At 39.9% G+C, this 72,089-nt stretch overlaps 1 protein-coding gene across 1 annotated transcript; it reads right to left on the bottom strand.

Moving 5' to 3' along the window:
* Positions 1-14,730: 14,730 nt before the first annotated feature.
* sfswap (splicing factor SWAP) lies at positions 14,731-67,944 on the bottom strand. The gene is made up of 19 exons (XM_084383763.1): positions 67,547-67,944; positions 65,733-65,896; positions 62,787-62,918; positions 60,572-60,648; positions 57,600-57,825; positions 57,271-57,371; positions 55,703-55,853; positions 51,005-51,266; positions 50,685-50,837; positions 50,413-50,506; positions 44,289-44,361; positions 43,266-43,375; positions 43,009-43,138; positions 38,397-38,593; positions 30,432-30,928; positions 28,500-28,631; positions 27,960-28,097; positions 22,731-22,803; positions 14,731-15,484 (listed from the first exon to the last, which is right to left on the bottom strand). The coding sequence occupies exons 1-19, from the start codon at positions 67,744-67,746 to the stop codon at positions 15,419-15,421; spliced, it is 2,976 nt and encodes a 991-aa protein (XP_084239889.1). The 5' UTR covers positions 67,747-67,944; the 3' UTR covers positions 14,731-15,418.
* Between the last annotated feature and the right edge of the window lie 4,145 nt (positions 67,945-72,089).

Here is a 72,089-nt window from a genome sequence, read left to right as displayed (position 1 = left end):
AAGATTGAGAAAGAAAGACTTGATGATGAGTGGGTTGGAGCTTGTGGAGGAACATTTTGTATCTGAACTTAGAGTCTTATATATTTAGCCAGTCATCGTCACTTTTATACACATTTCATACCACATCTGTTTATATCGCTTAAAGATTTCAGTCAAAACGGGCATTTTATTTTGTTTACATAATTTGGTGTAAATGACTAATAGTCAGATAGAAAAATATTCTGCCTGTACACCTTGTTTTCCCCCCACAGCTTCTCTGACACCTGACCCCCCTCTCACTCCTCTCCCAATATTCAATTATCTGCCTGCCTGTTTTATTTAGTTTCTGCCAAGTTTTAATGAAATGTGTTTTACAATGATAAAAATGACTGTTTTTGCAAATGAAGTCTGGTGGATATATCTCTGGAGTCTTTTTTACAATGTTGGTAGACAATTAGAATAATAATCTCAGCCTGTCAGTGGTAAAAAAATAAAAATAAAATAAAAACTCTTTTAGGGAACCTACTTTAACGGTCGTAGTCGTCCACAAGGATTACTTAGCAGCAATAAGATTTTCTTTTCAGCATAGTTATCATATTTATTCTCAAAGCCTGACACCAGGTCGGATTCCAACTTATCCGAGTTTGATAAGTTATAAAGTTAAAGTTGTTGTTAACATTCAGCCACAAAATGTGGCATTCAATATCCAACCATCCGTTGCACTCGCATCACAACACTGCTGTTGTTTGAATGCACCAGTTTGTTGCGCCAGCTAACATTGCTAACCCTAGCTAGCAAACATTAACATTGCGAATGCTAGCAAGCTAATGTTAACATTGCTGAACTCAGCCATTCTTAAAATAGTAATAAAAATGTGTTGTCGTTCTTTCACTCACTTTCAAAACAGATGCACAGGCTAGCCAGAGCGAGATCTTTACGACGGGAGGCAGTGGTGCTTTTGCCGCTTTTGTACACAGGGGCCGCCAAAATCAACAGCAATGAAAGTTCCTTGTTGTCCTTCTTGATGCTTTAAGTAAAGGCTGTGAATACTTCATCCACTGTCTTACACCAAACAATCAGTACAAGAGGTTACACATATATACAGTATATAATATAAGCATATGGATGTATTAAATCTGTACTAAAGTAGTCTCATTCAGTAATAAAACCATAGCAGATAATCCTGGATAGTGTTGGTGAAGAGTTTCAGTGCGGACAGTGTACTTTCACAAAACAAACTCAAATTGTTGTGTGGGTGTTGAACCTTTGGTTTCAGTGCTTTGGAATCCACCCACATTATGGTGCGGCCATGGAACGAATCAGGAATGCAAGAATGGGAGTTCATCGGATGCCGGTCTTATTGTCAAGAATAGCACTGACTTTCAAAGAGAGCCCCTACAAGAAACGGATGACAAGACAAAATCCATACCAAGATTTCAGGAAGTCACAGCAAGATAATAAGAAACCGGCCAACCTCAAACATTACTTACTGTGCAGTGCTGAGCTTCTAAATAGCAGGCAGCTATATATTCATCGACAGCTTTCAGCAACAGGAAGTCTCAGCAGTGAAGACTTGAATTCCCTTCATCTTCTCCCCACAAGCATCATTACCAACACAAAAATATCCTCCACATTACACACTAGTATTCCTTCCGACGTCTGTGTCAGTGCCTCTCAGCAGTGAATGCCACTGATACACTACTCTCCATCTCTCAGTGGCAGATGGGGATTGAGTGTTGGTCAGCGGAGAGAAACTGTCTGCCTTGTATCTTTAATTTTCCCACATATGGCAGCCTGGACGAGTGCTGAAAAGGGATACATCTTCCAGACTTAAATGGAGAGGAGGCAGATTTCCAGTCACCCTCCTGCCCAAAGACTCTAAGCCCTGTCTCACCTTTCTGAAACTAGGACCTCTGCCAAACTCATTGAAATGCAAATGTGCCCCAGAAAACAAAAAAGCTGTTGACCGACTCGGCCCTCTCGAAAAATCAGTTCGCTAAAAGTCACATTTTTCATTACTCTCTCTTTCTGTTTCAGACCCACACTGTGACCCACAGAAGTGGCTCCCCAACACTGCTACTTATCTGACACTGCCCAGCTTTGGTATGAAATGGACAACACTTTCCATTATAACAAAAGTGCTACTACATAGACTTATAGGATTAATAAAAACTCTATAGAAGGTAGCTGACAAAATGATCTCACTTCAAGGTCAATTTAGTGTCTGTTTTGGAGCTTTTTGATTATATCACAGGATTTTCCTCAGCAGATTTGGTAGTACACTTAGAAATGTTGATATAGTACCTGTGAGACGTACAAATTTGAAGATATCCGGGCGTCGCAGAATAGTAAAATGCAAACAATTGATTCTGCATTGTTACCTTGTTAGCTTAGACATCGAGAATGAAAACTGTAGTTTTGAAACAATCTGCACCACAACTCAACTTTCAGCAGCACAACAATGTGAACCTCGGAGCTAACATGGCGGTGAATCGTCTGCAGTGGAAGGTCAGGAGCAGCTGCTAAACACACCATCGTGTGAGACTGTTGGCAAGTGTGGCATCAAAGGTCAGGAGTGATTTTCAATCTTAAACTACAAATTCTGCTTTACTAAATGGTATAATTGCCTCTGGGGGTGGGGAGGTCGTGCCCCCCCTCACATTTCAAATTTCTATTTTTTAGCATGACGTTCTCAGATTAAGTGTCTCTACTGTACATATTGTTTTCCACCATTCAGACGAGAGGAGACGTAAGCTAAAACAGATGTTGAAACTCATCTGAGTCGCCTTCAGTTGTTGCTGTATGCTCACAGCAATGAGCCTAATGAGCAGCAGCAAGTGGTGCAGAAAAGTGTTTGGTGGACTTTTTTTTTTTTTGCCCTGGGTTTCACCAGATTTGAAGGTTGTTTGGAATGTAAACAACCTAAAGATAAAACCTGCAGACAACACTCAGGGCTGAAAAGACAAGAAAGATACAAATATTACAGTATCTACTGGAAAATGGGCTTCCAGGTACCAGCTAAGAGTACCATTATGAAAAGCACAATATATATAAACAATTAAATATAAAGAAAATGTTATCATAAAAAATATAAATGATTGTTAAATTATTAAAAGTGGACTATGTAGAAATTTTATCAGAAGATTAAGATTTTTATTGACTGATTTTTTTTATGCTGACTTTATGCTAAACTGATTTTCATAAACAAAATCAAAAAATAAACTTACTGACCTTAAAGGACAACACAATATTATACTGTTTTATTTTGTTTATATGTGGCGGACCCAGCCACCTTTCTAGCTTCAAACAGTGTTCTGGACCTTATTTTCCTCTAAGAACAGCTTGTTTACTCAGTTAAAAATACACATTTCTGAGTTTGAATATATTAATAATAATGACCCTTTAAATCCGTATATAATTATATATGCAGTATATATGATGCAATGTTTGTTGAGTCTTATGGCAGACTTGAACTCTAAGACTTAGACAAAGTGGGTTTAAACAAAGCTGCATGTATAAGATCTATAATATCTTTACAAAACATGCAGAGCTCTTTATCATATATGACAAGCTCTGTCCTTACATGTAATAAAGTCGGTGCGTGATAATTTGGGGTAATAGCATAAACCTGGATGATCACAGCTCCAGTTTGTACTCAGCCCGGGCGGAGAAGATAGACAAGAGAGTTGTAATGATAACAGCTGTCACTGCGGACAATAGCTGCTAACTGTGCGGCACCAGTGGAGCCAAGATTAGATCACAGGATTCAGGACACGATTCAAGGTATAGTAATTATGCCGTACAATCAAGTGTGTCAGTGATGACAATCACTCAAATCCCCTATTCAAAGATAAGAACAGTTTTTGACTGAGATTCTCGGCACACACACTCCTATGTTTTCCTACACTGTGGTTTTCTGTCTATTTCATGATTCTTCCATCTGTAAAAAAAGATCTGTTGACTTTGAGATCCCAGGGGCTATTATCCTGTTGTTGTTGCAGGGAGACAGGGATGTGATGTGACTAAATATAAGTGTAGTGACGACAGGTGTGTTCGCGAGTGTTGTGCTGTTTGTCAATCTGCTGGTACTACACAAAGTGGTCAGTGTAGCGTTGTGTGTTATGTTGCACAGTTGCGCGCCCAAATCCTGAACCTTATTGGACAAATGCTCTGCTGAAATGGAAAAAAAGAAAACATTTCTTTTAGCCACAATAACCTTCACAGAAACAGGAATAGCCTACACAGATCTGTGGTTCGAACTAAAGGCGCGGAGTGGGTAATGGGCCCTTTTCTTTTGGGTCCCAAAGCAAAGCTAAACTCTGGCAGCAGCAGTGGGCCAGAAAATCTGGCTGGGGAAAGCAGAAAGCAGAATGAAATCCCTATCCATCAATCCAACAATCCACCATTTACTCCCGAGCACTTCTCTTTCAACAGCTTCCACAGAGGTGTAGTCCTGGCAGCAGTCAGGTGTGCTGATCATGTAATACTCCTTTCTGTGCTGATGCCCTGCAAAAGAAGAATGAAATTCAATTGAGAACCGCATGAGAGCTGAGCAGCACTCTGCTGTTTGTGGATTTTAGACACCCGGGCATCTATTTTAAGGGCTCTAAGCAGAATCGGACCACATTTTCACTTACTGATGAAAACAAGGCAGCAAATTATGAATGAAAAACACAATAAACCAACCTAACAAGAAATGCCAAGTATTAAAAGGCTTTATATGTCGATTATTTTATTTTATTTTAAAGGACACATACTGTATTATGTTCATTTTCAGGTTCATCATTTTATTTTGGGTTACTACTGGAATAGGTTTACATGCTTTAATGCTCGAATTTAATGCTCTCATACAGTCCGGTGCTGCAGCTCCGTATCCCCCCTCTTTCTGAAACACTGTTTAGCGCCTGTCTCTTTAAAGCCCCCCTCCCAAATACCCAGTCTGCTCGGATTGGTTGGCTCAGACGAGCCCGAGGCAGCACTGCTCACCGTGTCTCCCGTTGGCTTTGTCATGTTTTCAGCCTCCAGTTGGCTTCACTTCTACCATGAATATAGACATAAGTTACTCAGAGGGACTACTGACGGGCAGTGTTGACTTTGGGCTTTTCAACTTTCAAGACCTTTTAGATGCACAAGTGCTGATTTTTTAAAATTCTAATTGAAGAGGCTTGTGGAAAAACTGTCTTTTTTAAGCACAGCTGTTTGCAGGACGCATAACAATGAGGTAATCTATCATTTGTGGCTGTAAAGTCTACCGAGGTGAGCTTGCTTAAAAACATTGACAGAAACCAATTAAACCTCCATTTACCAAGTAAATAAGACAAATATTTTGAAGTTGTTGAAGCTTTTTAGCTCGTACAACTTTAATGTAATAGTCAGAGTGACAGCAGGTTGGCTGGACATCAAAATCAAATCAGAAAAAAAAAGCTGACTATCAGACACACAACAGCTATCAGACAGGAATGACCAAAATGCTCAGGCACAAAGACAACCCAGACTCTGGCCTGTGTTTATACTGGAAGGGTTGAGGAGGGAACGAGGGATGGCCGAGCAGATACAGGTGGCTGGTTTGGGCCAGAAAGCTATTATCAGGTACTTTATCTGAAGCCATGTTCCATATCGCGACGTCAATAGTAATTTTCGCCTTGACAGCAGAGGTGTACGCACAATCCAGAAGCAGTTAAGAACACAGGCTGGCACAGAACAAGCGTGTGTGCCTGCAGTTTGTTAGCAGGTGCTTGTTTAAGAGTCAGGTATGTTTTGGTTCAGGTGGACTACAGATTATCTTTAGCGTTAAGAGCTGGCAGTGCACCAATACGTGCAGCACTCTTACCATCTTGTTCCAGCAAAAAAACAAAAACACCGACCTCTTGTCTCGTAGGTGACACTTTCTTGCTGCGTGATGACAACACAGCAGGTCAGCACATATTGAATAAGACAGCCTCTTTCGGCCCAGCCTTTTCACGGAAGAATATCTAGGGCGTCGCGTCGAATGCGACCGAGAGCATTAAGGACAGTAAACACATTAACAGGGGCTGACGGGGGCCGTGGAGCGGATCGCCTCGTCCGTTTCGGCGTGAGTGAGACAGACTGAACGTCGCCGACTGCAGCAGCCGCGTGAAGTGAAGAGCGAGGGCACCTTTCTCCCAGACAAAGACGTAGCAGTGTAATTAGGAGCAGTGGCAACAAGGCAGAGAGGAATGTCAAAGGAGTCCTACAGTGTGAGTGTTGCTGGTGGTAAACAGAGCGTAGGATTTGGTTTATAAGATATATATATAGATATATATAGATAGATAGATAGATAGATGGATAGACAGACAGACAGACAGATAGATAGATAGATAGATAGATAGATAGATAGATAGATAGATAGATAGATAAGAAATCTCCTCATCTGTCTCATCCTAGACTCTGTTTACCGCTGGGACTTCTGCCAGTCTGCTCTCTTCCTTCGTGCCACATGTCTTAATTAGACCACTGTGTCTCTGTCTGGGTCTGAGGCCAAGGTGCCCTGAGTGCTCACACCATGTGCAGTCGGTCCCGTAGTCGGCGGTCAGACTACATCTGTCACAGCCACTTCAGCGCCCCTCGAAATATATTGGAGCCGTGAACCATGATTACACTAAGGTGCAGCAGTATTTCTTCCAGATGAAACATCAAATAGCCGCTCGCTGGAGATCATACTGTACATCAACATCGCGTCAGATCCAATCACGGTTGTGCCACTCGAATTAAATTCGGCTGACTGCAGCGCAGGCTTAAAACTAACCCACAAAAAGATGGGAGCGAAGAGTGAATCATCTTAATGTGAAGTCGTTAATACAGTCCATTATTATTTCTAAAAAACATCTATTACAGTTTGGAATGGAACCTATCCCGCTGCACATGTTTTTCTGAATTACAGTGCATTCAGGGTCCTATAAAACAAACAAATCACTCCTCTGCCCTCATGTTTCTCTCTAACTACTTCCCTGAGTCACTTTCTCCTGCCCTGCACGCTCTCCCGTCTGCGTTCAATGCACTCACACACACAGTCTGTCCCTGCCAGTATGAGTTAATGAAATTGCAAATGCCAGGCAGCAATTTAGCCCCGAATCAATCAGTGCAGATGTGATGAGCTCGATGTGATTACATATAAAATTGTGATTTAATGTTTGGCCGGGGCCTTGTGGTTATTATAGTCACCATTGACGGCAGTAAGAACAGGGAAGATGGAAGTGGCTATTTACATGACTTATTTGTTTTTTTGATGGGCTATTGGAGCTAATGTGTCGGGTCATCAGAATACAGTCTTTAGACCGACACTCTTGTGGGTCGGAATACTTTCAGAAGTCTTCTCAAGATGTGAGACGCTCAGTATGTTTCAACAACAACTCCAACAATCGTTTCTTGATCGTCTTGGAGTGAACTCTGTGTGTCCAGATGAACTTGGATCCAAGAAGGAGTGTATTCATACCGTGCTCACTTCCTGTACTGAAAACATCTTGAAATTATGAAAAGACTAATTAAACCTGTCGTAATTGATTTTTTTCTTTTTTGGCCACTTGGGGGCAGCGCAACTAGCTGCAAACACAACATTTACATATAACCTCGAAATCAATAACGTGGCAGACATTTGCTCTTTTACACATTCAGCAGCATTAGCATTCATTTATTCTGGTGCTACTGGCCACCTGATGAATCCAAGTCCAATATTCACTCTCCTTAAAGTTCCACATTGGTTTCCCACTAACTTCTAAGAAATAATTGGCTGTTTAGCATCTTTAATGCTCCACTTTGGTCACCAGCTTGTCTTTGCTCCATAGAGTGCTGCAGAAACCTGGAAATCAGTTAGCATTTTTGCACTTCCGGTTCCCTCGTCTCGAAGTGAATGGGTTTCTGGATAACTGCCTGAAATACGGTCTGAGGTGAACACTAGCTAAAGAGATTTTCACATTTTGTTCTATGACATAAAATATAGTTCTTTACATCGATTAATAACCGCTAGCAACATTAGCTAGACACATGCTAAACGTTAGATTGATGTGGCTCTTCTTTACTCTCGGTGCTTGGAAATCGAGCTGTGAAATTTCTCACAGTTTGCTTTGTATATATTTTTAAAGTTTACCTTTTTTTCATATGTAGCGTTTTTAGCATTTTTTGATCATTAAGACATTCACATAGTCGTCTCCAACTAGCGAGGTTAGCCTGTCAGCTAGCCTAGCTGGCTGCTAAAAAGAAGAAGCCTGGGTAATCGAAAAAAATAAAATAGAAATCCCTTATCATTAACAATGAGGTCAAAGCATTACTGCTCACTTTCACAAGACGGTATACGTGCTGCTTGTGAACGGGAACGATGTCTCTGAGAAATGTTGGAGTGGATCAAAACAGTCACATTTCTGGCCGTAAAAACAAAACAATTAGCTAAAAGATGCTAATGCTCTCTATAGAGCTCTATAGACCCAAACTGAGCAGCCAGGTTTACATTAATGTAGTCATTTGATCTATTGTTAGCATATTGATTATAGCCCAATTAAAGTCCTAGCAGTGTAACCCAGGGCTATTTCCACCAGTTAACGTGAGCTTAACTGCTAGCAAACACTTACTGCATCAAATACTTCTGACCTGAACTACAACATGTTTTAAGGGATGCCCACCACCACCTAAAATGAGTATGTTCAAACCTGACTCTGATATCATGAAGTAGAATTACTATCGCCTCTGCTGCGCCCCATGCAGAGGGGCTGAAAGGAGCTAAATGTGACACTAAAGTTGCCAAATAGAAGACAAGAGTTCAGGATTACTTTGTTTGTCCATTGCTAAGACGTACCCCCCCCCCCCCAGTTTCTGCAGTATTTTACAAACTCCATAAGTGCTTCGAAGGAGTAAGACTATCTGCTTTGGGAATAAAGGGTTACAGGCTCATCCCCCATATAAATCTTTCACACTAGACTCTGTTTGACTCATACTTATCTATTCCTCAGCGGCAGCGCACAATTACCCGCTGCAAAAAATGCTGCATAAGGCATCACTCGCCTGCCTTATCAAAGCCTCTGCAGCTGTACAGGCAGATAAAGGGGCGAAAAATAATAAAATAAGTGCCTTTTTTTCCACACACACGCTGGATTGGCCAGATGAACCGCTTCCTGAATTTTTGACCCAAGTGTCGTACAGTATCAAGGCAAGACACTCGCAGATAGGAATAAGGAATGCCAAAAATGGGGCTTATTTTATTCATCAGTTCATAAACATATAATGGAGGTTCCTTGTCCAGCAGATTTCTGCAGTCATACACCAAAAGATGGGTTCATTTTTAAAGCAGCTTTGGCTAGTCATTACACAAGGTTTCATAATGTGGAGGATCATGCCTGGAGCAGCTGTTTATGTAGTTTGACATCCAGTCAAAGGTGCTTGATCTTTTCCACTGATGGAAGGGAGTCCAATGCAAGTTCATCATGTTTAAAAACAATCTGCTTTGTTAATTGTTATTCTTGCAATTAGCGCACAATTAGCAAACAAGAGCACAAGAACACAATGCATACTGGCCATTTGTCCATCTAATTGATCCTCGACTTGGAGTCGTGCTGTAAGATTGGACTAATTTCACACAGTTTGGCTAATTTGGCATATCAATGAATCCACTAACGGCTCGCAGATCCCTTATTTATATGCTTGTTCCCCCTTTTGGTCATTCATAGAGCTGTTTCTCGTTTCCATAAAATATTAAAGATTACAATTGATGCCTTTTCATCTGGAATTTGGTACCAAGGACGATAAGAAATTATGTATTATTCATGGGCTTTGCCCAAATGTGCTAAAGTGATCAATCTGTGATAGTGCAAGCACACCCTTCAAAATAAAGGATCGAGTTAACCAAAAGTGGTTCTATACAGTGGGGTAAAAAAAAACCTTACATGAATTTTTTTCAGAGGAGACTTTATCAAGTGTTGTAGAGAGTATGAGTCAGGCTACATTAGTTCACAGCAGGTATATGTTGCTGCATATTTGCTTTTGAAGCCTTCAAGGATGTTGCAGATGCAGCTGTATTGTAATCTAGTGATGTACAAACAGGTGTTTTCTCTATGACAGCTGGTGGAAACACCTGCTTATGTCATCCTTTTAAGACCTTGGAACAAAGCAGTCTTTTGAGCTAAAAGTTCTGTGTAGCGCTGAGAGGAGACATATTGTGCTCATTTTCAGGGACATAGCTTTCATTTCTAGAACAGGTTTACATGCTTTAATGATTGAGAAACATGTCCTCGGTTTGAAACACTCTGTCTCTTTAAGGCTCCCCCACCAGAATACCCAGACTGTTCCGATTGGTCAGCTCAAACACGCCTGAACCAGCACCACCCAGCTTCCAGTTAGCTTCACTTCTATCATGAATATAGCCATAAATTATGCAAATGTGTGACGCTGTGACGTAGTGAGTCAAGAAGTCATGGAATTAAAGGCGGGACTACTGACGAGGCGTTTCAGGAGCAGTGTTTTTTGTGGGAGAGAAGAGCTCCCGTTGGCGTGTACTTTGGTCTTTTTAACTCGTACAACTTCCACATGTACAACACACTGAATGAGAGGGGAAAACTGAAAAAGCACAATAGGTCCCATTTAAAAACAATCACCTCCTATGGCACCACTGTGAGAGACCACTTTTTGTAAGGGTGTGAACAACAATCCAGGGAAGCCATTATAAACAAACACAGACTGTGACCGTATTAAGAAAATCAATGAACTAAATATAATGAGTTCCCTTAATAGTTTACTTTTTGTTCTGTAGTCAGCATGTTTTAGCAATTATGCTGCTATCTCTGCTTTACCAATGTTGGATAAGCTTATAAGTTTACTTTATCAGCCACGCCTGAATTCACAGTTTTTGCACACATTTTACAATTGTTGCAACACTGATGCAACAGACGCTTCATCTCAGACCAGACTTTTGACTTGCCTTCGACTACTTATCCCATAATCTGACCTGAGACCCATACTTCACTGACATGCTTCGGTCGATGACTTGGACCTGTTTCAAATGACTTCAGTTACTTAACAGTCCAGTGCAAAATCAATAAGGAACCTTTCCTTTGGCCCTGAAGAAACCTGGTACAAAGAAAAAGTGCTGGCAGATGTAACACTGTTGTCGGCTTGCGACAGAATCGTTTTACCTTGTTTTGACCTTTTTCTATAACGCGTTTAGCTCCATCCCTTCAGAGTGGAGACACAGAAAAGTAAAGCGAGGGGATCTAAAATTACCAGCGCAACTGTCAGCTTTAAAAGTGGTGAAGTTTACTTAAAATGTCAATGCTGTGCGGTATGGCTGTCTGATAGAGGCACGCTGCATGACCCCCAGCCTTCAGGTGCTGTTGCCTGGTGGGAGACACAAATCCCTCCACCCACCCTGCAGTATTTTCAATGTGCTATGGAGTCGATCTGTGTGTGTGCGTGTGCGTGTGCGTGTGTGAGTATTAAGACAGAACGGAAAAGGTGTGTGAAAGTTCTGGTCTACAGTTTTATCTTAATTAATTAAATCTGATGTGACTGACAGCAAATGATGCTACGTCGAGATTTGATATCATTATAATAAATAAATAAATAAATACATATCTGTTACATAATTGGATAAATGGTGTGAGTAGAGTACCGATTTCCTTCCAGTTCATTTCTTCCCCTTTCAGCTCCGAGTGTTTGTGCCCAACAGTCACTAACGACTATAATTAAATTTAGCTGATTATTGACTGATTCTTTCTTTCACTCTGAAGTCCCAGTAGCAGACCATGAAGTGAGAGTCTTTTAAATATCTCCGATCTATACTTCTTTTTAATGTAACTGCACTAATTGCCTTCTATTATATTGTTGTGAATTAGAGGATGATGGTTGTTGTGGAGCTTATGCGGCAGTAATGTAATTAAAAAACAGCTACTTGCAAAACTGCACTGGTAGTCTAAAAATAATGCACAGGCCTTTTAATAACGGCTTTATATGAGTGATCTATATGAGCTGCCTGTGTTGTGTATTGTGGGCGTGAATGTGGATGTGGATGCCTGTTTCTTGTGCACCTGAATGTGAAGCCCTTTTAATTTCCTTGTACATCATGAAATGACAATAAACTCTCTAAATGATGAACGACGACTAAAGTAAGTAGCAGTGCTTATTACGGTGAACCGTTTCTATTACTTTGTCCACCAGCTGGAGACAGTATTATGCAATCTAATAGGAGACTTCACCTGCCGTGGAGATGGATCAACACTTCTTTGATGATATTCTCAAACAAAATTCAATTCATGATATTTCACTGCGTTCACTTTGTTGTGTGCAATCGATGTGCCAAAGCAGTCCAAAGCAGAAACCAATCCAGCCCAGCTTTCCACTCCGTCTAGACTCAGAGTTAGAGTCACTAAAATTGGATTGAACAGACAGAAATTGTGCAAGATTCAGTGTTCAGTCTGAGTGCTGTGATGGTACAAAGTTACACGGTGCGGAAAAAAGAAAAAAAGTTGAAAAACTACTTTTTGGTTTCACTTTTTTCCTTCGCTCATTGAAGACACGCCAGAGGCAGCAAGACAGATTCAGATGAAGATGTATCAAAGCATCTGTAAGTGATATCATTTTAAATTAAAATAAATATTAAATAGCTCTATATAACAACAGCGATCACTGCTATAGAGTATTTGGCCAGTATCCCATGACTCTCCTCCCACCTCATGTAGTAAAAGAGAAGGCGGTCCTGTCTGCACGTGGACGCACATAGAGCAGGTTCCTTCCTGTTTACTGCTGCAAAACAGACAGGAAGTAAGCTGAGAAGACGACACTTAGAGCAGCTGTAACTGCAGTCAGCAGAATAGGATCTTTTGACACCTTGCCTTATACTACAAATTTAGGGCTCAGGAAAAGTTCAGGTGTTACGCTGAGTGCAGTGTACTACTGTAGAAACTCGTGTATACAGTATGTGAACAACTGTGTTTGAGTGAGCTGTTTGTGCTGGTAGGGAGGAGATATCCTGACTTGAGGTTTGAAGCAGTTCTTTACTTTGTTGGTGCACGTCCCACTGTTCCCATTCAGTCTCTCTGATGGTGAAATATCGCTGAGGTCTGAGCCCTCTGTAGAGCCTTCCGGTCAGCGGGCAAGTTGGGATGCTTTTGAAGTTGCGTCTGTAGAAGGTGTTGAAGGCAGGAGCACACTCACTTTCCTTCAGGATGAACAGCCTCCTTCTTTCAATGTCAGCTCATATGCCAGGCACATCCTGAGCGACTGAAGCTCCTCTGAAGTGAGGAAAGTTGAGCTCAGTCTTTGGCACTGCAGTGAATGTCTTAGTTTTTTACTTGCACTGAAGAAGAGCCCGTTGTCCGCGCAGCAGGATGTCAGGACATATGACTCATTGCTGCTGATTGGCCAGCTAAGATCATCACCATCTAATTAGGTTGACAATTAGAGGTGTAGGCCTCGCCTGGTACTGTCTGGCACAGTTATTGGTTACATGTGTGCCTTGTATAACTACGCCCATTCTCCTCGATTGAGCTTCGATATATGTTTCAGCGTAATACATTCAAGCCTCCTGAACCTCCTTCAGTAAAGAGTTGCCCAGTTCTCAAGTATTCAATCACAAATTGGCATCACAAACAGGATCTCAACAAAACTACTGGTGAGTGCAACATGTCCTTCATTTGACGGGATCTTAAAGAAACTTTGCATTTGTTGCAATTCGACGGTTTTTCCGGGACAGTTTCAGGCTGCGCCCAACACAGATACAATCTCACTGTGGGTTTTGTCTATCGGTCCCGTGATAGATGGTGATAAGGCAGATGGTTCATCCACCTCCTGCCACTTTTTGAAAGCGCCTGCCCTTTCCCAAACAGTATCTAGCTGCAGTTTCCCAGATGGTTCAACAAATAAACAAAGCCCATCGGGCTACAAAAAAAACAAAAACTTGTGTTCTGTAAATTGTTCTGTAACTGTGATCAATAACTTCGATCGAAAGTTCCCACTTCTGGTTTAAGACCCGACCATTCAGAGTACAGACGATTTAATTGGTTATACAGATGCGGAAAATGGTGTACTCGCTCTCCCTACTCATCATTAGGCCTGACAGTGGTATCAGGCTGTGTCATCTTAAATTTAGTGACATCATTCTCTATCCAAGACCTTACGTATCTGTAGAACCTGGATAGAGGAGAGCTGATAAAGAAATGGATGGACGTTGAAGCGCTCCCTTCGCCTGTTTTGACCACAAACAGGCCAGTAGCAAACCTTTCAGTGAGAGTGGAGAGAGAGGACCACATGTCACTCTTCACCACTCTCCATTAGATTCCTGTTTAAGAATCGATTTCAACTTTTTATTACTTTTAGGACTAAGCTTGGCCTTTCGAGGGTTATCTGTCTCAACATTTAATCCTTTATGAGGTTGTGCCAGTCTGCCAACGATTACTGTACCCTGGTTTATCTGCGCACTGGGTCACAAGTGCCATCTCAGCACAAGAAGACACCGGGAGGATATCAGCCAATCAAAAGTGATGTGTGTTGGGTTTATCAGCAATGCTGCTTTGGCACCTAACTTGGTTTGGGAGCAGTAAACATTATTTCTTCCATCTTTAATCAGCCAAATGAAGGACAGTGAAGAGGAAGACTGGCAGGGGAGCTGAATCTGAGATTTGGACTCTGGTGCGTCATGATGGAGTTTGTGATTCAGGAAGCCGCCCCTTACTGGTTTAATTTATTTTATAACTTGCGTTTCAGCACACCCAAAAATCCAAATGTGAAAAAAAGGAGAGGAGTAAAGGCCACAAGTAAATCATAGTTGAAACTTTATTGACAGTTTGGATTACAAAGTTGTTCTGTATTTAATTAATTACAGTACAAACCAGGAACAGAAAGAGAAGGCCACGCACTCGAGCTGAAGGAAAATTAAAACGGCTTCTCATTTGAAAAAGTGTGAGGTGCTGGAGACAAAAGACAGCTGGGGGAGGACATGGGAGGGAAACGACAGCAGAGAATAGTGGCTGAGGGAGGAGAGAATTGAAATGATCAAAACAACACAACCCTTCATAGAAGGAGAGAATACAGATACCTGCAGCAGCTTTAGGTAATGCTGCAAAGAACGTGGGAGTGAAATGAGTCTTTCAAAACAGGATGCAAAACAACATATGGATTATTTCCACATTTGATTCTCTCGGACCCGAAAGATGCCAACTGCTGACACCATCTCCCGGCTGATAAGCTTTTTTTCTCAGGTCTGCTGTGAAACCACATATTTCAGCTCAACGACTGCCTTTACATCACTCTTAACAATGCTGCAGAAGACATACTGCAGCCAAACTGAATCTGCCGACGCCCAAACGGAGATGAAAAAAAAATAAATCATGGATAAACATGGGGAGATGAAACAGATCCAGGCCAATTAAATCTCCAGGAAATTGGAGAGTGCCATTCGTTGGTTCACCGAGGTTGCCGTGGCTGGTGAGAAAGCCATGCCCGCTTAAGAAGTTGGAGGTTGGAAGGTCTTGGAGGTGGCAAGCATGGCTCGCACTTTGGCCATCAGATCCTGAAAACGGAAGACAAAAAGAAAACCGAGAGATGAGTTTGATGTACGACATCTCCACACATATTGTATGAGTGAGTAGATAACTGAGAATTAACTTATCAACACTGACTGAATGCAGTCTGATAGCGCCCACATACATGATGAGAGCCTGGGGGATATTTACGTCAGACTGTGTGTGTTGGCTCTAAAGCCTGCACCAACTTATTATCAAGTTATTGCCAATAAATTTCCCTCATCTCTGCATTGATTCAGCTTATATCCATCCACTGATCCTGCTCCAACACCAATAAAGAACTGCTTTGAATGAAATCCAATTGATCTAGAGTCAACAACCGAGCTGAGGACGGGAGAGTGTTGTACATTAAAACTGTTGAGGGTAAAACAGCAAGCAAATCATCATTTTGGATTACATCTCCACAATTAAGAAATAGTCCATTATTATTATTATTATTATTATTGATTTAAACTCCTCTAGAGCTACCATAATTGGATTAATCAATTAGTTGATCGAAAAAGAAAGGTCAACCCCAACTACTTTGATAATCAATTAAATGTCGCAGTCGTCTTTCAAGCCAAAAGTCAAACATTGCTGCTGTTCTTTCACTTGCTTTCTTTCATGTATGGTAGTAAATGAAAAGCCTTTGGGTTTTAGACTGTTGGTTGGACCAAAGAAGCAATTTGTGAGGTCACTTTGGGTTCAGGGGAAATTGTGATGAGCATTTTTCACATTTTATTTTACATTTCACAGACTAAACAAGTCATCGAAATTGTGAAAATAATCAGCAGAATAATCAATAATCAGAAATTGCAGTCTAAGCTTCTCCTTGTAGTGTGAAAGAGCTGTCAGCAGTGCTATTCCCACTGGGAATCAACTCCCCAGTTTATTATAATGCAGCTTTATGATGCTTTGAGCTCATTAGCCAACTCCTCAAATGAGCGTGCGGCAGAACGAGACCCAAATATTTTTCTCATTAGTTCACAACCACCACCTCACGATGAAAGTTCATAAACTGTTGTATATTTAGGCTCGTTTTGAAGTGCACTTCCTGCCCTCGAGCCATCAGGAAGTCCTTAATGCATCTTTAAACATCTGACACATCTACAGGTACCTAATCCTTAATTTCAGCAGCTGACATGCTAAAAGGCCAACAGTAACTGTAATATGTAAATGGGTCAATGATGGGAGAACATTTTAATGAGCTGAGTCGTAGTTGAAATAAATGGGTACAGGGAATAAAGAGAAATATAAAATCGATTGCTGGATGTAGAGACCTGCAAACAAATCTAAATTCCATTTGTTCCCTATTCAAGTTAATATGGAAATCTTGCTGACCAGGCAGCAAACGCTTGCATTTCTGAACAGGAAGTGTTAATTTGTCTCCCAAGAGTGATTCATACACGCATGGACAAATATCCACCCTTGAGCTTTTCTGACAGATGAGACAAATTAACAGCTGTAATCACAGAGGGAAGGAGCTGTCACATCAAATCACTCAGAAGGCTGGTTCTCTCTAAACCCTGGTGGATCCGAATGTACACAAACACACACAAAGAAGTGCTCGGAGAATGTGACAAACAAACAATGCTCCAAATGATTACCAACCGAGTGAAAAGTTGCTCTACACTGCTGTTGAATTCTTGTCGGCTGCAAGTGTCTTGTCACATGGGACAGCAACTATGGTTACATCAAACTGAAAGAGGCTCGCTTAAAACAAAGAATACCAATAAGTTATTTATAGGATGTTAACCTAAATATTCCTGATAGGATTTACATGAATATAAGATTCAGTTTGAAAACAGTTCAATAATCCAAACCCTCTGCCGACTGCTCAGCCTGACTGAGAAAACAACATCCTCCGCACTGATCTGTTATCGGGACACAGTGAGTCAGCAGAGGTGTACTCAAATCCGATGAGGTACATTTTGACTGCGAAGGTCCTTTTAATTGGAACGATGTCTTATTATGTCATTAATTCAAGAGGACACCCAAATTACTTGGAAGTGAAGGTCAGGTCTTTTGCAACCTTTGTATTTTTAAGTCTGCAATGATGTCACTTAAAGATGATATGCTTGTTTTTACAATTTTATATATTTTTAAAGTTTTAAAATGTTAGTCTTAAGGACTTTTATTAAATTGTACCCTTTTTATGGATACTGTTCATGGTGGTTTATTCACATTTTGTAATTTACTTGTCTTTATTGCCGTTGTCATTGTTAATGGCGGGGTCCGCCATTTCTGCACGGGATACAATTTGCCAACCGACCGCAGGAATTCATGGGGAATGATGCAGCACGTAATCCAGCATTACAGTTACAATCATTTTATCTCTGTTAGTGAGTTTAGATGTGATTTGGTGCCCCTGACAGTTTCGGAGTGTAACACCACTGTCGTAAATAAAAATCCTAGGTCTATAACAATTTGCCAGACGTAATATAGGTGCTAACTACAAACAAAACTCATTACGTCATAACAATGTTACGTGTTGAAAACATGTATGTAACACTGTGATCCTACCCTCTCACTTAAGTTACATAGTGCAGAAACAAGTGATAGGAGGGCGGATCGGCTCAGACAGAGACACCATTCACCCTGTTACAAGACACTGTACCATCAACATGATTCTGAAGCTGTTATTTTAAGGTTAAAAAAATCAGGTCTCTTCCTTACACCTGACCCTATTTCGGAGGCATGGCTTTCTTATTTGAACTGTATCAGTGATAGAGGACTCTGTCCTGGACCTCGAATTTCAAACATAGCCACGCTGCAAGGTGACACAATAAAACTATGATTTACTGTTGAGAATATCTTGGAGGGAGCTATGCAACATCTTGAGTTTTCTCTCCGTTTCACACAGGCACACTCGCACACTTGCCTGGGATAAGTTCTCCTCAACTTTTCTGTGTATTTGCCATCATGCCTTGAAGTTAAATTGGACCAAGCCTTTGCGTTATCCAGACTTTCAAAAAGAAGCACATTCACTGCTATAGTAGCAACATGAATAAGATCAAATGGAAAAATAAGTACTACAATGTTCAAAAAAAGACCAAATAAAAGTCTAAAAGCTACTCATGAAAGTGCACAAAGCATCTACCATACAGAGTACACCACAACAAATGTTTAGCGGAGAAGAAGAGGGGACAGAAGACAGAGGAACGACGACAAACAGGAGGGAGACAAGAGACGAGATGAGGCGAATAGCAACCAGGCACCCTCAGGGAAGAAGAGACCATTAGGCAGATGAGGATGTGCTGAATTATTCAAGATGTGTTTGTAAAACATCACAGATGGGGTATAAGTAGTTAGTGGTTGTGAATCTGTGCATGGTGCAACAGCAGAGAACAGCGTGTTTTCATTAGCCATCTTATGTTGGTATGTCGAGATGAAGGCAGGAGGAGAACGCGCGTTTGTTTGTGTGACACGAGAAGAAAGAGGAAGAAATAAGATGCCACTGTTGATGAGAGAGAAGCGAGAGGAGACATGAAATGTTTGGTTTTGGTTCTGCAGTGCATCTGTTGACTAAACACCGGACACGTACTCTGTCACTCTCCCACACACACACACACACACACACACACACACACACACACACACACACACACACACACACACACACACACACACACACACACACACACACACACACACACACACACACACACACACACACACACAGTTGCCCACGGCCAGATGAGAGAATACAAATTCTGTGCAAGTTGTAGAAACGCTCACAGAAAAGCTTGTGTTGGCTCTCCATTCACACTCTATTGACCTCCATTAGCACGAGTCCGAGACACTGCAGTCCCTCTACGTTCAGTGCAACAACATTGGGTTCCTTGTGGGCATAACTGTTTCGACACCACGCGTTTTATACTTTGGGTGCTAAACATTTTATTTACAAGATATTACTGAGGCCCCATTTCATACTTAATGTCAACACCTTCACACTGAGACCCACTCTGCATGTCTAATACATTCAGTTGTACACTGGTTGCGTAAGAATTAATGCATCAAAATATTGCATCACGTCATGCAACGCGGTGACAAGTAGAAATTAAATTACTGACATCTGAGGATTATTAATCAATGATGGTGATTGAGGCTGAAAATTCAGAGGAGTGCGTATAATTTGAGTCTCGATGCTTCCAGAAATGTCTCTCATCTTGGAGTTGATTTAAGGCTTTTCAACCAATCAAGGTAATTGGATTTGATGTTTTGTCTTTAGGGATTGTTTCCACAGCAGTCAAACTTAAAGCTGCACTATGTAGTTTTGGGGAAGACATTTTAATCAGCAGGGGAAGATCTTAAATGAAGATTCTGTTTTTCCTAAACAAAGTAAATAAACAAAATCTTTTGGTGTTAATGACTGAATAAACTGAATAAACAAACTGACCTTAAAAGGACAACACAATGTCATACTGTTTTACTTTGTTTAAATTTGGCGGACCCTGCCACCTTTCCAGCTTCAAACAGTGTTCTGCGACCTGATTGTCACCAGCTTGTTTATTTAGTTATGGAAAAATTTAGTATTTGAGTTTGTATTATTACCTCATTTATATTGTAAATATTCATTTCTTCTCCAAATCTACATAGTGCCCCTTTAAGTAAATGAACAGCATATCACAATATTGCATTTAAGTAGTTGAGGAGGGAGGCAAGCTAGATAAAAAGAATTTAAGAAAAGGTGAATTGAAGACGGAGAAGTTTGTGGCTTTTGTTCTCTAATAATTGATTGAAGTGAGCACAGGTTGCAGCTCACATTAGTATTGATGGCACTTTGGAGCCTTTTTGCTCATTTAACAACACTCCAGAGTGCAGTGACACAAACGACCTATGAGCGGACACGAAGACAAATAACAACCCAACTTCCTTTAAACGAATCTCTTAGTTTGTACACACTCCTCTCCTTCCTGCCATCTATCCTGCTTATAGCTTTTTCGACAAACTCGCAACGCATTTTTCTTCCAAAGCTGGTACGTGTGGATGCATTTGATTGAGGTGCATTTCTGAAAGCAGTGTGACGGCAGCCATAAATTAAGCATTATAATTTTAAACAGGGAAGAGGAGCAGGGAGAATGTATATCAGGTCAGGATTTATTGCCAAGGTGTGAAAGAGGTTACATTGTGAGTAATGTGCTCACCACTTATTCAGACCCCGTCTGCCTTTTATGTGAGCTTTAACATTCAAATGAGGAGAACAATGTTCCATACTGAAATAATACACAGCCAATCACTTAGCTAGACTTTATGTCACAAACTGTGGCTCATAAAGTAGAGCGGTTCATAATCTGAAGTGTTCTCGGGCAAGAAACTGAACCCTAAATTGCTCCCTGTGGCTGTGATGCATTGGTGAATGTGTGTGTGAATCGGTGAATGCTGACTTGTGTTGTAAAGTGCGACTCGAAAAAGTGCCGAATAAATGCAGTCCATTTTATATAAAACCCAGTCCTTCCTTTACAGCACACTGTGGAACCAAAAGTACTTTTTCCATTTCAACATGACACTCTCCCATGCTGATGCGAGGTCTATGAACTAATTATTTTACTTTTGTTTGGTGTGGAAGGACTTGACCGGCTTGCAAAGAGCCCTGACTTCAACTCCGTCCAACAAATTTAAGATAAATTTAGGAATCCTGATCACAGGCCAGGCCTCATCACCTGGACACCACTGATGCTCTTGTGGTCTAACTGCGAAAGGGCTTCCAAATGTTTTGTGGAAAGCCTTCCAAGAAGAGAGGAGGCTGTTATTGCAGCATATTAAAGGACAAGTTCACCAAAAAAATTCTTCATAATCCTCACACCAGTGGAAAGTCGGATGAAGATTTTGTAGTCTACAAAACATTTCTGGAGCCTTACAGCAAAACAGCGTTGCAACATTCTCCTAAACAACTGAAGTAGCTGGGGAAAACAAAAAAACACAAAATGGCTCCATACAGATGGCCCGCCATAATCCAAGTCTCTGGAGATCCCACATTGACTTGAAAACCACGTCTGAAGCAGGTGTACTCACTCGACAGGGTTGTAAATAATGTCTTTTCAAGTACATTTGGGATCTCTTTTTTTGTTTAAAAACAAGTCCCCAGCTACCTCAGTTGTGTAGGAGAATGCTGCAGTGAAGTTTTGTTGTGAAGCTCCAGAAATGTTTTGTGGACTATGAAACCTCACCTGACTTTTCTTCAGCATGGGGGTGAGTAGATAAAGACTGAATTTTCATATTGTCTTATCCTTTAATCACCACAGAGAATGATGTTCATAATGCAATGTCTTGGTCATGCACAAGATGACTGGGTGTTGTCAGTTGCAGAAATTAAAGCTGCCTCCTGTGTGGGGAAATTACAGGACAGCTGCAGTGTGCGTGCCACCTCAACTACAGTCTAAATGTGTCAGGCATATTATCATGCAAGTGTTCCACTGAATTACTGTTCAATCCAAGTGTGATCCAGCAGGACAAAGACGTGGCAAGTACAAACTCAAAGCCTCGTCACTCTGTGAGAAAGTGGCTGCATGCAGAGAGTAGTGTGTGACTGCTGAAATTTTATCGAGGGAAGTGTGTATTCCGTCTTTAACACTCAATAGGAGGCCTCGGCTTCTGTGAGCCATGATGACAGTTGCTGTCACCCAGTCAAAAACATCAACACACACTTTTGTTGAACCTCCAATAACTGGGGACACCAATATGTTGGCCAACATTTACTTATTCCCACCGTTAAGGAGCAACATTTCCATAATCATATCTTGATAAAAGAATAAATACTGGCTCTCTTTTAGCTCTGTTTTTGGTCCCTACCAACTCCTGAAATACATTTGGCTTTCTAGCTGCTAAAGAGTCCAAAATGTTCACCAGCTAGTCGTCATTTGTATTTTGCTTGAAAAAAATAGTTGGTGATCAATTTTCTGTAAATCGATGGATCGATTTATTGTTGCAGCTCTAATGCTATACAAAAACCCAGAAACTACAGCAAGAAAATACTATCACCTGATTTTATGGTAAGCTTCAGTGAGACTTTGCACAAAAGTCTTCCATCAATCTTAACAATACAAAAATATGTCGACAGAATATCCAATGAATTTAAAGAACATTTCCCAAGATGGTCCAGGTCAAAAACAAGGCTTTTTGTCAGTGAAAATAACCAGCACTTCCCGTTCGTCCTCTTTGCATGATGGAAACAAAGAACACTCAGTACTCGCATTCGGTAGACTGTACAGTTCACCAGAGGACATATTTTGGGATAAAAGCAAAGAACAATACCTGAGTTATTTTGGACTGAACAGAGGATACTATGGATGAGGACACTGCCTTGTCTTTCTCCAGAGAACCGCCCCTGTAGAGAGAAGAGATGGAGAAAGAGAGGGGAAACAAAGAGAAGAAAGCCAATCATGTAAACAGGAGAAGCTATACAATATTCATGATATCTTCTGAAATGTTCAAAGTTGGACAGGCATCGAGAGCTGTCGAAGGGAGAGGAGAGGAAGTAGACAGAGAGGTAAGAGAGGAATGGGATGTTACCTGCAAAAACTAACCACCACATCAACAATGTAGAGAGCAGCCAAGTATGTACGCACGCAGACAAACAGCAAAGCATCATAGTTGCAGGCCTCGAACTGAACCTCAGGGCTTTTGTCCAAAGCTTTTAATCTCTCCAACGTCAACACTTCATAATTTATCAAGGGATTTTTAAAATAGACTAATTCAAGCGCGTCAGGTTGACTGAACACAACAGGTGAAATGCAGAACAGACTGCTGATGACGTTGTGGCGCTTCGGTCCACTGAAAAAGTGGGACAATTTGAAATGTGTGCATCTGTGTCTGCCAGTTGTGGGTATTACACGTCTTTACATACATCATCTGGGATTATTATGGTATGCTGCTCTGGTTCCACCCAATGTTGCGACGATTTGTCGATTAATAGATCTAAAGAAATTTAACTGCCAGCTGTTTTGAGAACTGATTCATTGTTTCAGTCATTTTTAAGCAAAAATGTCAAACATTTGCTGGATTCCAGCTTCTTTAAAGGATGCAACATGTAAGAATTGGCCAACTTTCAAATTTATACTATGATAATAAGTATGAGTTAACTCCGCCTGGACTGGAAGCTCGGAGTACCAGGGGATTGTCTGTGTTATTTACTATCAGCCGATCATCTCTTGAGGTAAAAAATGGCTTGGGGCCAGCTGAGTAACATGCTTACTTCAACAGAGAGGTCTACTTCTGCAACAGAATACATAAATGTCTTCGACATTATGTCAAAACTGTTATTTCTTCTCATTGTTAATAATTCAATTATTCTGTTAATTGTACAATTATTTTTCAATTTTTTTTAAATAAAATTCTGACATATTGCACCTTTATATGTAAGGATTTGCTGCTTCGTCATCTATGATAGTAAATGAAGAGTATCTTGGTTTTATACTGCTGGCTCGACAAAAGAAGCAAGTTAAAAATGCAACCTTGGGCTCTGGGAAATTGTGATGAGCATGTATCATGTAAGCAGCATCACAATGTTTTGACATTTTATAGATTGAACAATAAAGCAATGTTAAAAATATTCAGCAGCGTAACTGCCAATACAATAAACAGTAATAGCTGCAGCCCTTGTTCTATTCCTAGTAGAAAGTAAACTGAAAGAAACCAGCTGCATTCATACACAGTTTGTTGTTGAGCCACCTACGCAGGCTAAGCAGAACGTTTGATAACAAAAAAACTGTCGTCCTGGAAAGACAGACCAATTTACTACATCCAACGGACAAAAGGAAACGAATGAAAGAAATAAAAGCATTCTCATCTTAACAAAGGGCTAACACACGGGGGATATACAGGCTTTTAAAAGCATGAAATTGTAACAATGCCCTTGCGCAAAGAGAAGCCTTTCGATTTGTCTCTTGTACAAACAGAAAATGTTTACATGGTATGTCATCATTCAGAAACGTTTCTGTAGAATAAACCCAGTGTAATTAAAAGTTACACTGCGTTCCGCAAATCGAAGACTCAACTTTTGTCCACTCATTGCTAAAGATTTAGCCTGATTCAGTTGGACTAATGGAAATTTAAAAATGAATTGGTATTGATTGGCCAGCTACATAGATTGGCTCCTCTGAATCTAACAGCTTGGAAGCTTTGGAAGAGAATAGTGAAAAAATAGAAACAGGACTCGGCACATTATTAATTTGTAATATACATGTTTCATTTTTTAACATCTACAGTATTACACCAACATTGCAGCTTATTTCATAATCTGTGCTCTTATTCATGATCCTCAAAGTCATTTTCCTCTTACAAATAATGAAAGACAAAACTATGATAAAGTCACTGGTTAGAAAATAATATTCCTTATTTAAGAAATGGCAAAGCCTTGCATTTGTCCTGAAGTGTTTCTATTTTTATGGTCACTTAGTCTATGAAAGTTCTTTACAAAAACTATTGCATGACATAATATGTAAAGATAAAAGCTGGTGCACATGGTTATAGTAAAAGCTTTCATTAAGGTGTAGCAAGTAACATTTGCTGATGGCCCTACACTGTACGACTGTCAGTCCTGCCAGGTCCAGTGCATACAGAGATTCAAACCTCTGCTGTGTGTGTCGGCCAAACTAAACCAGCTCTAAAGCGGAGGATTGCAGAACATAAGACTATTCACACCGAGAATCTTGAGTATACGATGGCACCTCATTATGTGAATGCAAATCATGAATCTGCCTCTACACTGAAATTCTGGGGTATTAAAAAGATTTCCTCATCCCCTCGGGGGACGGGACATTGTAAACACACCGTTACGCCGAGAAAGCTAATGGATTTATACACTGAACACAATTGAGCCATATGGATTAAATGAGGAAATTAATTTATCTTGTTTTCTATGAATGTTCTGAGAAATGAATCCATTGTGTGTTTTTATTTTTATACTTGCTGACAATATGGCATTGGCTAGACATGAGCAATTCCCTGAACTAAACCTAAAAACCTAAAAATGGCACTAGAACGTAACGGAACAAATATAATTTTTTTGCTTCACTAAATCTGTTCTTAAGCGAAAACACCCCTTTTCATGAAAAAAAGCTGTTTAGCAAACAGATGGTAGTCACAGAGAAGGCAGTACCAATTGGAGGTGATGGTTTGCGAGGTAGACACCTTCCTCTGACAGATTCTGCATGTGGGCACCTCATCTCCGGGTCGTTCTTACATTTGAAAACCATGGTGTTTCCACACATCCAATTTAACCATTTAGTGCCTGTTCATTATGCCTGTTACCATGATGACAGACTTCAGGATCAATATAGGACTTTACGTTATGGGTTTATCTGATATGCTGTGTTGGTTTTGTACGTTCAAGTTGGCTGATGCTCCTTCACCCAGTGCAAAACATATCAGTGATAGTCAGGCACCTAGAGTACAAATGGATTTTACTGGTATGAATTTCCAATCTAAGATCTGACCTTCCTGCTCTGAAGAAGTTAATTGCTTCAATATGTGCAATGATTTGAGAGCTGCATAAATTAACACTGACATTTGCTGTCAGTGATATGACCCAATGCAATGTGAAGGGCAGTATTACTATGCTCGTCTCCACCAACCACCTGCAGAGCCTCCTGTAAACTGTGCAGCTTTCTTAAGTCTTCTGCTGCACTGACGACCAGCTCTACTTCAGCCCCCTCCTCATCAACTCCTCTGTTCTCTGACAACCTCAAACTCTAGAAAAATCTGACTTCACCAATTAGCTTTTCAGATATGTTTCATGTTTTGGTTTTATCCATGATGATTTGGTACTGACAATGACTTCTCTGCTTCAGCTCCTGTGGTACAGTGGGCATACATTTCCTTTGGGAAGGCTGAGTGATTTAGCCTACATTTGCCCTCTGGCATTCACAAGTTAATGTATGCAGCAGTGTCACTGTTTTTTTGTTGCAAATATTTTAAACAGCAGACCAACGACCCCAAGTCATTAGAAGAGATTGTGTTCATTGCAACAAACGCCTTAAGATCTTGAAGCTGAAAGATGTAGGCTCCAAGCCATCGCATCACTGGCGCTGAAGATTTAAGGCTTCAAGTCTCTTCTGTCGGTACTGGATTTAGAATTCCTCGGACACAACGGATAATGCCCCAGCTTTGTTTTACCCACTGGAGCTTCATATTCACAAAGCTAGCATTAGTTTATAATGATGGCACACTACATAAGGATACAAATGACAATACAGCATAAATTGATGTTCATTCTGAGGCAGTCTGCTGAATTCTGGACAGGAAAGCATTGCATTAAGATATACAGCACCTCCATTAATTGCCTGGTTGCTAAGCTCCATTCCCCTTAGTTACTGCAGATAATGTGACAGACCACTCGAAATTCTTCCCGTCCATACTTTGAAACAATGGCAACAGACAGAGGTAGACCATAGTAGGCTTCCTATTCCAGCTGTCTAGATTTTCTTTTAGCTATAGTTACCTAGCTAATTAAGCTAGTGTTAGCTTAAGGCCATCTCTGCCCTTTTGGCACTCTTAATTGTTCTAGCTAACTTATTTTAAAACAAAAATCCTTTAAAAGGGTGTTCAATATGATAGATAGGCTTTATTATATTTCTAAACACTGTGTTTCACTATAAGGCTTTTAGGATGAGGACTAATGTGTTTGATGAATGTAATGCTATCCCAGCTCAAGTTTGGCTGGAGTGTAAATTTCCCCAAATCCAATAAAGAGCGCTGGCTACAGAAACTGCCCTACTGCTGTTGTCTTTGTCAATATTTTTAAACATCAATCTTTAGAGCAGATGACTTCCTCCATACGACTTCAAAAAGAACTGGGTGAAAAGCGATGGGAAAAATGGTGTGTTTATTTAGCCAGTCAGACAGATTTCTCATAAACATTGTACCCTGAGTAACTTCTGACTTTAAAATAGGCAAACTTGCCTTGGTTTACTGATTGTCTCTTGTTAACAGTTTTTGTTTGTTTGTCCTTTATCCCTTTTTTGTCCACTGCTTGTACAATGTGAAGAATGTGAAAAGTGTTAATAAATAAAAAAGTTAAGAAAAAACACAAGTCCAAACAAACTCTAAAACAAAACAGGCACATTCCCTAGACTGCGATATAGCAGCACCCTCGACGAGCCAATGGTTTAACCATGTCTTCAGCAAAGGATGTCTGTGGTGTTCAAAGAGAGGAAACACCATCTTCACTTTGGCCTTTGACAGGGTGTACAAACACAGTTTTGACAGCTTGCTATAATAGCCAGTTTCTGAAGTACTCAGCTACTTATTGTGTCTGTTTATGTGGGATTCTGTTGGTTTCATGAGAGAGGCTTCACAGGCCTGGAGGCAACAATATATCTGTATAAATAAGACACGTTTAAAAGGAAAAGGAATGAATATTGTATAAATCTTCTCAGTTGTCAGCTTTAGCCTTTGGTTTCTTTAGTGAGGAGGCTTTTAGTTACAGCCGGCAAAGCAATCTAAACGCTTAGCTGGTTGATTGACAGGTTTGTAGAGGGTTACCTGGAGTGGGCCAGGCTGGAGGCTGGGCTCGCTGATGGGGACAAAACTCTTCTGGGTGATGAATACGGGGAGAGAGAGGAACCCACACGTTGCATCTGTCCTGAGGATGACAAGGAGCTCCTTTTTTCAGTAGGGGATCTGGAAGACACAAGCGAGAAGGGAAGTGCAGGAGCTTAAACATTTCAGATTCAGGCGGTAACACCAGAGAATACACAATATATCAGAGTGCTTGTGTATTCAGAAAAGCCCTACTTGAAATGCATTTAAGTAGACGCTGTCCCTTGCAGTTTTCGTCAGTGGTTATTTGGGGATTAAGACATCTAAAACGTTGCTTAATGAATAGTAGATACACACTCAGAGTTGTCAGTTTACCAAATGAAGGTTCCCAATTGTGAAACCAAATGAAAAAGATCAAACATTTAAGACATGACACATCATTGTGGCAGTGTTGGTGCCCCTCTCTGCCTTGACACGTGTAAATGTGGAGACCCGTGACGCATCCTCACACCACAGACCACTGACACCTGCTGTTAGGTTTACCTCGATCTCGAATGCCCCCTGGGCAGACTGGAGCTGCTGCTGGGATGATAGCGCTCACGCTCTCGGTCCTCACGTCTCCTCTCTGACGAGAGGCCCCTCCTGTCCTTTCTCCCTGGGGAGTGCGAGCGGGATCTGGCCAGACAGGACAACAAAGAAGGAGTAAGATGGGGGAAGCCATTAAATTAGAGAAGATGGAGCTCGGCAGATGAGCTGATGCATTTGAAATGAAAAACAAGAAGAGAGGGGGGCGAAACGAGAGTGATAAGACAATGACAGAGGTAATGCGCAAGAGAAAGAAATAAAATGGGCAATCAGGATGGGGAATTTAAAAACAAGAATAGCCAATCACGGTTTGTACTGATTGAATTAGACTATCTGAAGACCTAAATGTGGTGTAAATGTACATCAAGGCAGTTAAAGACTAATGCAAATACTGTGCAACTAAGCTGCAGGACAAAAACATACCATGATTCAGTGAATTACTTCAATAAAGATTACATCATGTGGACTCTCAGTATGTAAATAATGTTTGTTGTTTTTAAACTGGCCTGAAAAGAAAACAGAATTAAATATTAATGCGAGATATAAGAGATTCATTTCTCAGATTTCCTTCCAGAAAAGGGCAGGACTGCATTCATTGTCCCCCACTGGCTAGTATGCAGAGCATGCATGTCATTTACAGACATTAAATAGCCAGGGTTAGAGGAGCATATTAGACCAATTTTCTAAAATCAAAGACAGAAAGGACAGGCCAGCTGAGTTAATGTCAGCTTGTGCTCGGGTGGCAAAACACAGCTGCCTGGTCAATATTGTTCACTTTAGTCTGACAGATCAACAGCAGAAACAAAGCAGCCGATCTACCTTTCATCACTTCTTCTCAACCCTTAACAATTGTGTGAATTTGTTTTATTTATTCACCTTTTTTCTCTTCCTCTTTCAAAAGCAGTCGGAGGAGAAAGAACAGAGACGTAGGGATAGATTTTTTTCTGTGAACATTTTATTCACATGGTTGCATTGTGCTGTGCACTAAAGGTTCAGCTGAAGTGGAATATTAAACAGAGGGTGATTAATCATTATCTTACCAGTCTGTCACATTAAATCTCATACCTTTAACAGCAGCTATTACAAACACAGGCTTGCTTCTCCAATTTGCTAATGTTTATATTGTTTGTGGGGATATTAAAGCCATGGTCATGATGATTAACATGAGAAATATTGGAGTTTTATTTTGAAACACAATGGCTATTGTGTCAAGTCAGATTTTTCGACTTGCAGTACTTCCTTTTATCTTCCTTTATATTCCTTATACTATGTTTATTGTCATGCACCAAAACAACAAGGCAAATTCTTTGTAATACAGTATAAAAACCTGCTTGGACATAAAACTGAAAGGTCTTTTGGAAGATAACTTTGTTTTGTGTCACCTCAACATCATTATCATTTTTTTATTATAATGATTTAACCAAGAAATTGCTAAGAATTTGGACTGCTGTTGGTCTTTGGTCCATTCAAAAATAAGTGGATTCTGTTCACAGCAGACAGTTCAGTTCAGATCTTTAATGCCACTGAAAATTAGGTTCCATGTAAAGCAAGACACCATAAAAACAAACAGTAAAAGACAGTAAAAGTGCTTCCTCTGAGGTGCAGCACCTGTCGCAACCAGCAGCAAAGGCCAATAAAGATATGAATTGGACAACTGCACTGATCACTGTAAGAAAATTCCTCTAACTGAATTGGAAAGTTAACACGACAAAGTCATAGAATGAGACAAAAATATGTAAATAAAAAGTTAAGCTGCATCACAAAGTCATTGTGTAATCAAATCACAGCATCTTGAATCAAATTCAAATTGAATCTTTGGACAGATGGATAGAATCTCCCAGCCAACCACTGACAGTTTGGAGTGAGTACACTGCTTTGTAGGTGTCTTACCGGGACCTGCGGGCTCTCCTGTAGGCACTGGGAAGAGAGTGTTTGCTCTTCGACTTTGACTTTGACTTTGACCTCGATCTGGATCTTGACCTCCTCTTATGTTTTTTCTTCTTTTTGTCTTTGTCCCTCCCTTTGTTCCTGTCTCTCTCTCTGTCTCTATCTCTATCTCTGTCTCTCTCTCTGTCTCTATCTCTCTCTTTGTCTCTCTCTCTGTCTCTATCTCTCTCTTTGTCTCTCTCTCTATCTCTCTCTCTGTCTCTATCTCTCTCCCTGTCTCTGTCTCTCTCTCTGTCCCTGTCCCTCTCTCTGTCTCTATCTCTATCACTGTCTCGGTCTCTGGCTGTTCCCCTGGATGTCGCGTGGGAGGATGGTGCCTCCCTGCTGCGATGGGCTACTTGGATCTCAATGGCAGGTCTTTGTTCCTGAGGATATGCAGGTAGTGCATGGGAGTGTTGAGGGGGTGCAGCATCAGACAGAATGGAGAGGGCTTCTTGCATCTAGACACAAAGGTAGAAAGGAGAGAACAGACAGAAAAAGAAATATTAGTGAAAATAATGTTTTGGCATGTTTAAATACTGGACCTTCACTTTTTTAATTGATTTAAATATAAAAAGAAAACAAACATTTTATTGATTAAATGAAACCCTCAGTGCCCCTCTTTGACATTTGGGACATAACATGAATTCCCAAATGCTTGATATCTCTGTACATCTGAGGACAATCAATATGGGGGCCTGTCTACTTACAAGGTTGGCTGTGTATAGAGATTAAAGATTTATTCATGCAATACCCCCGTGTCCACCCTTGACAATGTTATAGAGAAATACAACTTGAATGGTAATGGCAGAATAAAAAAATAACATTACGTTTACTCGATATAAGTGAAAGGACATCCTGCAAATACTTTTTCTCAATTCTCTTGTAGAAAATGTTACAGTAAATGTGTTTAGATGGACCCTAATATTCCACTAATAATCTGAATAAACACCCAATCTGAATAAAAACGCCTCATGTAAACACCTCAACTGGAATAGATCGCTCCGATCTCACCTGATCAGAATGAATTTTCAATCAAATCGAGAGGGGTGGTGTTAACCTTTCATATTCCAATTCAATAGGAAATTATTAACCATGTAAACGCTTATTCAAATCGATTCTGTTTGGTTGGTCTGTGGCCAACACAACTTACTTGTTGAATGCCTCGATGGTTTGTAGGCAGCCTAATAACGTTACAAGGCCAAAATTCAAAACGGCAAAAGTGGTTCAGACCCAGACAGGCTTATGGATGATCTAATGGGAGCGCAACGACTGGTAAACATGACTTGCTACGGTGTGGATGTGGGGTTTGAGGATAATTCGTCTAAGGCTCCTGTTCATACTCAAGACGACAGCATCATTACTGTTAATTAAGTTCAATCTTGACAGCTCATGTTGCAACATTAGCCAATGTTAGCTCAACAAACATGAATGTGAAAAGTGGATTGACAGATGGTGCAAATGAATGAATGAATCAACTGAATATTCTTAATGGTCTTAATATAAAATAAACTTTTTCTGTTAAATATCCAGCAGATTGAATGCTTCACAGAGGTCTGAACCACTGTGAGCATGTCAATAAAGTTATATTCTGATTAAATGCTTGGGGCATGTGAACAAAGATCTTCATCAGATTACTTTTTTTTAGCATCCATGTAAACAGTTAAGTTGGAATCTCTAATCAGGGAGATTTAAATGAAGAAATATTGTCCATGTAAATGCATGGATGCAATGTTTGCCGTCATATTATAATGTCTTTTATTCATTAAAGTTCTAATTCTACTACTGTATTTGCGAATCGTAAATATCTATTGTCACCTGTTTAAATACTTTGGTTGGAAACATTTTACAGAATAAAATATTTTTTTTAAATCTAAAATCATCTTTACTTGATTTCTTCTTCATGACGAGAAGCATAGATGAAACTTCAACAACAGCAATGGACATCAAGAGGTTTTTTTTCTGAAGAAGGTAATATAAGTAATCTTCTGTGCACTAAAGGGGCATGGGACAATAACCGGCTAGCTAAAAATAAAAAATAGATAAATAAAAACTTACTCAGCTGATTAAATGGTGTGGGTTGAACAATACAGAGCAAACGTGCCTCTGTCCGCTTATATTAAATTGGCTTGGAACTGGATTGACACTGAAAAGACAGCCCTAGTCCATCAGTGGATTAAACATGACACTAAATCTTCCAAGGTCAGATTTCATCTTCCAGGGTTAGGTCTTAGATTATTCCTGGGGTCACCCATGTTACTTATGTATGCATTCCCGGTACTAACAAGGGCTTTTGGAGACATCCTATGGCATAATTTATATGCCTGCAATAACGTAAATGACATGACCACCCAAGTGATAAGTAATGAATATGGAAGACGGAGAGGAAATGAATGTGTGGCGTGAATCTTGTCAATTCAATCACCCCTCCTCCTACCCATCTGCTAAAATTGGTAAGAAATGGGTGGAGCACAAAAAGAAATGGAGAGAGGGACAGAAACAAACAGAGAGGGGAAGGGAAGGGAAGCAAAGGCAGCACAGGGAGGGAGACAATCAATAAGTACCTAAAAAACAGGCAGGGAAGATGAGAGGGGAAGGATATTTATTGCACCTTTCTGTTTCCACACTATCTGGTGTCTGGGCTCAAAGAGATATAATGAAATGATAGGAGGCCAGGTTTGGTTTAAAATTAGGACTGACGTAGAAGAAGCTTATCCAAACACCAGGTAAGGAAAATGTCCGCCTTCTTACATCTGCTCTGGCAAGATAGGGAAGTTTGGACTGGATGGAAGGAGTAAGAAGTTGGAGAGGAGGAGAGGAAATGGAGGGAGGGACCAGTATTGATTAGTGAGAAGCCTCGTTTACATCTTGATGACTTTTCTTATACCAAAGCAACCTCAAATACAATCAAAGTTGTAAAAAATACACAGACATATACATCATTCTAGAAATGTAATGATGATTTTACTTGTTGTGTTGTGTCTCAATAACTTTGCAAGTTTCACCGAGACAAATCTGAATTGAATGCTGTCAGATTAGCATTAAAAAACTGCAGCAGCACAAGATAAAACATGCACAAAGAGATCAAACAAACTACAAACAAACAATATATTGGCCTAATTACAATCATAGTAATGAATGTATCAATTATCTCCCACAGTCAAAGAAAAAGAAAAAAAGATTTAATTAACTACGAAGCACTGTGAATGAGACGGTTTGACATTTAATGAGATTCTTCTCATGTTGGATTAGTCTCACAAACAAAAAACTGCTCATACGGTCAAAATCATAATCAAATTTTCAGTTTAAATAGCACTTGATCAATCAGAAATTGAGTCCTGATTTTATTCTTGTCATTTTATGCAGATAGATATTATAAGTTAAGCTAGGCAGCAGAAATTAGGAAATTGATGGGAAAATGTTTTAGTAGTTAGACTTTGAGAAGCAGGCGAGCCTCCCTTCTTGCTCACAATGGTCATTAATTAAGGCTTCAAATGCAAAATCAGTCTGCAAATCCAGAGCTGATGGCAGCCTGTGAGAGACCCGAGAAACGCTTACTGCTTCATATCTTTACTCTCCAATTCACTGCTGTTCTCAGCCGGCCACCGCTCCCTCTCCAGAGCTTTAGGGCTCTGTCTGTAACTGTCCTGTCATGTCTGAATAAACCCGGAAGAAATACTTATGTTAAAACCTGACTGACGGAAAAACACGGCTTTAACACATAGATGAAGCCAGCAATTTCCATGACTTAAAAGGATGTGAAAGAGTACTCCATGGATTTAGCTCCTATGACAATGTCAGACTCACTGTGGACAAAATTGATGCAGCAGAACTTGAGATATATTGTCGTTTTTAATTGTACACATTCATCTTCCTGACCGTGTCTAAAATGGTGCCTTAATTACCCACAAAACCACTGACGGGTGTGTTGTGCTAGTAGTGGGTAATGAAGCCTTGAACCATTTGCCTCAAACAGTACTAGAAAACTTCTTTCAAATTCTTTAAAAAATGTTCAATTTCTGAACTTCAACCCCAACTAAGGCTGACTCAAGTGACATCACTTAAGGCAGTTTCATTCAGCACCTTCTTGAGCCACGAAAAGTTTTTATGCAACTTTTTTCTTTACATATTCAGTTTTCCTCCCAAGAGCGGTAAAAAAGACTTTTAACATATAAAAGAGGGGAGTGACCCTTTAAGACTGTGCCAAACTGACACCTTATTGTTCTGCTGGAAACCCTGCAGGGGTTAAACACCAGGATCCCCATCATGATGAGCCAAAATGTACCAAGAAACTGCAAAGTCACAGAATTAAAGCATTTACAGAGTCACTTATCAAAGCAATGGCCGAGGCCTATAGAGCTTACTCAGCGGATTCTGTTCACCCATGATAGCTGACTCTAGCTGTTGTAGTGCTTTTGCATTAATAACATGATGAGCACCATGGGAAACATGTAGAGGTTACATCAACAGATCCAAGTCAGCCAACTTCAAAACTCCAACACACTGTAGTATTGCACCATCCGTTTCCTGGTCTTCCAAGATACAGCATCAACTTACAAAAGCAATGAACACCAATCTGTACTGTCTCACTGTTCTAATGGAAAGTCACTTTTAAACATGGATTGTCCAATTTTTACCAATTGCCAGTTGATTATATATATTTTTTTTTTATATACATATAGTCCTTTTAAGACAACCAACACCAAGTTCACAATCTCAAACTGCCCATTCATTCAACTACATCGTCCACGTATTCCTCAGTTGGACAATGACCTAAATGTTGGTAATCTTTCAGGATACGTACGCTCTGATGGCCGCTTCAGAATTCACAGAACATCTGGAGAAGAGCGGCAGGGCTGGCACAACAGTGACAGGAGCCTGCCCACTGCCACCTGGTCCAACAGGCAATAGGCCAGTTTACCACGCATCAGTTGGGTGCACACGAGGCGCTGACATGCAACATCCATCAAATGGACAGGCAATCTACACATCAAATGACCACCACCCAGTCTTATTTACACTATAAAGTATTCTCGCCTTTTGTGTCCATGTTTAATATGACAGACAAAAGGCTTTTAAAATTTGCATTACAGCGGCACTCCTACGAAACTTAACAAAAGAGAATTTTAAAACAGCGATAGCCTATTTCATCTCTGGGGCACCAAAACAGAGAATAGGGAAGTTGGTTGATAGAAGAAAGGCAGTTTTCTATGATTCAGTTTTTATTTTTCTCTATTAGGAGCCACATACGTTGATTTTCCACCTCTGTCTTTTCTGCAGCCATGCTCCAAATTAGCAAAAGATCTTTCAGCCATTATCCTATATTGTCAGATGTCCTTCCAATAATGCCATGGATCTCAGTGAATGTTAGTGTACAATATTCACGCTTATTGGCAAGCTTACTTGTTAGCAAAGCCTAGTTAGCAAAATAACTTGCTAACCCCACAGTAGCTCATAAAGCTACAGCTCTTAGTGAGTACTACACTATAAAGATTAAATATCAGTGACTTAAGGTCATGCAGGTAAGGATTGTGTTCGACTGCACTAACTTGAATTTGGAAAAATATAGAAAATAATTTTAAAAAGAAGCACAGCAGCAGCACACTGATGATGCCAGAGGGCTGTGATTGGTTGATTGCAATGTTGCTCCAGGAACACAATACAGGAAGGAACATGTCCTACTTGGCTAAAGGCTGCTTGTACATGGAGGGCAGTTATAACGCTGACAACAATAAAATGCAATATAATGTATATGAGATCTTTCAATGTCATTTCATAATATTTAAGTATATCTGACTGAAATACATGACAAGACATTCCCTCAACAACCAGACATTCATCTCTTTATCTGATATTGCATGGTTACATAAACTGAAAACTGTTATCAGTACAGTGACACACACATAATTATGCCATCTGGAATCGACAGATTTAAAATCCGACTCGGACATGAAGAACAATTATGTTTAGTATGATGTTATGCAACCACCTGCGGTAAATGTGATTTTTTTCCACATCTACAATTACCAAAGATTTAACTGCAAAATAGAAGAGGCTGAAAAGGAAAGTAGAGCTAGCAGAAATTTGTCACTGACCTCTGGGTGGAGAGGTCTAGCAAGGGGTGTGGGCATAAACAATTTGATGTGGCAGGCTCCATTATTCAATTGTCCTGACAAATTTGCTGCTTATTTATCCACTACCACTGGTGCATTAGTGGGTGTAATTTTTGTACCTAGAATTATCAACAACATATTACAAAAAGCCTCCTTTTCACCCCAATCAGTTATATTGTTTATATTCCAGGATTTTAGAACTAAATGTGGTAAATGTAGCTGTACAGCATTCTCAAACTTTGTGTGGAAAACTAAACAGTGGTTATTTATGTTAAATGAGCAGGGGGAAATGTCCAGATGTGATAAGAAGTATGTGAAGTTTGTATGCATGTCAGTTCAAAATATTTGTTTGGACTGGTATACTCTAAAACTCTAAGGTTACATACCTCTGCATAGTAAGGAAAACATGTTAGATATGTCTACATTTGCTTCATTTGAATGGAATAACACAAAACCACAGGGTTAACACGCTTACTTTTTCATCTAATTTCAAGACTTATCAGGCACAATTCCCTCAACTTCAAGGATCAAACACAGCATTGTTTGAGACATGGATCCAGGTTAATGACTGTTGCAACATTAGGAATTTTAATAATTTATGATATGAGCTGGCAGGCCTTACAGAAGCTCACAGACAACATTAAAACGAGACAGAGGCTTGAATATGTTGAATTATGCTGTGTTACAGGGATGGCAGACTTTGTTGCCTCTTGCCTTATTTTAACACAGCACCGCATAACAATATATTGTGCATGTTTAAAGATCAAAGTGTTTCCCACACATAGACTTTACCTGGGCAGGCTGCTCAGGAATATATCAACTGCCACCCAAGTATATCTGGCGACCCAGTTTAGCATCTTTCTGAGAGAACGATGCCCTCTGTGATCAATTAACTAGTGGACAATCTGCCCTCACTATACCCCTCCCATCTACTGACAATGACCTGTCGGAACCCAGTAACCATCTTCTCTGACCTATGTTATAGCGAGTATCATTTTCACTTGAATGTTGCCGAACAACTTGGAAATTAAGCCCTTTTTGACACATTATCTTTCTTACAACATCACTGGCTAACTCTGGTTTTTATTCCGACTACAACTTGTTGCAGTTAGCCCAGTAAAGTAACTCAAAGCAGCAATTAGTCTCCCTTTACAAGACATTTGTTATATTAGATGCCCAACATGATTTTAGCGTCAATATTGTGCCCCAAACTGCACTCAAAGATGAAGCAGTTTGGCATTGGAAATCATCACAATGCTGTACCAATATTTTAGATTAAAGTTTGCATCTTCCAGGCGTGAAACAACAACATAAAGGTTAGTCTCTTCTTCAGGAGACGAGAAGTTTTACGAAAAAGAAAGAGGCATGTAGTGTGTATAAGCAGAAAGTTAGGACTATAAAGTTTAGCAAAGTTATTCACACCTACCATGGAGTGATAAATCACACCCTCCACAGATTGTGATTTATCAATGCAACTTTGGGCATCCAGGCTATTAACGCTTAAATATATCTCACTAACAGATGTCTGTAGTTTAAATGGATGCAGACATTTGGTCTTAGAGATTAATGGAGACTTACAGTAATGGGAATGTCATTAAATGCACACACTCTCATTAAAGCACAACTTCATTTACATCGTTATAGCTCTTGCGATAATGCAGTACAATACGCTGTGCCTGTTCCATGCGACTTGAAATTACACTTCAGTAGAACTGGGGACAAACTTGTTATTTAGGACAGCCACTTGGGACTTGGTCACGATAGACACGTAAACACATGAGAAATACTGGCCCACCTGTATCAACCATTCACATACCTCAAGCTGTACAGATGAGTCTAGCTCAGCTCTCTTGGCCTCAGGCTCCCCAGCATAGGGGCTCCGCAGGGTCTGTAGGAAGAGCGCTGCCTTCCTCTTCCTCTCTGCCTGGAGCTGTTTCTCCTTGGACTCCTTAGATGCCTGGGCCAGCTTCTCCCTGGCTGCAGCTGCTAGACGATCCTCCAGTTTCTGCTTGGCTAAGGGCAGGGAGATGAGAGGGTAAAAAACAAGAAAAGGGTGTTTGGATGAAGATGAAAAAAAATTGAAGTCACTGTCCCATTTTTTTTGTTTTTACCACAGCTAGATACCTCTTCTACATTGCTGTGAAGGAGGAGCAGATGATTGAAAAGAAAGAGAAGCTCTGCTTTTCACTTGGATAACCCTCTCCTGGACATAAGTGATTGGTCTTTGGAGGGCAAAGAATTGAAAGAGAGGGAGGAAAGACACAGATGGAGACATAAAGAGCAAAACATGGGAGTGAGTGAGTTTTTTCACACATACTGTCACATCTAACTAAGGTGATGCCTGGTATTTTTCTGAGCTTCCAACTGCTGTGGATTGACAAATTTCCCGCTCTAAATGATAAGGCCTGACTAAGTCTCTGGTGATAGGTAATTTCATGCAATTCAAAGTTTGTAGAGAAAAAAGCAAAGTAGGAGGGAACGTGTGGGTGGAGGGGAGAGGAGCCAGACATCTGAGTGAAATCTGGTGTGGAAAATATGCACGGTTTTGAGAGATGAGCATAGGAGATGAAGTGACAGAGACGGGTAGGGGATAGGTAGGTACGGAGGACACAGGAGTGTGATGGGGCACAGAGAGCAACGGGATGAGTGAGACAGAGAAAACAAGCCAAGACAGCGAAGTATAAGCAAAACTAGTTTAAGTTATGCAACCGCTGGGGCCACTGTTATCTCTTCGAGATTAAAAATAGGCCGGCTGCCGAGGCAAATCATATTTGAGTATAGTGTGAACAATAGCCAAGTGGAGCAGAATCCATCTGTACCCAAGACAGTGACACAATACACAGTCTTGGCCAGGCTGAGTCCGCCTATGGTATTTATAATTTACTCTGAAATTTGACGCTTATCATGAAGGGCGATCTTTCTTTTGTCAAGTGTGATTATATAGGAAGCATTAATATAACTTGGTGTGAAAAGTGTTGAAGAGATTTTCTGATTACTGATTGATAATTTAAGTCATTTATGGAAATGCCACATTCTACTTCACCTTTCTAATTAAAATAATGATAAGTTAAACTTAAAGGTGCAAGATGTAAGAATTGGCCACATTGAATTCATTCTTCAAACATGTACAGGGCAGCATATCACCAGAGTAACTGCTAACTGATGCTAACTGCAGCTGCTGTTAGCTATAAAATGAGCTGAAAACTCACTATAAAGCTCTATAAAATCAAGGAGAGCTGCAGATTCAGGGGTTAACCTCTTTGTAGTTTCATCACTAAGAAACAACACCTTTCACATTTAACCTTATTCACTTTGCACTGTCATTAGATTATTAAGAAACTATTGATCATAACCACTCTAAAGCCAAAAATATGAATTCAAATGGCAAATAAGGCTTTGTAATGTATAGTCTCCACTTTATGTTTACAGAATACATATCTGTATATACAGTATATATGGCATCTGCATAGTCTCCACATTGAGTTGATATATACTGGTATTTTACGTCGTCTACCACCACTAATAAACATGTATATCCTTTGGGAAATGTTTGCAGCGACCTAGTAGACTCATGTACTTATCACTGGAAAGCGCATTTAGTGTGTGTGGCTGTTTTCCAGCCCATCAATACAGATTAGCGTTCTGCTGTGTGCCACTGATTCTCCTGCTATCTGATCAAGTTAGGCTTGCTGACTGACAGCCACTTTGCCACACAGCAAAGCCAATTCAGTCAGCTATTTATTAGGCCTTTCCAGCCTCTTTCTCTGGCCGTCTGTCAGCTCAGAGAGAGAACATTACACTCCGAGACTGTTTTACTGAACCTAAACGGGCCCTGTCAGCCCCCTTGATGCTGAAAAGTGGCACAATTGTCTTAACTGTCTGTCTGTCCATCATTCCTTGGTCTATTTTGCAGCTGTCTTTCTGGTAGAAGGCAGATGATTACGCTTTTGCTCTGTCCTTCCAGATCTCATGAAACGTTGAAATCAGCATCTTTAAAGACCTACACTGTCTTCAGGGTATCTGGTCGAACCACAGACATGAGGTTTGGCACCTCAATCACGTGTCTCCGGAGGCGGCCTAATACCACTGCATCAGGATACAGTATGCTAAGTATTGTAGAAAGTATCATTAACTCAAGCACAAACATAGATAGACATTTAGTGAGCAAAGCTATTAAGAGGTTACACTAAGGACTGCACTTCTAAACACATTTTAAATCACTTAATTATCAGAGTAGCCTTTTTCAAATCCATGGCATACGTATAAAAAGGTTGTTAAGTGCTACAAATAAATGCCTACTTTTGCCAATGTTGCTCACTTTTATTTATTCTTATTAAGAGAGATTTAACAGCATTAAAGGTGGTTCTTCTGTTGATTTTCTTCCAATGCCCTGAATAGCTTGAAAGGCTTAATCATAATTCAGTAAATATAACTAAACTCTCCAGCCTAATAGCGAGTAATTTTTCTGTCTCACATTTAAGATACTGTAAAACCTCTGAGAGAAGCGCTGTTCTATAACATTAAATATTCATAACTAAATGAGAACAATTAAAGGTAATATTAAAACAATCATTCACAGTTATTGTTAATTAAGTGCTTAACTCTCAGTAAGTCTGCTAATCTGCTACATCAGGACTGTGTGGTTGTGGTTTGATCACATTTGATTGACAGTGGCCAAGCAACATAAGCAAACAAACCACCACCTGTCATCACATTTTGATTTTAATAATGCTACATTACGACTGAAGCTTGAAAATAGTTTGCCTAACTTTCCAACTGAGCCCTGCCCTCCTCAAACCAGTGAGAAGAGCACAGACAAAAACAGAAATACAGAAATCTCTCAAGTGAGACCAAAACCAAAACTGTTAGTTGGCAGAAAATAGCTGCTTCTTCTGCTAGGATCAATGAATAATCACTGATGGAGAAAATGAGTCTTCAGTGCCTTCAAGTTTCATACATTACAGTTACTTAATGTCCTACACGACAGTGCAATCTACTAAATTCAAAAGAGGATTTTGCTGATGTACAGCTTAACACTGGTCTGAATTTTTCGACAACACAGAAATAAGACTTCCATCAAAACTTTCTCGCAAAAAAGTAATGAAGCTGAGGACAAAATGTTATGTTATGTGATATTGTTCGCTGTCATTTCCCGTTTTTTGGGCTTTTGAATGCAGTATTTTAGCTTTCATGGAGGAGGCATCAGCATCTGCTCAAGTTATCGTGCAGTCATTCTGCAGGGAGGGTGTAGCAGACGGATTTTTGAAGCTAAGAGGGGGCAATTGCAATATTTTGTAGGGTGTATAACAAGATGCTACAAATCAACTTCATGTACACTTGCGTCCAGCATCCAGTAAAAAAGCCTATCACTTTTGAAATAAATAGCCAGTGATATAAGAATATATTAATATTAAGAGAAGTGACTGTAACCTTGAAAATAAAGTTGATAACATGCGTGAGGCAAAAGTGGCATTCACAAACAAAGTACTGGTCTTATTAGATTTGTTATCCTTTGTAAATGGTTTTAAAATCCTGATCGGAGCAAGTGAGTGTAAACCTCTTTCAGAGCAAAGAATGTTTTTTGTGAATTCTGACATAGATAAATACGGCTGTATAAGGGTACATGTTTTCCTTAGTGCAAACTCGCTGATGCATGACTTTAGTTTAGGAAAGCCTACGAAGAGCAAGTGTTTAATATTCTACAACCATGACTGAACAAAAGAAAGATAGAGGCAAAAATAGAGAGAATACATCTCCATTAGGGCTTTGGAGAGATATATGACCGTTGTTTGCTGTACTACACTGCTTGTCTCATACTGCAGGGTACACCCTGTTGAGAGAATTTATAATTGAGACTCAATGGATTTATTCACCTCTCCTCTTCCCATTATTTTTTCCTCCAATTCCAGCCCTCCCAGATAGTAACAGTGTGCCAGTGGGTTTGACAGAGGAGTCTTGTAAGCTGTACTTAAATGCTGATGTTGGGATGAAAAACTTCTAGCGCTCCCAAATTAAATAGCTATGAAGCTGAGAAAAGGGAACTCTGTCACAACAATCATCAGATGCTTCATTAAAAGGTCCTGTATTATGCTTGCTCAGGTTCATACTGCTATTACTATGCTATACTAGAAAATGTTCACACGCTTTAATGTTTTAAAAAAACATTATATTTCTCAAACTGTCTATGCTGTTGCAAGTCTGTTCACCCTCTGTCTGAATGCTGTTTGAGTGCCTTTCTCTTTGGGGACTTCTAAACTCTGTGATAATGATTGTATTTTTTATTTTCTTTGCTTTCCTTTCCCTTTAATTAAGTGTTATTTTTTTCTATATTATTGCTGTCTAACTGAGCACAAAGAGGTATAGAGCCTTGAGAAGTGCAGGACACATATCTTTTAATATTTTCCTGAGAATCTTTTTAATAATGTTACCTTGTTTTGCCTCCAACTCCTCCAAACTGAGGGTGGGTCTCTTCTCTTCTGGTGCACTGACTGGAGGAGGCTCCTTGTCAGCCGTGTCAGCCCCGCCCATCACAGCCTCCAGGCCCTGCTCCGCCAGCAACTTCAAAAAAACAAGTATGACAATTTATTGTAAATTTCAAGGTCCTGGGATATATGAATTTTCAAGGATGAAGTTTCCATATCAACCCTAGATCTACATGAATTGAAGAGATCGGAATGCACCAGACCTTGTCCTCGTCGGAGTCATCATCATCGTCCAATCGAACTCTGTTCTTCTCCAGCGGCAGCATGTCATTTTCCTTTGCCTTGATGGCAAAACAGATGGGGGCAAAAGCGGCTGTAATGGCACAGAGAGACGAGAGGAGAAATATGATTTAGAGAGACAACAAAGGATTCAGAAGAGTGCTCGTTCATAGCAGACAGAAAAGCACAGCCTGGCCTTCTTTTGATTGATAAAATTCAGTAAAATGAAAAATATGCCCTGACAATTACACTTCTTCTTGACAGAAAATGCAGGAAAAAGTTAAGGGCAAGGACGGGGGGGGAGTATGGAGAAAGGACTAAGTAAGAGAAACGAAAAAATGTAGAGACCGAAAGTAAAAGAAGTACAATAGTGAAAAAGAGATGTGCACACACAGACAGGCAAACAAATAGGAGAAGAGACAGAAAACGATGTAGAAGGAGAAACAGTCGGACAGAGAGATGGTCACAAAGCAACTGTTCTAATATTAAGCAGCAATGGTGTCACATTGATTTCTATTTTGCAAATCAAACGTGTCTGCTCTTGTATAGATTAACAAGAAGACAATGTGCCTCATTCCCCAAAGAAACAACCTTAATATTGAATAAGGACTCTTATTGTTGAAGGCTGGGTTGTTTGCTTGTGCACTACTCTCAACTAGTTATCAGTATTCTCTGACCTGTCGCCTCCCAATAGTCGGCGTGAATGCATGCCTCAATTTGCATCTACTGTATGTGCATGTTTATGGGTCCCGCCAGTATTGTGGTAAGCAGACTCTTTCATCTCTGCTTAGACATTCGCTGCCTGATATTAACAAATGAAATTGCCCGCAAAAATACCAACAGACTCACATGCAGCTGTTCATACACATGAAACTGCATGTATACTTACGTAGATGCATATTTACCCAAAGACTTTGCATTTCATTTACTGAAGAAATGAACTAAAGAAGAAGAAATGAAAGTTGTACTACAGTATGTACTGTTTTTTTCTTGTGTCAGTGTCCTACCTTTTGTCAGCTTGGAGTCTTTGGCCGATGCGTCTGATTCAAGATTATCCTCATCATCATTTACTGTCTCACTCTAAATGAAGGAAAAAAAGAGACAGAGATGGAGAGAAAATAAACATTTTAGACTCATCTGAATCAATTTTTCTCCTCATGGTTTACACTGTTAAACAGTAAACTAGCAACAAATTGTAGGGGCCACGCAGTCTCTCTTAATTGTAATTTTTTCGATCTACAGTGTTTCAACATTATGAGTAAACCAGTGCGATTTAGCAAGAGACAGATGGTGCTGAAAATTAGATTGCATGGAAACCTGATCTCCTTTATTTTGCCATAACGTCATTTCATTCTGAGTTGGAAGAACAGCAATAACTGTATGTGCAAAAAGGTTGATGTTTTCAAAGTTTTCTGATTATCTGACAAAGAAGTCTGATTTTTTCCAACAGAGGAGTTAGTCCTCCGTCTACCTTTCAGTTTGAAAAAAGGGAAGACATCCATTGTGTGAATGCTTCTTCGCTGTGTTATAGCACCACTGGTTTCCAAAGAAACTGTAAAACTTGAATTTAATTATTGTAATTACTCATCTGCACGCTTATATCTACAGTTAGGGTTTACACCTTTAAAGACGCCTGTCTAATGGAACCATACGTAAGCACTGAACAGAAGCAGAGCAGGGGAGTCTTTAAGATTGAGTCATCTTATGTAAAATGAGACTTTGCATTCACCGATCAGTAATGGAAAGTAAGAAAAAAGCAGACAATGGGAATTATTAACTTGTCTACAGCAGTAGTCTCTATAGAGGCAAGCCCACATCATGTTGTCTCTCAAAGTGATTTCAGATGACTGACAGGTCTCTCCTTAACTCAGACATCTTTATTAACTCTACTTACACCTGACAGGGGGGGAAAAAAAACCTTGCTGGAATGCCATTGGTATGGATCCTCATGTTTGCTGCTGTGTCTGCTGCACGTTTATGTGGTGACGTAGAGAGGAGGAGGGGAAGTTAGCTAAAACTAATACAACACTTACAGCCGCTTTTATGTACAGAAGTTCAGAGAGGTGACAGCTCATGTCATCACGAAAATAATCACATTATTTACCCGAGTTATCCATATCCGATCAAGCCGAATTAATTTCAGTATTTTTTGTTTGCTTTTACATCTTCGTCTCCTCTGTTTTCTCTGCCATTCACCTATCTGCCAGTATAATTAAGTTTCTTAAATAGCTTTAAACACCTTTAAATGGCTCTCTGATTTTCCCACTGTATGGTCCGTCACTCCTCACATCAACAAAGCACCTTCACAAAGAACTCATAGCTGGCTTGTGTGCACAGACTAGATAACAAGAAACCCTCTGTAGTAATACCTGTTCACCAAGTGCTCTTTCCCAAATATAAACTGCAGATGGAATGAAAGGGAAAAGTGGTGATGAAGCCAATGCCACAAGAGGAGGGGAAAAAACCCTAACCTCATGAGGTACATTTTACCATGTTTGAAGAATGCTTCAAAGGCAGCTTCCTACTATTCAGCTGTAATTGAACAGTGCTTTCAACAGTGAAAGCACTTTTACCGAGGCCCCGGAGAGTAAAACTCCAATAAAACTCTAAGAATCAGAGCTCACAGGAGAAGAAGCAGAAGGAAACGTACTCTAAACTATTCTGGGGAGACACCAGTTGGAAGTTGATTATGCTCATAAACACACCTTTAGCTTTGTCTTTAAATCCTTAGACACCTTCATTCACATTGTGTTGCTGTAACACTCAGACACAAGACCGTTCCTAAGATATTTCCTTCACTTTAAAAGGGGAACAGGCAGCAGCATTTCATGGCTGTGCTGGTTAGAGGTCATGAACTTTGCAAAACAAGACTACTAAAAAAGGCAAATGGTCAGATTTCACAGGTATTTATAATGAAAACTGCTTGCAACAAATGAAAAAATGTAAACGACAAAATAACTGACCCAAGTGAAGCTCTATATTTTCACATGACCTGCGTTTGACCCCTCCCCAACTGAATTATACCGTTGGGCGTGAGATTTCTGTTTTGTTCCTTTTCATAGATGACAAGAACTGCCGGCTCAGTTTGAACATAAATTGAACAATATGCACAGTCGTTGTTATGTTTTGTTTCTAAAAATTAAATCGCTTAACTGCATTACAAAAACTGTCAGATTATAGAAATATGTCCAGCCAGAAATAGAGCACTGTAGTTTGTGTTAAATTGACTCAATCAGGGATTATCTGGCAGGAGACAAATTTCATTATCTTTGAGACTTTACTTGAATAACGCCTTCTGTCAACTTGTCTCCCATTGTAATATTCTCTTCACATCAATTTGACTTCACATAAAAATGCACTTATTTTTGGCGAAAACACAATCCTCTTTTCAGGCTTTCTTTCACATCTCAGCCACAAACACACTGAAAAAGCCACATGGGGGCTGCTGACTGTCACTTAACAATTGGTGTTTTACATTTTTAAAAATGATGTTTCCAGAAGTGGAGTGGGACTTCACTCTTTTATTAGATGCTGGAACAGATTAAAATAATTATTTCAATTGTTAAGTTTGTGTTTGATGCTTAAAATTGAGAAGTTTGGTGAAGTGTCACATTAAACCTTCTGAGTCAGAGTTCTCCAAACAGGAGGCAGACAAATCTTGTGATTATTAGCACCATTTACAAAAATGCTCCTTTTTAGATAACAGCTTTATTCATCCTCTCCTAAAGTGCCATATTGTGAGCATTTTCAAGATGTTATGATACTTAAACAAAGCAACGGCAGCCCCACATCCTGCTGCTTTCTGCTTTGACTGATATTAGCCCTTTCTTGCTTTTTCATTAACTGTGAAACTATAAATAATGGCGCTGACTGAGAGCAGAGATATCTGCTTCCCATTACCCATAGCACCAATCACAAACACAAGACATCTCTTGATAGAAAAGCCAAGCAGCAGCTTGTTGGAGCAGCCTGCGCCGTGTCATAATGGGCCACACTCCTCTGCACTGACAAGCTAATTGATTTGATTCGTCAGAAGACAAATTGCTCCGTGCAAAACTTTCACACTCACTTCTCGCTTTCCCCTTTCTCACTCTGATACAAAGAAGACTCAACAAACCTTGAACATATGCATGTTTACATATGCATGAATGTATGCACATATGTAACAAGTATCTATTCATCTACCCACCTAGCTATTTGACTGTTAAATCGCATATGATCCCCTCGTCTGAGAGGGTCTAATGGGGCTCTGAAGAACACTCTTTGAATATAACAGACAACCAAATACAAAAAAGCTCAGCTAAAAGTAATTAAAACACCCTGACCCACAATCTGGCAGGTTCTTGTTAAAAAAGGGGGCAACTCGCCCCAAGTAAACCAAGTGGTGCAGCCATTTTCCAACATTATCTGCATTATCAACACTTGTATAACCCATATACAAACCAGCAATTACTTACTTAATTACTTTAAAATGGTACCTGAATTTGTCACAATAGTCATTTTTTAAAGAGACCTTGGCAGGAAAACAGGTTGTGCTTTGAGTGAGTTGAGCTCATAATTGCTTTCATTTTGTGCAATATGTAAGATTTAATGACAGTACAGAGAAAATATATGATGTATGACTTGTCCTTGTGTCCATTCATAAGTTAAATTAGTGGCACTTTGATAGAGATCATTATGGAAAGGGCAGGTTCACATCTTTTAAAGTCTGTCTACATTCAACATTATATGGGTATAAACTTAAATAAATGTCAAAAAATGGATGTTCAATTGCAACTGAGCAGCACAATTTTAAAGTGTGAGAGGACATCATAAACTGAATTCCCCCAAAATGATGAAGCACATTCTGGGAATGTATCCCCTTGACTACAACAACACAACATTCATCCCTTGCCTAACCATAGGAAATTGTAATGGGACAGTAACTGTATAACCAGTACACCATAGAGGATAAAATGCGTATGCCACCGGGCAGTTAGGCCAGCCAGAAGTGAGTGCCACATGTCTGTTGGCAAATTAGCTAATTGGCTGGGATGCCTCTTGAAAGTCCGGATATAGCATGATTGGATTTCGGTTTTGATGTGGGTGTATACAGAGATAGAGACAGAGGGGTAGGTACAGAAACCTTGCAGCACTGGCAAGGCTGACAATGAGTGAAAATGAATGAGTGTTGTAAGAATTAGGTTGTGATAGTGATGAAGCAATCTGCCTTGTTTCATGTTGAAGAAACTTTACTGTATAAAATTCCTGAAACGACGACCTCAAAAAGTCTTGAAGATGGAAAATGAGACTGCGTGACTGGTTTTACTGTAAGGTTTTTGGAGTGTGCTGCTCAAGTGCCCATAAAGAGGGCTGGATCTATCTTTTGACAGTAATCTGCCAATTAATCTCTTCCTTGTTCTCTGCATCGCTCATATCCTTCATTTCAATATTTCGGATCAGGATACCTCTAATTTTAGCATAGCAGGTCTTCCCTTATCAGCACAAAGAAACTGCTAATTTCAAGGTTGACTGTAAGTGCAGTGAATGCTTAGACAACCTTTTCCCATGTCTAAACTTTGGTTGCAAATGCTGTGGAACAGAATTAATACAGGTGTGGAGAACAGTGATGTTTACGACAGGAGACAACCAGGAGAACAGTGTTTCTCTTCAGCGTGAAGGTCACCTGCTGGTTGCAAAGTATTAACACTGCAATTACTGAGTTTAATTCTATAGGAATTAAGATAATATAATTAATAAATAATTAATTCAAAAATACAATGATTATCTAAAATCAGTCTGATATTATGAAAGTATTTCTCTAGGAAAGTTTTAATATTGCTTACTCTATTAGGGTTTCATTTTTAATTTGAAGTTTGTCTCCACCCCAGCACTAACTAGAGCCAAAACTTCCTGCTGATTTTCCAAATGCTTGTTGGTCCAACAAAATCGTGCACACAGACCTGGCTATTACTCAGTTTCATCAGCATGATAAAGCCTGATTACACTGACCTTTCTTTTTGAAAATGTACGTAATCGGCTTTGTGAAACTCTTCTTCACCGCTATCCACGACAGCACTGTTGTTAATCATGTGTCACCTGGCAAAGCTTTTTTCTGTAGCAGCTGTGATAACGCTGTCTGGGTACAATCACCATAACAATTACAATTCATTTTTTTTTTTTTTTTTTTTTTACAATTACAATTCATGGGGGCGGCTGTAGCTCAGTGGGTAGAGCAGGTGACCAGCAGCCAGAAGGTTGCTGGTTCGAACCCCGGCTCCCCTGGGCGGAACTGAGCTACGTGCCGATGCATCCTTGAGCAAGATGCTGAACCCCTAAACTGCTCCTGATGTGCAGTTGGCACCTTGCAAGCTGCAAGGCAGCCTCTGCCATCAGAGGGCCCTGGATGAACTGGCGTCTCATCCAGGGGTGTACCCTGGCCTTCGCCCGGTGAGAGCTGGATTTGGCCCCAGTAGCCCCGCAACGCATAAAAGCGGCAACACCCCGCGACCCCAATAGGGAAATAGCGGAAAGAAAATGAGATGAGATGAGATGAGAATTACAATTCATTGACTTGGGGACCATTATGGCTTTTTCAAAAACATGTGCTGGCTTTGACTCGGGGCATCAGCTAAGCATGGCAGGGATTTGTTTCTCCATTAAAAACAGGACTTAAGTGTGTCTATAACTTATGATGTGCTTGTCTTGAGTTGATGACGTTTAAAAGTAGCTGGCTGATCCATAGCTGACTAGTGGTCAAAAGAGCAGCTGTACATACTCTTCCTCAGTCCCTTTAACAAATTCCATTTTCTTGGTTCTTCACAATAGAAATCCCCCTGAGACTGAGACTGAGAGCTGACCTTAAAAAACGCCTTTCTCTTGGTCTCCTGGTTATCGCAACCCATTTGGAGTTGGGTCTGGTATAGTCTGACTAGGCACGGCCAAAAGTACAAAGGGAAAAGCCCCACATGAGTACCTTTAGTTGTACTGTTCAACTGCATCAAACATTCAAGTGTCAAAAACACCTGTTTCACCCAAAGGTGTCAAGATGTGGACATGAATGTTAACTGCTTAACAAAGCTGGAGGTGGTCTATCTGATTCTTATATGCAGAAACACATACAAACACAAAAACAAAGAAAGCTTATAATACCTCAAGATAGCATTTTCCTTCCTTCTGCATGAAGTAATTCTTCTTAAACTCGTAATAGGAGTTGTACTGATGCCAAGACTGCAGAAAGTCAAACCTATGTTGGACAGAGAGAGGAACACATACTGTGTAAGACAAGAGATGAGCACTCATAAAAGATGAGCTGGAGGATGATGAAGAGTTTCTGCAGTATCTGAAGGCAAAGTTACTGATATGAGTTCCTAAAACCAAGACCTGACCGAGGCAATTGATTTATTTCTGCTAAGAACACTTACCGTGGATCATTCTTGGCACGGACACTGGTCTCAAACTTAAGACCGTTCCTTGCAACGTACTCGGCCAGCTTGTCTATGACTGGTTGGATGTCAGGCGGTGGAGGAATGATGGCTGGTGCTGCTTGTGTGGAAACTTGAGCTTCGGGTTTCAACCTGTTTTTCGGGGGGGAAATAAAGATGTCAACCTGGGAAAAATGCTTCACCTACTGAAAAAAAGTGTGCCGCCACATTTCTCGACAAAAAATTCAACAACACTTTAAATGCTACTTAGGCTATCAAGAAGAAGAAGGTATTACACAGACATATCCATTACTTCCTACCTGGTTTCTGGTACAACAGCAGGAGTAGCAGAGCTGGTGATCTGAGAGGGGGTTGTAGCTGGTGCTGCCATGGGGGTAGTTTCAACTGGAGTGGGCGTTGTTCCCAGATTAGGCAAAGCCCCAGAAGACGTAGCGGGAGCCATGACAGCTGAGGGTACATTGTTATAGTAGGAGCTGGCATCGATCCCCGGGGGAGGCGGGGCCAAGCAGAACGTTCCATCAGGAAGCATGTAGTACCCGTAGTACATTGCTGCTGCATTTGCTGTAAAGAAATGAGGAGAAAATCATTACATGAGGTTTCTCTCAGACATGCTTAGGTTGTGCCACATAAAAGACTAACTGTTACTGTTACTTCATGTGGACTCAAACTGTACAATATACACAGATCAGCCACAACATCAAAACCACTGACAGGTGATGTGAATAACATTGATCATCTTGTTACAATGCATTGTTCTGCTGGGAAACCTTGAATCATGGCATCTATGTATGTGGATGCCTCCTGACACACACCAGCCATGGAAACACCATTGTGGACCAAGTACACCCAACAGCACTCCCTGATGGCAGTGGCCCCCTCAGCAGGACAATGCACCTTGGCACACCACAAATCTTCTCAAAAACGGGTTGATGTACACAACAAGGCATTGACCTGGTCTCCAAATTCCCTAGATCCCAATCCGATCGAGCATCTGTGGGATGTGCTAGAACAAGTCCGATCCGTGGAGGTACCATCCCAACATACAGAACCCCAAGGATCCCCTACAATTGTCCCGGTGCCTGACTCCACAGGACACTCCCAGAGGTCTGACGTCAGAGCTGTTTTGGCTGCACAGAGAGAACCTGCACAATTTTAAGTAGGCTTTTTAATGTTGTGGCTGGTCAGTGTATATGAAATATTTCTACATTAAAATGTCCAAAAACGATATTAGACCTTTGGTAGAAAAGTCCATAATTTCACTCAAGGCATTGGTGCATTTCATTTGGTTGCCTGTCGTAATAACTTTCAGAGTAAACTGACTAAATGTAACATGTTATAACCTTCATTTTAGCTATTTTTGGATGTAATTTCGGATCGATTATTGTGACTTAAAAGGTCATAGTTTGTGTTCTGTCATATTTAATAGTGTAGGTGTTGTTCCTGTGTCAATCCCCAGTTCAGTTTAATTAAAAACTGAGGACTACAGAGAAACAGTTGTTTTGATTGATTAAAGGATAACTACAGTTTTTTACAACCTGGACCTTATTTCTAGCATAAAACACGACGCTTTACTAACCCAGATAACTTTGGTGTCATTTGGCGACGAAATTAGATCCAGTGGAGCGCCGCGTATATCCATATAATGCGAGTGATCCGGGCACCGAAGCGCAGCCTCTATGAGCATTATCTGCCATGAAACTAGTTCATTTCACCAATATTTTGTTACGCTACGCTAGTGCTATTCCCCTCTGAGTCCGGGCTTGTCTGTTGTCAACATCCGGGGTCTGTAGGTTGACCTACTACCTCTGACCTGGAAGATGTCGTCTCTGAGCTGCGTGTGCACCCGCGACAGCCGGCTTGTTTACCTGTAGCTGCTACTGCTGGTTTGACCCCAGATGTTGATAACAGACAAGCCCGGACTCAGAGGGGAATAGCACTAGAGTATCGTAACAAAATATTGGTGAAATGAACTAGTTTCGTGGCAGATAATGCGTTATATAGAGGCTGCGCTTCAGTGCCCCGTCACTCGCATTATATGGATATACCAGCGCTACACTGGATCTAATTTCGTCCAAACGACTTCAAATGACACCAAAGTTATCTGGGTGAGTAAATGATAATACTTTTTGCTAGAAATAAGGTCCAGGTTGTAAAAAACAGTAGTTACCCTTTAAGTTAAATCATAGTGTGGTCATGATAAAGGATGGTTTACAAATTAATTTCAGAGCCTTGTCATGGCAGGCTTTCAATTTTAACCTTGGCGCAGAACATCAACAGGTCAGGGAAAAGTGGTCTGCCACCGGAAATGAAAACTGTCAAAACCAGGCTTGTGTGGTGAGCCCATGAATATTAAAATAACCCATTTGTGCTCAGTCACTGTGTTGACATTACATTTTCATGGCAAGGAGATGGAAAAGCTTCTTTTCACTGGAAATATACATTTGTGGGATTTTTGTATACATTTGCATGAAATCTGCAAAGTGAAGAAATTAAATCTGAATCATTTGAGCTAATAACATGCTACTGTAGAAGCTACCTTTAAGATTTCCTCTTCTTAGGAATACTTTTAACTGAGAGTGGAGGTAAAATGTGTGCAGGTGCATTCAAATTAGCCACATTGGTGTGGTTGTTGTGGACAGACCTGAGGAGTCCAGTAAAGTGGTGTAGAGGTGCTCATTATAAGACTGATGGGCATCCCGTCACTGAAGTTTGCTTTGTGTTGTGGTTGTTTAACATACGTACTGTGCTGTCCTGTTCATTGTCAAGCTATGTTTTTTATGCAGTCATTAATTTAAATCAGCAGAGGGAGAATAATATAAATCAACATGAGACCTCCATGCAAAAGGGTCATCTCCTTTATCAGTGGGTTTGTATTACAAAGATTTATTGAAAAGAGAGAGGAGAAGAAGAGGGGGAGCAATACAGGGCCAGGGACAAAAATAAATGGTCAGTGTCAAAGTGGAGACAGTGTGATATTAACACATTAGTCACTGAGATGGTTGACTCTAACGACACATCCAATTTTCTCAAGTCAGGAAAATGGAAAACCAAAGCTGAAGCTTTCATTTACAAACCTGACATGTGTTAGAGATGAGATGAAGACTTGAGATGTGCAAGTGGAAGGGCAAACAGGAAATTTATTTGAATGATTGGTCAGATGAATCGATGATCAGATCGCTACAGATACTGTATTTCAACTTAAATGTTGAAGTTAACTGGAGTTTTTGGAGGTGTTCATATTGTTACTCAATACATACACACAGGCGTCATAATGTTGGGCCTTCCATGCCCTGTATTAACATCATAAATGCCTAAACAAAAAGGTTCAAAGACAGGAGAAGGCCTAGCACAGCTACATGGATAAGATGAACAGCCCACAGTTTTGAACTACATATCAACAGCCACAAGCAGCCGGGTCATCCACAGGCAATTTACTAACATCAACAGCTACTTCTGCAGGTTAAAGGCATCTCAGGGATTTATAAATTTCAGTAATGGACAAGTTAACAGTTATGGGTCATCAGGGGCCAATGACCATGGGTTTTTATCAGCAGCTGTTGCAGAGGAGAATGAACTCATACATGAAAACAGGACTTCAGCGGCAGCGTGAGGGTGGATATGACTCATCACTGATGGATGTGCAAATGACCCCTTCTATACCATTTATACAGATGCCAGGCATTCTTTTGAATTTAATGGAAGTGATTTTGCTTTATTTCTCTCATTCCTTAAATGTCATTTCCATTCAGTTTAACAATGTAATCTTGCACATTTCGTCTGAAGGTTATACACTTCATGTAAGGGAATGATCAAGGCATTATAATAGCAAAAAAAAAATACCCCTGGACTTTTGCATCGTGTGCTACACTTTAAACTCACTTTTTCCAAGATCTGACATTTTTGTTCGTAACATCTATCATTATTTTCTGGCTGTTTCTAAGTGTTACATATCAATTTAATTTACTGCATGGTAGGCATTTGTCATAGTGTGTGAGAGTGCAACGCTTTTAGTGCAATTTTCCAGTTTCTGAAAACTCCCTTTAATCAACATGCGTACTTTCTGACACAATGAAGATGCATTCAAATCAATTATTTGTTGTGTTCTGATCCCTTGCTTGGATGTGGTATAGGGCTGCAACTAATGATTACTTTCACTGTTGATTAATCTGTGGATTATTTTTTAATGAACTGATTGATTACTTGTTTGGTCCATAAAATGTCATGTGTTGTCTAGTGTGGTTGTCCACAACCCAAAGTTACTCAATTTACTGTCACAGAGGAGTAAAGTAAGCAAAAAATATTCACACTGAAGAGGCTGGAATCTGTGTTTTGACTTCTTTTTAAATTATTCACACTGATTTATTGATTATCAATATAGTAAATAGTTAATTGATTTCATAGATGACAACTTATTGATTACTTGTTGCAGCTCTAATGCAGACTGTATTGCTTATGTTATCACACCACAGGCTCTGTCAGGTCTAATCGAAATGTTGCACACGCCAAGGATGAAGAACTATTTAAGTCTGGTCTGACCCAAAACCCAGGTGGACTAAAAAGTGTGAACCTGAGCGCTGCTTCGGGTCAGATAAGTAGGTCTGGCCTGTCCCAGAACACCTCTGAACTCAATATTACTTTGCTGAAAGGCATTTCAAATGCCTTCACATCAATTATTGACTGTGGTCAGCATTTAAGATTGGGGAGCTGTATTGAACGAGAATTGGCAGAACATTATAAGCAGAAAACGGTCCAAAGGAGGAAGTCAAATGGCAGTTTTCCGTGGTCAACAGCCATCTCAGAAAAAATGCAGTTTTAATAACTTCACAGTAGGACAGGAGAACCCTATGTGGCTGAGAGAAAAACAGAAAGAAATGAAAAGTAAAGGCTGACCATAAAAGTAGACCAGACCACAAAGTGTGATAAGCACTCTCAGAGTTTTGATACATTTCAGATGTGCTGTCCGTTGTTCTCAGAGGAAAAGAAAAATCTATACTCACGGTCAGTAGTGTATTCCGCTGGTGTGCTGGATGCAGCTGGGTCTGGCACTTCCTCTGGTGTGGCTGCCATTGCTGCAGTGCCATTTCTTTCCTGTTTAGCTTTTCGTATGAGTGCAGCCAGAGGATGGTCCGGGTCCATTACTTTGAGAGGCTGCAAAAGAAATAAGACCAGTTTGGTAAAAACAGTCTGTCATGCCATGATGTTATTTCTTGTTAAGGAATGCTTAAGCAATGGAGATCACATCACATACGCGATTAAAGGAGACAAAAATATATTCTAGTAATGGTATAATAAATCCACCCAATATTCAAAGCTCTCTGAAGTCAGAACCATGAAATGCATTGCAATTGTTAAGCATTACTTTGCACGTAATCTTAAGCAGTAATCTTCCTCAGTGCAGCATTAGAGATATACAGAATTTAGGAGTTAACCCCATGAAAAATGAATCATCAGTAAAAACTTTGAGTAGCTGATCTGAGAAGGAAATCCCTCTTGATGGGAGACAACTGCTAGACATCTTGTTACTAAAAGGAGCTCATTATGTTTCTTTAAAAAGGCGTTCTTCCATTCTTGCTGTCGTCAAAGACTAATGGCTGTCCTGACGAGGCAGATGAAAAGCACTAATAAAAAAAAATACCAGCATGAAGACGGGGACACAGAATAAAGTCATTAGAGAATGCAATAACAGACATGGGCAGTTTTAACAGGATGAACATGTAATTCACATGGCAGGCAGTGTTCAACACTGCAGAATATTTTCTCAACATTATAACAAAGAAGGTGTAAACAAAGCCATTTTCAGTTGGAGCCCGTTATATGAGCAGCCTATAGTCAAAGGTCCAAAGCTTACTCCTTGGGGAGGTTTACGAAAGCGCTGCACAATATACCATCTCAGCATAGACATTGCAATGTGAGGATACGCAATAGTCACATCACAGGACGTGCAATGCCAAGCAAGGCAAACTAACTCAAACACTTTATGTTACAACTTTTTGTCACAAAAACAAAATATTAATTTTACATGACTAATCTATAAGAGAAGTCTGTTTGATATTACATAATTTAGTCAGTTTTAATGGTTTTTGGATATATGGGAGTTTGTTACTTGTGAGTGATACGAACAGCGAGCCACCAATAATGATCATTGTTTATCAATTTATCAAACAAAGCAGGGCCTACTTTGGTTGTTTGGTTATTTCCAAATAACAGAGCTACAGTATTGAAGTTATCAGGTCAAAATCCCCTTTTTTTTAAATTATATTACGATATATATTGCAGAAAACCTTTAAGGACCTTTAAGCTCCATAATTTTTTAACAAAACAAGCAAACAAGCTGCTATTTTCTTTAATCTGTGGCCCAACAGGTAAATAGGCCTCCATCCTAATGTTTGTGAAAGTTGTTATTATGTGAGAGCACCAAACATGCATTTAGATGAATGAGCTGTATACACTTTGAAATAATATCATGAAAAAAATCTATGTCAGTGAATTGAGCAGGGGTTTTATACATGGAAGTTATTGTAAACACACATTATTATGTTCTTCTATAGGTAAAGCTTCACATTACCTTGACCAGCTCCTCCAGGCGAGAGCATTTTTTAGGTGCAAACAGGCTGGGGTGGAGGTAACTGCCATCCCCATCCACATCTGAATCATCGGAGTGGGAGTCTACAGCAACAAAGACAAAAACAAGAAGTACTGAATATATGTATGAACAAATGTTTAATATTATAATCAATGCAGAACGTTAAAGCTTCTTAGTGTATTCTTATGCTCTGTTCGATCGCTCATGTATAACAGATCTGATATTTCGCATTGATTACAGTAAAGTGCAAATTTAATGTCCGTGAGAGGACATAACACCTTCAGATTCAGTGACTGCTTTCCATAACTCACCCTGCGCCTGCTCTTGCTTGCTGGAGGAGGCAAGGTTGTATCGACCTTCCTTCATGGCCCGCAGGATGTGTTTGTAATAAGGGTTCAAGTAATGGTCAAAACGGAGAAAGTCGAACTGGGAGTTACCAGACTGCTTAGCTTTCAGGACTATCTCAAACTGGGCCCCCTGCTGACATACAAAATTGGCTGTCCTCTCGATGATGTTGTGGGTTTTGATGGTTGCCGGCTGAAAAGACAAAAAAGTCAAGAAATGAGCCTGAACGTTCTAAACCGAACTGAATTAATGCAGGTGCTTATTCCATGATCAATTATTTGGTTTCTGGGGAAAAATGTTATCACTGTGTAAAACCTGGAAATATTTATTGTTCAAACACCCCCTCAAGCTCAAACCAAAATAGTGAAAAATGAGCATTAGTAAAACAGATAAGAGTGTAACTGCTGTACATCACATTAAGATGTTTATGCATGGCTCCTTCCTAACAAGGACATAAGCCATATTGTCTCTGAAGCATTCTTATGCTGGGCACTCGTATGTTGGATGTGATGACATTAATTCTTAAAATACACAAGAGGTGGAAATCAGTGGAACAAGAAATGGTCCATTATTCATTCATTATTGTTCCCCTCGTGTGATTTCAATGATTTATCATTGTCATTACCTCGAGAGTACAGAGAAGTGCAGGCAATCTCCAAAAGAACACACATATCTCATCAGGATGAAAGTCCTAATAAATACTACCTTGGTGCCAGTGTCCAACACTAACAGACCATTATTGTGTTCCATGCTGCCAAGGACTTCATGACATACAAGGGCCTTTTGCACTCAAATTTAAGAACTTATCCATTAGTGAAAAATGGGATGTGTAATGCTTATTTTATGTTGACGTGAATTACACAAGCAAAGTGTCCTCCTCAGCCTCACTTGCGCTAAAGTCTGAAAGTATAAGGTCCAGTTGACTACCATTTGTTATCTACTATAAGCACAGAAAAAGAAGAGTCTTGATCCCAACGACTGCGCTGCATGCCAAATAATCATGACATCATATTCAATCTGATCGGTGAACTATCTTGCAAATCATCCCACTCTTTGCACATATTGTATTCTCTGTTGTGACCACTGTCACAAGTAAACGCAAATGTCAATACAATAATCCTAGTCTAATTAAAAAACCCTATTAGCAATAAACTGCAATAAGCCAGCCACCGTCCAGGTTAGATTCTAGCCAGAGACCTTTGATGTCAGTCATCCCCCTGCCGTGTCCCCATACTGCCTGTCATTCTCCAAAAAAAAAAGAAAAAAAAGGAACAATCTAATTAGAATAGTCTTAAGAAATAATAATAACAAGATATATTAGGCTGAGAATTATTCAGAGAGAAGTCTGCAAATCTACTGCAACGATGTTGTGCACTGGATCTATGCACAAGGGTGTTATGGCTGTAGCATACCCAGCACGATAAGGACTGAATATGCACACAGCCCAAGCAAACAATAAAGCCCGTCTTTCTTCTCATGCATAAGAAAGTAGCAGCTGAAGGGTCGTGGGGGGTTGTGGTTGCAGACTTGGCCTGGTCCTGAGGGAAGATGGTCTGACACAAACACAAGATAGCACAAAAGTGAAGCAGCGAGCAACAGCAATGCATTTTTAATTTTCCTGTATTTTACTTATCGCCTGTTGTTTTCATTGGATGTTATGTCAATGTGAAGCATTGCCTACATGTTCAGAAGTACATACAATGAATATGTGAGGTAGCAGAGGAGTGCTACTAGTGTAAAGATGAATACACCTTTTTGACATAAACCTTTCACATCAAGGGGAAAGAAGAGGTGCAATTTCACATGGCAAGCGCCTGAAAGGCTATTGATTAATCCGTCATCTAATGACTAAATTAATCTTGAGAAGGGATGTGTCAGGATCAGGGTGGCTTACCAGCTCTGATAAACAATTTCTACTGGAAACCCTGTACAATCAATCATTCTATAGTGTCAGACATTCTACCAAAGCTAAAACGATCGAAATTGTTGAATGAATCATGCAAAAAAAATATTTAAAAACAGGTAAAAGCAAAAATTTCTGCAAAAAAAAAAAATCCTGGTTATAGCATCTCAAATATGAATATTTGTTGTTTTTAGTCTTCTATGATGGTCATTATTAAAAACATTGAACGCTGTATATGTTTTAATCATGCTGTACATGTAAAAGCCCAACAAGAGACAAGAGTTGTAAATTAGCAATAGCAGCAAACTCTGTGCAGCACATCAGTTGCATTCTCCGTACTGGAACTATGTTGAACTGCATCGTCACTATTAAATAAATTCAAATTATTATTATTATTTTTTTAAATTAACTTTAAAGGGGAACCAAGGAACTTGGACTTTGATCGCACAAATGAAGCATGTTTGCCTTCTCAGGTTATACAGGAAGTTAGATAAATATCTACATCCAACTCAAGTCAGATTTAAAAAAATGTTATCAAATCTAGTCAGCCTGCACCAAGTCTATCCGTTTGACCAGGTAACCTATTAAAACCCTTGCTATCTGTAATCATCATGACAATGTTATGGTTTAAACTCCATATTGCTCAATTATTTTACATTAAAATGCAGACAGGCTAAAACTATCACGCTTAGGGCAGCCATCATCATCACGTCTCCTGTTTTATATACATTGTCAGTCCAAACTTGATTGCTTGGCCTGTCCCTCTCAGATTTAAGACATTCAAAACATTAATCAATAATCAAAAAACACAGAAAGAAGAAAAGCAGAAATGCAAGGCAGTTTCCATAACCAATTTGTTTGATAATTGCAGGTTTCCACATAGGTACAGATGTTATTGTTAGTTTTTTTTATATTGGATTACATTGTAGTCTACAGATGTTCCTGTTGTTGCCTAAACCCACTGTACATATCCATGTTTATATGTAGTGTGTATCCTGTGAATAAGAACACAAGCCAGTTGAATTTCATACACACCAATTCCACATCAGGAGGGATAGTGAGCCCTGGGGGCGCAACGAATGGTTCCTCATTCTCCTCAGGCTCTGCATCTTCTGAGCATGTGAAGAGATATTAGGACAAAAATAATGAGATTAATCCTTAGTCATTTGTGACAAAAAGTTAATATAGCCCTCTGGATATATACCCAATTGAGAAGTAACTTGAGAGGAATTTTGAGTTCTTAAAACATTTTAAAAATGGGTGAACGAAATGTCCTCCACCACTTAATCAACTATATGAATATAATCATCTGCACTTGATAAAAAATGTCTACCTCAGGTGGAAGCTACATCAACATTTTTAACGTTGTACTGTAGGGAATTTGCACAGTAATGAAGTAGAGCGGCCCCTTATTTAAAGACATAGCTTTTATGGTGAAACAAACAGCAGTTGGCTTGTTGTGTACGATGTGCCATGGGTGCAGTTTTGAAAAAGGCTTTAGGCAGAACCTGACAGCCACACAATGTCCGTGTATTCACTCCATCTTATGTCACGTCTTGACTCCAATTTAGTAATCATATAATAGCCTTCCTAACAGTGCCCAAAACTAAAAGAAGACATGCTCTTAATCATCACTTCAGTTATATAACAGGTTTATTATCATGGTTGATGAGGATATATTTAGATAATGCTGCTAATTCTAAAGTGGCGTATTATGTAAAACTCAATGGTTATCACACATTAAAATGGATGTGCGCCCACTTTTAAAAGGCAGTCCAACAGCATTCCCACTTATGCTGTGACCTAGCAACAACCACTTTGCTGTGCAACGCTGCAGCCACACATTGACTCAGCGGCTCCATATACAGGGAGACAAGAAGGCAATCTGCTTACACAGCTGAACAGGACAGCAGATATCCCAAAAAACGTAGAAATATGTGAAGAATTCAGTCATTTCAGTGAAGGTGAAGTGGGTAATTTTAAAATTCAACTTAAGTTCCTTATTTTGACAGGATATGAAATCAATGGGTGAATTGCGAAAATGACTGGTTGACAATAATCGTGGGGTTTAAAAGAAAGATTAATTAACACCTACATTTGTCATGTTTAGACAGATAATAAACTACGCTGCAATTAACCTTCTGATGTATTTGTCTTTCATGCAGGATCTAACAATAGTTACAATGACTAATATTGTGATTATGTGTCTCTGTATCTGTCAGCCCAAAACTCTCTTTGAGGCTTAAATTTACATTGTGATGGTTCGGGGATTTTTCATTATATTGCATCTGTGCTAATGTCTAAGACTGTAACCACAGTAAAGGAAAAACCTGACAGCAAACAAAAACCTAAAACTGTAAAAATCTGCTCACAATGTTAATGTCCAGTGTCACATGACCCTGATTGACGTATTCCCAAAAGACTAATTCCGCTGGCTTCTAGAGCTTCATGTATTCTCACTGTCAGCTCTACTATCTCTCCAGAGAGAGGCATCTAGTCTGCTTAACTGTCAGGCCAAAAGGGACAAAGTGCTTCCAGCTATCTCGACATCAAATATTTAAAGTTGCAGGAGTATGTGTGTGTGTGTGTGTGTGTGTGTGTGTGGCTGATGCGGATGCATGACAACCAAAATTGTTGCTGGTGTTCACACATGATAAACAGTCTAAATGTCATACCCACTTACAAACACAGCTAAATTTTGAAAATCTTTCATATTCTACAAATATGAGGTCTCAAATATGGAACTGTGACAAATAATTGTGCAACATCTATCTAATGTGTAAATCAAGGAATGAGTGTCTTATTCACATATCTCGAGAACTGTTCATCCGTTCTACTTCTCATTTGGCACATCTGTTGCTGGGGACCAAAGGAAGTGCTGTGTTGAATTTGGTGAATTTTCGACATGCGACACATTCAATGTAAATACATTTTGAACAAACAGTGAACACTTGTCTTTAAATTTTACACCATAGTTTGATTACTTTGAATAATCAACCAAATGTTCAAAAGGGTGTATGGTAGTCTACAGGAAACACATGATTGTAGAAGTAATGTAGAAGCAGAGAGTCAGCAAGACTTTGTTTCATTAACAAAAGAAAGTGTTTTGCTTTCCTGGTTTAGTCACATTCTTCCCACACAGAGTATTGTGTGTGTGAGAATATCAAGCTGACCGACCAACTCCATATGTATGTGAGTGTGACCACTATCTGAGTCACTAAACAAATTTGTGAGTGATGCCAGTTCTCACCGGCTTCCCTGTTAGCATCCTCCTCTTCTGTGGGCTGAGAGGGGTCATAGTAATCAGCGCTGTATTTGAAGGCCACTGCATTGTAGGTGCCTTCATCTGCCAGAGCCTCACTCAGACGTTTGTACTCCTCCTCTGAGGAAACAAAAACACAAACAAAAAACCATAAAGGAGAATAATGTACCAGACTTAACAGAATTTATCAGCTTGCACAAATTGACTTTTCTTTCGCTATTCACACAAACAACCACCTGTTGAGAATACCTTATCAATTAGTTTGGTGTGTCTGAGGCGGGAGCAAGAAAGAAAGCACAGGGAGACAGTCCAGAAGAAAGTTCTATTTGCCCAAATATCAATAATGCAATGTATCAATGCTAGTCTAAATGTGACCTCGAATCACTCCTGCAAATCACACCTGGCTACAGAAGTCGTTTAGCTCAGATTTGCAGAGAACGCCTTGTAAGTGGGTCACATCGAGGTCGGATCACATTCCCACATCAAATGAACCACAACTGTACTTGATGGTGACTGCAAAAAGACCACTTCCTCTTAAAGGGTTCCTGAGTAGTTGATTTGGTCTGCAGCGTGCTGCTGGATTCAGATCTACCCCAACTAATGCTGCCAAGAGGCAAAACATACCAGAGACCCATTTAACCAGAATTAACAAAACAGGTTTACCCCGAGTATACTGTTTAATCCATCTGATATACAGTATTGTATTTCATAAAAGCAAAATTCTTGATATGGTTTGATATGGTAATCAAGGAGACCATTAACAGATATTGGGAGACGATATATATTTGCAGCAAAAATAAAAATCTCAGCCTTCAAATTTAGATTAACCAGTGCGTTAATTGACAATTTAGTCGAGTACTGTACTTAAGTACAATTTTAAGCGACTTTACCATTTTTTGGCACTTTATACTTCCACTTCACTACACTTATTTGACAACTTTAGTTAGCAGTTACGTTGCAGATTCAGATTTGATAGGCTATTACTTGTGACGTGTAACCAATCAGATAGTGTTGTAGGCAGGACATTGACCAAGACCACAGAGTAGTGGCTACAGACAGCGAAAGGATGCTGCATCAAAGCCAAAGTCGTGCACATTTAAAATTATTTCATCAGCAATCAGCCACAAAAAACACAGATACCGACAATTGGAAAAATGCTGAATTGCTGCCCTCGATAATTGGCCAGGCTGATAACTGGTCTGACCCTAGTTAATACTTTCTAAATGTAAGCTATTCTGCTATTGTGAACAAAAATCTGATATTTCATTGGCATTTATATGGTGAGATTTACAATAATATTCTCTTATAATAACTGATGATAGTTATTATATACAAGAAATAATACTGTTATTGATACCATAAATATTACAGAGTGCATATGACAAGAGAGATTCTATTCTGAATGATGGGCTGTCCTTGCACTGATCAATAGAAAAGACAGAATAAGAACATACTGGTTGCTAGACACATGCTTACTTGGCCCCAGACACCAACCCCTTTCTATTTAAATTCATGGCGAACTATATCATTATTAAAGAAGCAAGGACAAAATTCCCACTAAAACTATCAATATTTCTAATGCCTTCCTGCTGTCCCTACAGTGGACAGATGGGTAATAGCCTCAGTGAATGGGGTCAGGCCTCCAAATTCAAGGGCAAAGCGGCCTGGGGGATGAACCTTCTGCAGTGAGTGTGCAAGTGTGTGTGTGTGACACAAATCATTAGCTGACTCATTCTGTCCTGTCAGTTTGGGCATAAGACACCATCTTTCACATAAAACTGTGCCTTATTAATTCAATTACAGTCATTAACTCTGTCTTTCAGAAGGGTGCTTTGTCATCAAAACAGCCTGTTTCATTATAATGTAAAAAGGAGTGAGATGCAAGTATCCTACTGTGGAAAATGATTTCCATGGAAATGGCAGCTCTGGAGTTCCAACTTAAAGCCAGTACTTTTTAATGAGACAGAAAGCTGAACGTACCTACTATGTTGAGTTTCGTCTTGGAAAATTAAGATTTTTGTTAAGAAGCCTTGCTTAAATTACAAAACATTTTCTGTTTGTACAGACAGACTTGTCATATAAGCGCAAGTGTTAGTCTGTGGGAGAAGTTTTAAAAGAAGACACAGACCTGAGGTTAAAAAGTTTCTCAACCACTAACTCAAACACTGACTGCTAGAGAGGGAAATTAACATTTTAACTCTAAAACAGCAGGATGACACTGACCAGGGTTGTAAAACTGCGACTTGAGGAACTCAAGTACATTAGTTAGTATAATGAGACATCAGGAAAAAAGGCCGTAATCAGCAAAGTGTCATGTGCTGTGCCATGTTGTTGGTGTTTAGTTAAGGCTTGCCCTGCAAACTTGACCACCACAACGCATTACACCTCAGTTACAGTTGCCTGCAAGGATCAGTATCCGCCAGTGAAATACAAGGTTTTAAGACTGCTACTGTTAATGGGAATTAACATCTGCCAGTTAAAGCTGCAAGGATTAGACTATTAATCAGTTTGTCGATCCAAAAAAAAATAGTGCATGTCATTTTTCAAAAAAGAAGGTCAAACATATGCTTGTTCCAGCTTCTTAATTGTGAGGATTTGCTGCTTTTCTTTGTCATTTATGATAGTGAATGAAGAGTCTTTGTGTTTTGGACAAGACAATGCACCAAAGTTTTATTCACGTTAACTTTAGTCTCGTTCGTCGACTTCCTCCCTCACTCTCTGATATATCATCTGATGAGGTTTCCCCAGAAGTTATAGTGACAGGCGAACAAGAAGTGCACCATTACTTTGAATAAAATTATGATTCCTCTTGGTTTTAACATTATTGGAAACACTGAGGATAATGTAAGTAAATAACTCAACAAAGTGGACGCTCATGCGATTGGGCGGTGACAGCAACTTCTACACCATTGTGCCATTTGTGTGTGTGCCTACCTTGTCTTGCTTCTTCTTCCAGCAGGTCAGTGTGCAGAGCCAGGTACCTCTCCTCATCGCACAGCGCCTCAATCCTGTCCTCTTCCTCCGATAGCTGGTAGGATGTATTCCATGATCCGCTGTCATACTCTGAAAGGTCATGTAAGTGACCACGCCCATCGTATCTGTTGGATGAATATAGGATTAGAGAGAAGGAAGTCCACAAGACTTTTTATACAGAACATGGACCTACTTACCAAGGTAGGGGGGACCTAAAACCCAAAATTTACAACAACAAAAATGCTCTACCTCTGCAAGTCTGTCAAGAGGGAGTTTACTTGTAAAAACTAGTTGAGAAAAGTTCAGACAACAATAATTCCTTAATTAAGTCCTTGGGCTTAATTGTTGATAGTGCTTTTAAGATACCTAGCAAGCTTTCTGCTGCTATTTTCTTCCTGTACAAGTCTTACAAACCAACAACCCTACATCAAAAGAAAAAGACAAAGGAAAAACAAAACAAAAAAAGCAACTCGCCTCTTACCTTACAGGGTTCAATCCCCCCCTGTAACACTCATCATTACTTCTACATCTGCAAAGAAAGTTACATTCACACAAACCCGAGCACATAAATACCTATCCGTAAGAACTCAAATGGACGACATTTTCCAGGGTTCGTCCCTCTACGCCACCTCTCAGTTGCGGTTTTCTTCATGAAGACAAAGAAATGGGGTGCTGTGGTTGGCATTCGGGGTTTGGCAGGACCCCTTAGCCTAACTTGCTGGGGAAAAAACTGTGTTATGTGATAAAGACACACATACAAAGGCTGTACAAATGGAACACAAGTTGGGCCACTGCAGATCAAGGTGATTCAATAGAATAAATCCACTAATTTATTACACTGTGTGCATGGAGGTGGCAATAAACATTACTCCATCACATGCAGCAACATTCTGTAGAAAGGCCTTATTTTGGTCGAAAAATCTTTCACATAGACATTGTGATATTTTGAATCACCTTAACTGCAGTGACTTTAGTCTTGGTTAGAATTTGCTCTGGCCTTGTGGATATCCGCACAGCATAATAAAAGTCCAGGTCACTCGCTTTGTGTACACATTGGTATTTAAGCCAAAACTCAGTCAGAAAAGGACAGAAAGCATGAAACATCTTCTGTGTCATACTTTATTTTGACCACCATTTGATCAATTTATAAAATTTGCCTGGAGTTAAAGTTTTCAGAGGAAATTCTTCCAACATGCCAAGACGCAAAACCTACCAAAGAGCTAGAATATGTGGTCTTGACGGAAATTAAATTTAGATATTTTCGTATTTGTCTCCAAAATAAACCCTGTTGACAGTTTAGACGGTGCACAGTACAAACTAATGCAGTCAAATCCAACATTTCTGTAATAATTCATATTCTCGTGAAGGTTATGACGTTTCTGAATGGTTTCAATTGTTTTGCGGGGGTTTTAGTTATATACTGCTCACCCCATTTGTGTCAATGTTGTATTTCACTACAGTAATTTTAGCTACTGTGCCTCATAACTTGGCAACTGAATGACTTTTCCTGGTTCAGCATCATGGCTAACGTTAGCAAAGACTGGCAGTTAGTTGCATCTTCGCATGTCACTCTAGAAACTTCAAATACCATTTTATGTCAGTTCAGGACATCCAAAAACAAGTTAGCAGGCATGAAATAATACATTCGTGGTCAGTTGCTGGTATTTCCAAGCTTCTGCAAGACAATATCCAAGTGGTCCCTTGAATTTTCAAACAGGCTAACGGACAGCACAGATGGTTAGCATAACGGTTCGGTCTAAGTTTGTTCAACCGACCTATCAATCATGATGCTCTTGTCCCCCATCCATGGGATAAGATGTTTTCCATGTTCGTGGTAAAGAGCCTTTTCGTCGTCTGGAAACAGTTTGCAGGCATAGCCGAACACCAAGAGGTCGGCGTATTTATCACTGTCGCTCACATCCTTCTTCACCGGTTTGTTTTTGTGGTCCTTCTTTGCCGGTCCGCGACGATACATCTCCCAATTACTCGTGAAAACAACTTAACGTGCAAGACAAAATAGTAATGACGACACGGTGAGGGTTTTCTGAGACCCAAATAGCTTGCATGTGGTCCAAATGTTAGGATAATCCCTGATATTTTAGCCCAAAACAAAATTCTACGTGCCCTTAGTCGCCATGTTGGAAAGCAGGTAAATGCACACTGTGCATCCGGTCCGCACTTACGACAATTTGTTTGGGGTTATTAAAACATAATCGTATTAAGAACATACTCATAAATACATATATTTTTTTTTTCAGCGTATTTGTTTTCAAGAAATTCAAACTATGTCTTTGAATCGTATTTTCTCAAGTGTGTTTTTTTTTTTTAGGTTTGTCGAATGTGCTCTTGTTAAATAGACCTCACTGCTCATGTGCCGTTACAGCGGAGCTGAACTGATAACTCAATACTGGGCCTACATGTCAACGTTACTTCTATTTTTGAGTAGCACGAGCAGCATTATATAGGCTACTTAAAAATATTCCCATTACCTGAGGTAGAGATAATGCTTGTAAATGGAGCTGAGGGACAAAGTGCTCCATAAATGTTATATGAACAAAGCTTTGAGTTTAAGTCAGGGAAATAGCTTCCAAAACTTACCAATTTGTGTTTTTTACCAGCAGTGCAGTGATGAAAAATATTTACTAGCAGACATTAGTATGCATATTGTTTTGCATGATTTAGACAGTTAACTACAAATCACGTAGACAACAGGTTTAGAGTGGTGTAGCCTAGTTTGTAGTCCTAAAGCCAAGGAATGGAGGAAGGAGTTTTTTTTAAATTGGTTTTCGCTTAAATGCCTGAAATAAGGTCTGTGACAAGGTCTACAACATAAAATATATCATTAAATGTCCCAGAATTTAATTTAGTGACAGTTGCAAACAAGTGGTTAAATGAGACTACAGAGGTTGTTGGGGACATAAAACATCATCCTGCCTCATCTACTCACTGGTCTGTCTTTACAGTTAAAAACTATTCCAACTTTAACTTTACAACTTGCGAGTTGATCAATTAAAAGAAAATGTGTGTAGTTATTGTGTAGTAAGAAGCTTAGTAGTGATGACATTGAAGCCATGCGACTGCAGTGTAGTCTCTTTGTTAGCCTAATATTAGCTTTTAACTTCTATTAGTTTAATTCACGCTTCGAAAATCATGAAAGTGGTGTTCATCTGTTCATCTCGGTTGCATAAGCCTGAGGACCATTTGTTTAAGTTGTTTAATGCTGCTGGACTCTGGATTTCTTTGTTAAGAGCTTAACTCGGATTTTCCGCAACAGTCCAAAGGATGTGGCTGTGTGCTCGTTCTTGAGTGTCTCGCCTCAGAGCCTGTCTCCGCTCTGCTTACAGAGATCAACAGTAGCTAACAAGTCCTCTAACATAAACTACCGACGGGCTTCTAGCACAACACATAAGTTCCACAGAGCCTCTTTAAAGCAAGAGCTGAAATGACATTAAGTAGAAACTGGAGTTAATGGACTGGTATTGGGGCTGCACAATGAATCAAAATATTATCGAAATCATTATGTGGCCAAATGCAACATCTGCATCACAGAAGCTGCATTTTTTGGTAATTGTATGTGTCGCATCATATCATACCATTTAAAAATGAATCATTGTGGTACTGCAGAGATGCCTTGGCCTACAACTCTTTCTCTCCAGATGTAAGAAAAACATTTGTTTGGTACAGAGCCCAACAAATGTCGCATTATCATATTTGTAATACCTTTTTTTTGTGTGAAAATTATTATTATTTTTTTTTTGCAAAAATGATCATTCCCCCAAATGGTGAATCATACCGCACTTGCAATATTTGTCAAAATGACCTCAGTATGATTTTTTACCATAACATACAGCTCTAACTGCCATGTTTCAAAAATTCATCCATTCATGAAAACATCCTTGTGTTTCTTTTTGTTTTTTTCAGGCAGCATGTCAGTGGGGTATTCATCACCATGCAGAAACTTGAAACATGCCTGAGTGAGGTACTCTAGTAATATCTGCTTATCAAAATTTAATAAGGTATAAAACATCATCCTTTCCTTGAGTCTTGAAAATGACGATAGCCCTGCTGTTGAGGCAAAGTTCGTGTATCTAGGGTTGACTGACAAATACATGGTGATGTACAAGATACAGATAATAGGGAAGTATGTCTGGAATCATAGAGGGTACTTTTCCATCCGGAGTTATGGAGATTATTTCAGCATTTGGAAGGAGAAAAGATATGGGTGGAAAGAGATGTGATGGAGCAGTGAAGAGAGGGCTAATCAGCATGAACTGGTACTTGAAAAGCAGCAATGGGATCAAGTGCAATCCAGAATTTTCAGAGGAGTAGATTTTATAAAACCTAATATTGAATTTAAATTTGCAGCAGAGGTGGACATGGAGAAAGATGATTTATTTAGGCTTTGATTTAGTCTAGTGTGACTTTGAAGTAGACCATCAAGTTTCAATTCCAGTTATATTCTTGGACAGGTAAACTATGATCAGTTGGGGAAAACATTTTAAAGCCTTCCCAGTTCTATTCATGTCCCTTTCAAGCATGCCTCTGTTATAACAATTTCTTACACAAATCTGGCAGGACAGATGGTGGAATTGAAGCAGCCACTGTCCATTGTTTTCTCTGATGAATGCAATGCGGGCAAATATATTTGGGAAGACTTTTGGGAGCCTCTTTCTCAATATGATTTTGATGGACTCTCCATTTGGGACATGCATGATTCATTCTTCTCTTTTTATTTATTCATAAAATACTTTCAGAAGCAGCAGCTCCCCATGTGGGTATCAAACCTACGTTCAGTATCTGACCTGCACAGCCAAGGGAGAGATGTGAGGGAGGAGAGGTCTGAGTAAGTGGTCACATGAATGACTCGCACTTATTAGAGATGAGGGTAGAACATACTGTATTCCAAAACACTCAAGAACAATTAAAAGTGATGTAAGTTAGATTGGAGAAACCAGCAAAAGCAAGCAAAATTTTGAAAGTATCCAACTGAAAAAAATCCCACCCCCTCGAGAGCCACTCCTCAAAAACAAATTAACCCACACCGCCTGACTACACTGACATTGACTTCCCTGTAGCTCTTGCTGGCCAGCTCAGAGATGTGTGCTGGCAGCGAGTTTCCTATGTTTTTAACAAGCTGTCTTAGCTTTTTTAGTCTATTGAATGCAGCAATCCTATAAACACAAGCAAAATAGCCGTCATGAACGTTCCACAGTCAGAGAAGGCTACCCAGCTCAGCAGTTACTCCTTACGGCTGTACTGTAGGTGTGTGCTTTGTGCTAACGTTAGCTGCTGAACGAATCTGTTGCTACCCCAGCGGCTCTGCAACGTGGTTTGTGCTTAAGGAGCGTTTTTCTGCCACAGCGGGTCTGTTCTTCGACTCAGGGACTGTGTGCTTTGCGCAACGCTGTTGGCTGCTAAACTGACAGTCCCTCACTGCTGCTGCAGCTCACTTGTTCTTTGACTTGGGGGCTGTGTGCTTTGTGCTCCTGCCTTAGCCACTGAACGACAGCAGCACATTGTTGTCACCACTAACCATATCCAAATACCTCATGTTTCAATTACAGATAGGAACATTACCATTACTAACATTACCAGGATGAACCTGAACAACAAACTTGGTTATTCTTAAGCTAGCATGTTATTATTTTGACTGTACTTTCTCTGCCATTCTAGTGAGAAAAGCTTGCTAATAGCTTTAGTAATATAACCACCTAGCCTTGTTGAAGACTTCATTCAGGGCTTCATAGAGGCCTGCGACAGACAGAGCATTAGATTTATTGAATGCTGCCAGAATGTTAATATATTTTCTGGAAATATAACAAAAATGCTTCTAGAATAACTTACCCACCCTAACTTTAATCATCGTGGAGTAAATCATTATGATCATTAAAATGTAAATGTATTTTTTAAAGTATTAATTTTAAAAACTGCACACAAAACTTTTAAATGTGTGCTAGAATGGCATTGAGTTAGGAAAGATGCTCAGAGATTTTTATTACAGACACTCAAAAACTGTTTTGAAATCAGAAAAAGACGGCAATTATTAATTGACTATCAATTTGTCTTACTCTCCGTTCTGGTCTGTTGTCTAAGTGACTGTGAAGTGCACTTACACTCAAGGTGAACGGAGAACAGTTGTCTGAGCAGAGTGGCAATTCTGCTGAGCTTGTAACCAGAGTGCTCAGCAGCATACTAAGTGTGCCACATGTTAAAGTGAAGATACTTTCATAAAGACTCTAATTTGTTGTCGTAACGCTTGAAAAAGCATATCAAGGAAGACACTCTCGGTCTACTGAGTCATGCACTCGACTCGTCTAG

This window comes from Pagrus pagrus (genome assembly GCF_965226575.1).
Source record: "Pagrus pagrus genome assembly, chromosome: 19".
NCBI lineage: Eukaryota > Metazoa > Chordata > Actinopteri > Spariformes > Sparidae > Pagrus > Pagrus pagrus.
The sequence above is the reverse complement of the archived record's forward strand: the minus strand, read 5'-3'. Positions and strand labels throughout refer to the sequence as shown.

What these genes read in the sequence shown, in the direction of transcription:
- sfswap (XM_084383763.1), bottom strand. Translation starts at nt 67,746, where the DNA reads ATGTATCGTCGCGGACCGGCAAAGAAGGACCACAAAAACAAACCGGTG. An exon ending in CAAGCAAGAGCAGGCGCAGG is followed by an intron (nt 57,372 to 57,599) that starts GTGAGTTATGGA and finishes TTGTTGCTGTAG; the next exon opens with ACTCCCACTCCGATGATTCA. An exon ending in AAGGAAAATGCTATCTTGAG is followed by an intron (nt 44,362 to 50,412) that starts GTATTATAAGCT and finishes TCCTTCATTTAG; the next exon opens with AGTGAGACAGTAAATGATGA.